Genomic DNA, 55,357 nt, shown 5'->3' on the forward strand with positions numbered 1-55,357 from the left:
TATCACCGCAGGAATTCCTGGGGCAGTGTCCGAGGCCCAACGGTCTTTTGCTGCTTCCTCAATAACCTTCCTTCCATCATAAGGCTGGAAGTGAGACAATGATCATCTCCAACAATAAATAGTCTGATCATGTACCCTTGACATTCAATGGTGTTACGTCAGTGTGTCCACAGCCACATTATCCCGAGCTCACCATTGACCAAAAACTCAGCTAGACCAGCCAATTAAATATTCTCAATACAAAGAAGGTCAGATACTGGGTACCCTGTGGTGAGTGACTCATCTCCTGACATCCCAAAGCTTCAAAGCCTTTCCTTCACCTACAAGCTACACCAAGAGCGTGACAAAGTGCTCCTCAGTTTCCTCGCTGACTGCAGTACCAACAGTTCTCAAGTGCCGTTTAGTTTAGAGATACTGCGTGGAAACAGGCCCTTTGGCCCACCGAGTCCGCACCGACCAGCGATCACCCCATACACCTGCCCTGTCCCACACTCTAGGGACAATTTACAGACGCCAATTAACCCACAAACCTGCTGTGTGTCTTTGGAATGTAGGGGTAAACTGGAGCACCCAGAGAAAACCCATGCAGTCACATGGGAGAGCGTGCAAACTCCATACAATCAGGATCAAACCCCTATCTCTGGTGCTCTAAAGCAGCAACTCTACCGCTGCACAACTGCTGCTCGAGAAGCTCAGTAGCATCTCGAACAAAGCAAACCACTCGATTGGCATCCTATTTATTGGCGGAAACATTTATTCCTTCCAATGTCAGTGCATATCATATCATATCATATCATATATATACAGCCGGAAACAGGCCTTTTCGGCCCTCCAAGTCCGTGCTGCCCAGCGATCCCCGCACATTAACACTATCCTACACCCACTAGGGACAATTTTTACATTTACCCAGCCAATCAACCTACATACCTGTACGTCTTTGGATCTAATGCATACTATCTATAAAATACACTGCAGTTACGCACCCAGGCCTCTTTGACAGCATCTCCTAAACCCGTGACTTCCACCACCAAGAAGGATATACGAGTCAAGTACATGGAAACACCAGCATCTGCAAGTTCCCTTCCAGGGGGATACAAAAGAGGCATCAAAGAAGCTTTTGGATTGGCATAAGGATATGGAGTGATATGTATATTGCTAGTCCTTCATTGTTGCTGTGACTAAATCTTATTAAAGTTAAAGAAGGTGGCTGATGCCACCTCTTGAGGGCAATTAGGAATGGGGAATAAATGCTAACCTTTTCAGTAATGCCAAGATACTGGAAGATACAGAAGTAAAAAATTAAATGTTCCCATTACACTGAAATGATCCATATTTCCTCTGAACTTGGAACCAAAGCATCAGGAATGTATTTGTTTAGGGGACAATTCCCTGATACTCTATTGACCGCGTCAGCCTTCCTTACGCAGCATGAAAGCATGAGTCGGGTGTGAGTGAGTAACTGGGCTGTAATGATTCTGGAAAATTTGACTACGTGCTCTCTCCAGCTCCAATTTCCTGGACAAACTAAGCAGCTTTTCCTCCATCCTTCTTATTTGCATACGGTTACGTAGCTAATAAGGAATCAAAAAGAAAAATCTGGATGGTTTGGTTTCAATTCCCCCATTGTTTTCTCCAGTGCCCCGAAGTCTTTTTTTTAAAGTTCTTGACGTTCTAAAGCTTTCCTGGATTAAGAACCAGAGGATGTAGGTTTAAAGATGACAGGGGAAAGATTTGATAGGAACCTGCAGGGCAACTTTATCTCTCACAGGGCGGTGGGTAAATGTAACGAGCTGCTCGAGGAGAGGGTTGAGGCAGCTACAAAAACAGCATTTAAAAGATACTTGGACAGGTACGTGGATAGGACATTTTTTAGAGAAATAATCCAAATCCCTCTCGATGGGACTAGTTTGAATGGGGGATCATGGTTGGCATGATAAATTGGGCGAAGGGCCTGTTTCCAATCCGTATGACTCTATGATCCTCCAACTCTAAGTCCTGAAACTGTTTTTGCTGTTTATATATAAACCTCACTGGAGCTTTAATAACCTGGAGTGCTATAAGAAATGGGACATCTTCTGTTCATATTTTGGGAGTTTGGGGAAAGCAACAATGACATTTTGTCTTCCTGGACAATTTATAAAGGAAGTTTTGAATCCAGAATAAGACTTACAATCTCACTCCCGTACTAAATTAAAGTCAAAATTAGAACAAAAGGGAACATTTTCTAAAGTGACTGACATTCTTTGTGGTCTGAAACATAAAAGAATTGAATCGTTTTTGTGACTGAGGAACTCAGGGTGGCACAGCTGTCGAGCTGCTGCCTCACAGAGCTAGAGATTTGGGTTCGATCCTGATCCTGTGGTGCTCTCTGTACGGAGTTTTCACGTTCTCCCTGCGACCGCGTGGATTTCCTCTGGGTTTAGTTCAGCTTAGTTTAGAGAGATAGCGCAGAAACAGGCCCTTTGGCCCACCGAGTCCACACCGACCAGCACATTCCTGCACATTAACACAAGCCTACATACACGTTGGACAATTTACACTTATACCAAGTATACAAACCCAAGCCAATTAACCTACAAACCTGTACGTCTTTGGAGTGTGGGAGGAAACCGAAGATCCCCACGCAGGTCATGGGGAGAACGTACAAACTCCATACAGCCAGCACCCGTAGTCGGGATCGAACCCGGGTCTCTGGTGCTGCAAGTGCTGTAAGGCAGCATCTCTACTGCTACCCCATTGTGCAGCCCCGGGTGCTCCGGCTTTCTCTCATATCCCAGAGGTGCGGGTTTGTAGATTAATTGGCCATTGAAAATTCCCCCGGATGTGTAGGTGCCCCAGCCTGTTTTCATGCTGCATCTCTAAACTGAACTAAACGAAACCCCTGGTTGTAAATGGAAAAAAACAAGAAAACAATTATCTGGGCCTTCAGAAATGTGGGTGAGCCTGTCAGGCATTTCTGGTAAGGCATTAACTCAGAGCGCCCAAGGTATTCTTGCACTTGTAGAACTTGCTAATGTAAGTTTCAGATGGGTTTAACCCTTCATGGTACAAACTGAGATGTCTGGTTCGCCAGGCTTCTGGGTCTATTTTCTCCTCATGATAATCTTAGGATATGGCAATCATCGAGTTACAAGATTGATTTTAACCGTTAAGGATAAGAGATGCTATTTCTTACATTTTCAAAATGATATTATGGAAGTCAATCAAAGAAGTAAATGGTTGTACCAATTTATTAGAGGGGTTTGTGGAGGCGCACTCAAATGAAGGTTTTACTGAACAAGGATGGCACAGCAATGCAGCTAGTTTCATAGTGCCCAGGGACTGGGGTTCAATCCTGATCTCTAGTGCTGTCTGTGTGGAGTTTGCACACTCTCCCTATGACCACGTTTGTTTCCTCTGCATGCATCGGATTCCTACCACATCTCAATGACTTGCCGGACAATTTGCCACTTTAAGTTGCCCCTTAGTGTGTAAGTGAGTGGTTGAAACTGATGGAAGTTGACTGTAACTTATGGGGAGAATTTAAAAAATGGAAGGTGGGGTAAGTGTACGTGGGTGGTGGATGGTTGGGACAATCAGTTGGTTTGAGGGCCTTCCATGCTGAATGTCTCCATGATGCCAGGAAGGTGAGATCTTGTTTGTGGTGCGGTGGGGAGGAATTGAGCTGGCTCCGCACTGTATCTGTACTTTGACTTGCATAGATGATTAAAGGTGGTGGAGTGGGACTAGGTACACACACTGCATGATTGTTGGTGCTGGCAGTGAAGGTCCTTGTAATCCAGAGAGTGTCTGCCAGCACTAATTACAGGATGGAATCAAACTTGACCTGAGGTAAATGGACCATCTATCCTGTGCCCCGCCCCCTCTCCATCCTTTCTCACGATCTCTGAATGAATGCCCCTCACATTCACGTTCTGTGTTCAATCTCACATCATGTGCCTGGAAATTATCTTTGCCGGTCAGGATTTATGTTAATTGCACTGGGATTGATAACCACTCTCATCCTTTAGGTTCATATCTTCCACTAGAGTTTAAGGGAAGGCAATGGGATTGATCTCTGGGGCTATTCTTTGCTTCCTGTGTGCATTAGTGATTTATTTCCTTCGCTCGGGAATTTCTACAATTTAATTAAAATCCCGCCCAATCGTACTCTACTGGTATCTCATTCTCCATATTCTTCAGAATCCAGCGCAGTCTAATCCCACTCTCCCCTTTCCTCACACCTTCTAAACATCACCCTCTCTCCCTCAGATGCTACAACCTTCTATATCCCCCCCCCCCGTATAATCTCTCATACCCAAGTGGGGCATCGGCAACAGTGGGGCCTCAGCGGCAGCGGTGAAACCTCGCGGTGGTGGCGATGCCTCGCGGGTTGACCCGCGGTTGATGGTCGATGAGAGCCTGGGGGGGCCGCCGTGGGGGGGGGGAGAACAATGAACAGTGGGGAGGGAGGGGAAACAAAGGACAATGGAGTTCCGGCGTGGGGGGGGGACCGCTGTGGGGGGGGGGGGACAAAGGGGGAGCCGGCGTACTTTGTAACTTTGTCAGCGCTGCAGGTGGCCGCTGTTTGTACACATTGGGTACGCAAGCAAAGAATTTCACTGTGCCTTGTCACGTGTGACAATAAAGTATTCCATTCCATTCCATTCCAAAGCCTGCACTCTTAATCTCCCAACCAATTCGTTTTGAGTCTCCCTCATACCCTACAATATCCCACCCAGTCTAATTCCTCTCTCCTTCCCACCCTTCTAAATCCCACCCCTCCAATCCCTGTCTCCCTTGCATTCTCCAGTATTCCACCCAGTCCATTTCACACTGTGCACCCTTCAATATCCCACCAAGGACCTCCACCGCCCTCTCAGAGAGGCATTGGTGATCTGAATTCGAATCTGCGGGGTAAACGTTCAAGGTTCGGCCGATGGCAAGAAACTTATAAATGTAATAAAACAACATGGCATCACGTTTAGGGCAGCACAGGTAGGCAGACTGGTCAAATGGGCGCATTCAAGACAAAATGATAACATTTTGGTGGGAAGAACGTAGGCAGGCAATGGAAGATAAACTGTACAATATCATACGATTGTAGGAATAATGAGAAATACTTTAAGGTGACAAATGGCGGCACAGTGGCGCAGCGGTAGAGTTGCTGCCTTACAGCGAATGCAGCGCCGGAGAGTCAGGTTCGATCCTGACTACGGGCGCCGTCTGTACGGAGTTTGTACGTTTTCCCGGTGACCTGTGTGGGTTTTCACCGAGATCTTCGGTTTCCTCCCACACTCCAAAGACGTACAGGTTTGTAGGTTAATTGACTGGGTAAATGAAAAAATTGTCCCTAGTGGGTGTAGGATAGTGTTAATGTGCGGGGATCGCTGGGCGGCGCGGACTCGGTGGGCCGAAGGGCCTGTTTCCGCGCTGTATCTCTAAAATCAAAAATCTAAAAATCTAAATCAGAAAAGCTGGTAAAATAAGCCCTGTTCTTTATGAATAGATATAGAATGTGCAAAAGCTACAACTAATGTAAAAACAATTAAGAAATTACTCAACTTCTGTTGCAGCACAGTTCATTTATTAGCTCATATAAGAAAATAACTGCAGATGTTGGTACAAATCGATTTATTCACAAAATGCTGGAGTAACTCAGCAGGTCAGGCAGCATCTCGGGAGAGAAGGAATGGGTGACGTTTCGGGTCGAGACCCTTCTTCAGACTGAAGAAGGGTCTCGACCCGAAACGTCACTCATTTATTAGCTCTACACTTTGAGAAGGTGGCGTAGCGGTTGAGTTGCTGCCTTACAGCGCTTGCGACGCCCGAGACCCGGGTTCGATCCTGACTACGGGCGCCGTCTGTACGGAGTTTGTACGTTCTCCCCATGACCACGTGGGCTTTCTCCGAGATCTTCAGTTTCCTCCCACACACCAACGACGTTCAGGTTTGTAGGTTAATTGGCTTGGTATAATTGCAAATTGTCCCCAGTGTGTGTAGGATAGTGTTGATGTGTGGGATCACTGGTAGGCTCGGACTCGGTGGGCCGAAGGGCCTGTTGCCATGCTGTGTCTCTAAACTAAACTAAACTAAACAAAACAAAACATAAGAGAAAGGACAGGGGAGATGTATTGGAATGGTGCCAGGGATGATTCACATGTGAAGAAGGTAGGGTTGTTGTTTGGGTTACAGAGGCCGAGAGATTTAGATTAAGACGCTAAATCACGTGAAAGATTTTATAAAAAATTGGCAAAGGATAAACAAAATGCAGAGGGAACGTGTGTAACGAGTTTTTATGGACGGCAGGTGCTGGTGAAGTGGTGTGCATTTCCTGGTAGGGTGGTGGCAGTATGCTCAATAGCAGCTTTCCAACAGAATTGGTCAATACCTTATGGAATAAAACAAAGCATCTGAGAAAGTGGAGGGAGGGGGGGGGGGGGGTGGAGAGGGGCAGGGGGGTGGGGGGCAGGGGTTTTTACTTGTTAATTTCGACAAAGAGCTGCCACAAGCAGAATAATGTGAATAGAGTAATTCTATTAAATAAGTTACTACAGGTGCCTATGGAGCAAGCGTGAACCCAAGGCATACCACCCTCCCTTACACGTACACTTCAAGCTGCCCCGGCAAGGCCACCAGAATAATCAAGGACCAGTCTCACCCCTTCTCAAAAAAGAACTTCTTCTTCTCCCCTCTACCATCAGGCAAGAGGTACAGAAGTGTGAAAATGCACAGCTCCAGATTCAGGGGTCGTTTCTTCCCAGCTGTTATCAGGCAACTGAAGTATCCTATCGCCAACTAGAGAGCAGTCCTGACCTACTGTCTACATCATTGGAGACCCTCCGACTATCTCTAATCGGACTTTCCTGGAATTTATTTTGCACTAAATCAAGGGATTTTATAAATACATAAGGGGGAAAAGGGTAACTCGAGAGTGGGACCCCTCCGGAATTAAAGCGGTCACCTCTGTGTGGAGCCACAGGAGATGGGCATGGTCCTCAATGAGTATTTCTCCTCTGTATTTACCGAGGAGAAAGACAGGAGAACGGAGGATCTTGGGGCAGTCAATGGAAGTGTCGAGAGAGGTCAGTGTTACGGTCGAAGAGGTGCTGAAGGTGCTATTGTGTATGAAGGTAGACAAATCTCCAGGGCTTGATCAGATATATCTGAGGACATTGTGGGAAACTAGAGAGGAAATTGCGGGAGACCTGGCTGAAATTTACGAGTTGTCTTTAAATACAGGAGAGGTGCCGGAAGACTGGAGAGTGGCAAATGTTGTGCCTCTATTCAAGTAGGGAAAATGCTGGCAACTAGAGGCCAGTGAGCTTAACATCTGTAGTTGGAAAGTTACTAAAGGATATTCTGAGGGATAGGTTATACAGGCATTTGGACGGGCAAGGGCTGATTAGGGATAGACAGCATGGTTTTGTATGTGGGCAGTCGTGTCTCACAAATCTGATTGAGTTTTTTGAAGACGTGACCAAAAAGGTCAATGAGGGCTGATCTGTAGATGTTGTGTACATGGATTTCAGTAAGGCATTCAACAAGGTTCCGCATGGTAGGCTGCTGTGGAAGGTTAGATCACATGGGATCCAAGGCGAGATAGCTGAATGGATAGAAAATTGGCTTTATGGAAGGAAGCAGAGGGTGATGGTGGAAGGTTGCCTCTCGGACTGGAGGCCTGTGACTGGTGGTGGTGCCTCGGGGTTCGGTGCTGGGCCCGTTACTGTTTGTCATCTACATTGATGATTTGGATGAGAACATACATGGCAAAAAATGGCAAGTTAGCTGATGATACATAAGTGGGTGGTTTTGCAGATAGTGAAGATAGTTGTGAAAAATTTGCATCAGGATCTTGATCGATTGGCCAGGTGGGTTGAGGAATGGTTGATGGAATTTAATACAGAGATGTGAGGTGTTGCATTTTGAGAAGTCTAACATGGGCAAGACCTACTCTGTGAATGGTTGGGCTCTGGGGAGTGTTATTGAGCTGGGGGATGTAGGTGACTTTATGGACTGTATACAATGCTTTAAAAAAATTGATATGTAGGTGAATCAACCTGGAAGAAAGCTAATTTGCTTCTTGTTTTGTGCACCAAGAAAGGGTTAATTGATAATCTTGTCATCAAGGGGCATTTAGGGAAAAGTGAAATTAAACTAAACCAATCTAAACTGAAGAAATAATGCCCTAATTAACTGGCTCCGATTTATCACTAAACCTGTAGCTTTCCATGCCTTGGCGGTTCAAGTATTCATCGAGACACGCTGCTAACTGCCATCAGCAACTCCACCTCTACCGCTCTCATGGGCAATGCATTCCAGGCAGTCACCACCTTCCAGGTAAAAAGATTCCCCCCAAAACCCCCTGATAGTCCCCATCCACCATGCCGAATTTATGCTCTCCAGTACTAATGGTAGTGACATTTTTCACCTGATGCATTCGCCACAATACTTATACTGACATGGAGTCAATATTGGAGTTATTCCTCCAGCTGTAGTTTCATATTCTGTATACATACCATGCTGCCCAAAGCTCCCTCCATTCTCGGAGACCGTTTCCATGGATGTAGTCATCTCGTACATCGATTTGAATGTTCGATTTTGCATATTTAGTAACTCGGAATAGACGTACCCATCCATTACACTAAGAACAAATATATAGCATGACAAATAATTCACAAACCCACTAAAGTTTACAAGAGGTATTTTTAAATGCTATGTGTAGGAAGGAACTGCAGATGCTGGTTGAAAGCGAAGATAGACACAAAAAGCTGGTGTAACTCAGCGGGCCAGGCAGCATCTCTGGAGAGAAGGAATGGGTGACGTTTTGAGTCGAGAGCCTTCTTCAGACATGTTCACTAATCATCTCTCCTGACTTCTAAGTGCAAACTTATAACCTTCGCGTTTTGCAGTGGCAGTAAGTTGAAATACCATTGCATTTTTCTGCTGCCTCATAAAATGAAGCATTGATGACTGTAAGTTTGATAATATTGTGTAAGTATATGGCCCAGTTTCTTCTCTGTGAATTGACTTATTCCTTGCACATTTGACCTAATTCTGAACGCTTTTGCCCTCAATCTCTGCCTTAATGATACTATTTAGCCTGGGAGACATTTCTCTCTCTTCAATGTACGAATGAATGTCTGTTGCACGTCATCATTTTTGTTCAAACCGTTTTGGGACCTGATTGACATTTTGTATTGTTCTCTGGCGCAACAACCTCCTCACTTGCCTTTTGATTTTTAGATGCTCCATTATAATATAAGTAGTCAAGTATGATCACATTGCCATTGGTCAAGTGTGTCTGCAACGTGACCAAAGCCGTAAATTAAGCATTAAGTACCACAGACAACAAAATAAAAGGTAGTGGTCTGTTAATGAGATCAGTGTTAGGCCTATCCCACTTAGGCATTTTATTAGGCGACTGCCGGCGACTGTCATAGTCGTAGCAGTTCGCCCAAAAACTGGCGACTAAACCCCCCCTACGACAATGTCGACAACAAGCTACAACAACCTACCACCTAGTTGATGTCAAGCTACAGCAAGCTACCGACAACCAGCGCTCCAATCGTCGCGACTTAGGTTGTCCACCTACGACCGCACCTACGACAACTTACAACCACAGAGGCGGCAACCTACGACAACCGAAGTCAACCTACGTCTACCCGCGACAAGCTACGACAAGCTACGACCGTGTCGGCGACAACTGAAGACAATTCACGTCATTTTGGCCTCTGGTTTTGACACCGGTAGGTAGTCGCCAATGGAATTCAACGAAGTCAGCACCGGCAACAACCTACGTCACCTAGCGACAACCTACGACAGCGGCTACGTCAGGGGATGTCAAGCTACAATCATTGGCGTTAAACCAACAGTCGGCTAATTTTTTTTAACATTTCAAAATCCAGCGGCGACCAGAAAAACGCTACGCCTCTTTGGAGACGACTCACGACCATACAGGTGATACCCCGGCGACCGTGTGGCGACAGCCTAGGCCCCTGTGGTTGCCTAAAACATCGCCTAAGTGGGACAGGGGTTTAACAGTGACAAAGAATCATGTGTGGTTTTATCATATGGCAGAATATGGGTCAAGTTAAAAAATAACAAAGTGCAGTAAACAATGGTAGACGTTATTCATGGTCCCCCAAACAATAGCTGTGGTGTTGAACGTGGCATGAATTAGGAAACTAGGTGATAAACAATTGGGTAATAATGGAAGAGTTTAACCTACGTATAGATGGATAAGTAAAATGCGTTGAAATAAGGTGAAAGATGATGTCATGGACTGTATACGTTTTTTTTCCGATTCGTATGTAGGTGAATCAACCAGGAAGAAAGTTAATTTGCTTCTTGTTTTGTGCACCATGAAAGGCTTAATTGATAATTTTGTTATCAAGGGGCATTTATGGAAAAGTGAAAATATGATAGAATTTAACAATGAGTTCTAATCTGAAAAATTATTAGATAGTATTTAGATAATCTATTTCTCTGTCCATGTAGTTAATAATGAAGTAGATTTTCAAAGTCTACAGAGAGACTTGGGCCTTTTGGAAGGGTGGGCTGAAAGATGGCAGATGGAGTTTAATGCTGATAAGTGTGAGGTGCATTTTGGTAGGACAAATCAAAATAGGACGTACAGGGTAAATGGTAGGGAATTGAGGAATGCAGTGGAACAGAGGGATCTGGGAATAACTGTGCATTGTTCCCTGAAGGTGGAATCTCATGTGGATAGGGTGGTGAAGAAGGCGTTTGGTATGCTTGCCTTTATAAATCAAAGCATCGAATATAGAAGTTGGGATGTAATGTTAAAATTGTACAAATTATAGGAAGGATGTCGACAAAATGGAGCGGGTACAGAGGAGATTTACTAGAATGTTGCCTGGCTTTCAGCACTTAAGCTACAGAGAGAGATTGAACAGGTTGGGTCTTTATTCTTTGGAGCGTAGAAGGTTGAGGGGGGACTTGATAGAGGTTTTTAAAATTTTAAGAGGGACGGACAAAGTTGACGTGGGTAAGCTTTTCCCTTTGAGAGTGGGGAAGATTCCAACAAGGGGACATAACTTCAGAATTAAGGGACAAAAGTTTAGGGGTAACATGAGGGGTAACTTCTTTACTCAGAGGGTGGTGGCTGTATGGAATGTGCTTCCGGTGGAAGTGATGGAGGCAGGCTCGATTTTATTATTTAAGAGTAAATTGGATAGGTATATGAATGGGAGGGGATTGGAGGGTTATGGTCTGAGAGCAGGTAGATGAGACTAGGTCAGAGAAAGTGGTCGGCGTGGACTGGTAGGGCCGAACGGGCCTGTTTCCGTGCTGTAATTGTTATATGGTTATATGGTTATATGGTTATATGTTCTACATGCAGGTGCATGGCTCCTTAAAGGTCGAGTCGCAGGTAGATAAAGTGGTCACAAAGGCTTTTGGTACATTGGCCTTCATCAGTCAGAGTATTGAATATAGAAGTTGGGAGGTCATGTTGCAGTTGTTTAAGATGTTGGTGAGGCCGCATTTAGAGTATTGTGTTCAGTTCTGGGCACCATGTTATATGAAAAATGTTGTCAAGTTGGAAAGGGTACAGAGAAGATTTACGAGGATGTTACCAGGATTACATGGTCTGAGATGTTGTAGGCGGGATTCTATTCCTTGGAGCACAGGAGGATGAGGGGTGGTCTTATAGAGGTGCAAAGATTCATGAGAGGAATAGATTGGGTAGATGCACATAGTGTCTTGGCCAGAATAGGTGAATCGAGGACCAGAGGCCATAGGTTTTAGGTGAAGGGGAAAAGATTTAATAAGAATCTGAGGGGTATCTTTTTCACACGAAGGGTGGTGGGTGTATGGAACAAGCAGCCAGAGGAGATGGTTGAGGCTGGGACTATCCCAACGTTTAAGAAGCAGTTAGACAGCTACATGGATAGGACAGGTTTGGAGGGATATGGACTTAACGTAGGCAGGTGGGACTAGTGTAGCTGGGACATGTTGGCCTGTTTGGGCAAGTTCAGCCGAAGGGCCTGTTTCCACACTGTATGGCTCTATGACTCTAAATGTTCATTCCCTCTATCCTGTATCTGTACACTGTGCACGGCTTGATTGTAATCATGTACAGTTTGTTTTTTTTGCTGACTGGAAAGTCATAGTCTAACAGTGTGGAAACAGGCACTTTGGCCCAACTTGCCCACACCGACCAACATGTCTCATCTACACTAGTCCCACTTGCCTGCATTTGACCCATATCCCTCTAGGGCATGCAACAAAAAAAAAACCTTTCCACTGTACACATGACAATAAACTAAACCAAACTAAACTACAAAAAGAATGCCTTATTTGTCTCTGATTTGTCACTCAGCTTGTAGCTTTCCATGCTTAGGCGGTTCAAATACTTATCCAGACACGCTGCCGACTGCCATCAGCAACTCCACCTCTCATGGGCGTTGCATTCCAGGCAGCCACCATCTTGCCATTGAGCAAAATGGCGGCGCTGCCCTAGCAGCTGCGGCTCACCTGCGGTCCATTTGTCTTTGTGTTTTTGTTGTTTTTTTTTGTCTGAATTGTAGTTGTGATGTGGTGTTTTTGTGTTTGTGTACTGTGTGTGTATGTGGGGGGGAGGGGGGGAACTGTAACATTGTAAATAGATGTAAATAGAGGTCCCTTCCGAACGGAGACCCGACCTTTGTTTTCTGGGCCGTGTCTCCGTTCCTGCTGCGGCCTACCATCGGCCCAACTCCTGGAGCTGTCGGCCTCCAGGGCTCTGGTTCGCAGAGCCCGCGGATCGGACTTACCATCACCGGAGCCGGCCGTCTTCGGAGGCTGCGGGAGCGGCTGCGGCTGCGGCTGCGACTCGCCTTAGGCTCGGGCCGCGTGGATGCCGACATCGGGAGCTCCGGCAGCGGCAGCGGGTTCGCCCACCCCGGATCGCGGGGCTTGGGGCGCGGACATTTCACCGTCCGGCGCGGCCTAAGATGGCCGCGGGATATTTCTCTGCTGGGCGGGGGCTTCAATGTCAGGAGCCACGACTGCCCCGACGTGCAACAACAGCGGCAGCAGCAGCGTGTTCGCCCGCCCCGGATCGGACTTATCATCAGCGGAGCCGGCCGTCTTCGGAGGCTGCGGGAGCGGCTGCGACGCGACGCGCCTTGGGCTTGGCCCGCTGTGGACCGTCCGGCGCGGCCTGCAACCACAACAACCTGACTGCGGGCGAGGACAGCAGGAGAAGGGAAAGACATTGTGGCCTTCCATCACAGTGAGGAGAGAGAGGACTGGAGGAGACTCACTGTGATGGATGTTTCTTTGATGGATGTTTCTTTTTTTGTGTGTTTTTGGGGTTGGGTAATTTGAATGCCTATTTAATGCTTTTATTGTTGGACTGTGTTTTTGGGGGTTTTGGGGTTGTGTAATTTGAATGCATATTTAATGCTTTTATTGTTGGGCTGTGTTTTGGGGGTTTTGGGGTTGTGTAATTTGAATGCCTATTTAATGCTTTTATTGTTGGACTGTGTTTTGGGAGTTTTTTGGGGTTGTGTAATTTTAATGCTTATTTAATGCTTTTATTGTTGGACTGTGGGTGACTGAATTTCGTCCAATATTGGATGACAAATAAAGCTATCTTGAATCTTGAATCTTGAATCTTGAATAGTCCCCATCCACCATGCCAAACTTATGCTCTCCAGTACTAATGGTAGTGGCATTTCTCACCAGGTGCATTTGCCACACTACTTATACTCACATGGAGTCAATATTAGAGTTATTCCTCCTGCTGTTGGTTCATATTCTGTATACATACCATGCTGCCCAAAACTCCCTCCATTCTCGGAGACCGTTTCCATGGATGTAGTCTTTTCGTACATCGATTTGAATGTTAGAGCTGGCATGTTTAGAAATTCAGAATAGACATACCCATCCATTACACTAATACAAATATACATCATGTCAAATCATTTACAAACCCACTAAAATTTACAAGAGATATTTTAAAATGATACTAGACCAAGTGAACCTGTTGGGGGCCCAAACCTCTCCTGCATTCGTGCAGCACCCTCTCCTCTCCCCCTCCCCTCCCCTCCCCCCCCCCCTCGCTCCCCTCCCCCTCCCCCTCCCCTCCCGTCCCTCCTCCCCCCTCCCCTCCCTTCCCCCTTCCCACTACCCCCTTCCCCCTCCCCCCACTCCACCCCCCTCAACCCCCCTTATCCTCCCTCCTGCCCATTCCCAACAACCCCCCTTATCCTCCCTCACTCCCCTCCCTCCACCCCCTCCCTCGCTCCCTAGGAGATAGATTTAATCTTTAAAATGTGAATAACTTTTAAAATATAACACAGATTTCAACGAAACATCTTCCATTAGCACCAATGGGACGACGGTGAGTGAGTTGGGCCTAAAATTGCTGAGCTATCGTGTACCGTTTTGGCTGTAGTTCAGGAACAAACAAACAAACAAACAAGAGTTTTAGTATATAGATGTGTAGGAACTGCAGATGCTGGTTTAAACCGAAGATAGACACAAAACGCTGGAGTAACTCAGCGGGACAGGCAGCATCTCTGGAGAGAAGGAATGGGTGACGTTTTGAGTTGAGACCCTTCTTCAGACATGATCACTTAATCATCTCTCCTGACTTCCAAGCGCAAACTTATAACTTTCGCGTTTTCCAGTGGCAGTAAGTTGAAATACCATTGCATTTTTCTGTTACCTCATAAAATGAAGCATTGATGATTGTAAGTTTGATAATGTTGTGTAAGTATCTGGCCCAGTTTCCTCTATGTGAATTAACTTATTCCTTGCACGTTTGACCTAATTCTGAACGTTTTTGCCCTCAATCTCTGCCTTAATGATAGTATTTAGCCTGGGAGACATTTTTCCCTCTTCAATGTACAAATGAAAGTCTGTTGCACCTCGTCATAATGACCGACATTTTTGTTCAAACCGGTTTGGGACTGGATTGACATTTTGTATTGTTCTCTGGCGCAACAACCTCCTCGCTTGCCTTTTGATTTTTAGATGCTCCATCATAATATAGGTAATCAGGTATGACCACATTGCCATTAGTCAAGTGTGGCTGCAATGTGACCAAAGCCAGGAATTGAGCATTAAGTACCACAGAAAACAAAAGAAAAGGAAGTCGTCTGTTAATGAGATCAGTGTAACATGTGTGGTTTCATCATATGGTAGAATTTGGGTCAAGTTAAAAAATAATAAAGTGCAGTAAACAATTTTAGACGTTATTCATGGTCCCTCAAACAATAACTGTGGTGTTGGACATAATTGGGAAACTAGGTAATAAATATGGGGTAATTATGGAAGAGTTTAACCTACATATAGCTGGATAAGTAAAATATGCTGAAATAAGGTGAAAGATGACTTCATGGACTGTCTACAAGGTCTTCTTCTTGATTGATATGTAGGTGAATCAACCAGGAAGAAGGCTAATTTGCTTCTTGTTTTGTGCACCAAGAAAGGGTTAATTGATAATCTTGTTATCAAGGGGCATTTATGGAAAAGTGAAAATATAACATTGAGTTTTAAAGTGTTCTAATAATCTGAAATATTTTTAGATAATATTTAAATAATCTATTTCACTGTCCATGTTCTACATCTGTAGAGGTTCAAGAGAGTATTCGTTGACATAGCGAATCTCCTCAATATTAATAAATGCTAAACCAAGCGGACCCGTTGGGCCCAAACCTCTCCTGCATTGGTGCAGCACCCTCTACTCCTCCCCTCCCCTCTCCCCCTCCCTCCTCCCCCCTTCACCCCTCCCTACCCTCCACCCCACCCCTCCCTCCCGCTAACCCCTCCCCTCCCCCCTCCCCTCCCCCTCCCTCCATCCCCCTCCCCCCTTCCCCTGACTCCATCCCCCTCAACCCCCCTTATCCTCCCCGCCTCCCTCCCTCCCCCCACCCTCCTTCCCCCCCCCCCTCCCTAGGAGATAGATTTAAACTTTAAAATGTGAATAACTTAAAAAACATAACACCGATTTCAATTAACCTTCTTCCATTAGCACCAAAGGGACGACGGTGAGTAAGGTGGGCCTAAAATTGTCGCGCTATCGTGTACCGTTTTGGCTGTAGTTCAGGAACAAACGAACAAACAAACGAGAGATTTAGTATATAGATACCGATTCTCCTCCAAGTTGATGGGCTTTCAATGTGCTAACCTAGCCAGGATTGAGAGTATGGAAGAGAATGTAAAGAGAATTCAAGGGGAACTGGACAAGCTGAGTGAATGTGTGGAAATATGGCACGTGGAATATAATGTGGAAAAATGTGAAGTTATCATTTTGGTATAGAAAGCATAGAACACAGGAACAGATCCTTCAGCCCACAATGTCTGTGCCGAACATGATGTCAAGTTAATCTCCTCTGCCTGCACGTGATCCATATCCCTCCATTCCCAGCATATCCATGTGCCCAACTTAAAACCTCTTAAATGCCACCATGGTATTTGCTTCCACAACCACACTTGGCAGAGCATTCCAGGCACCCACCATTCTCTCTGTGTAAAAATACTTACCCTAGCCATTTTCTTTAAACTTTGCCACACTGCCCTTAATGCTATGCCCTCTGGTCTTCGACAAAAGGTTCTGACTGTCTACCACATCTGCGCTTCTCATCATTTTATATACTTCAATCTTCCCTCAACTTCCAATGCTCCAGTATGTAACAAAGAAAAACAAGTATTTGTTAAACGGTGAAAGACTGGGACCTATCAGTGCAGGAACATAAATCGTCACATGCACTTGGGGCCCAAGGTATGAGTAAGGAAGTTTAGCTGGCATTATATCGAGCCTTGGTAGTACTGAACCTGGAATATTGCGTACAGCTTTGTTCTCTGAGAAAGCATGCATTTTCCATGGTGGGAATGCAGCGAAGATTCATTAGTCTGATTCTAAATTGCAGGATTTATGCCTTATGGTGAATGATTGTACTGACTCGGACTATATTCCATAGAGTTTAGAAAAATGAGGGGAGACCTGCTGCCTCAAAGTTCCAGCAATTTTGGTTCAATCCTGAACTCCAGTACGAAGGTATCACAAAAATGCTGGAATAACTCAGCGGGTCAGGCAGCATCTCTGGAGAGAAGGAATGGGTGACGTTTCGGGTCGAGACCCTTCTTCAGACTGTACCAGCATCTGCAGTTATTTTCCTACTGAACTCCAGTGCTGTCAGTGTAAAGCGTGTATGTCCTTTCTCTGTGGGACTGGGTATCCTTCAGTTTCCTCCTTCATCCCAAAAACATAAGGTCATAAGGTCATAAGTGATAGGAGTAGAATTAGGCCATTCGGCCCATCAAGTCTACTCCACCATTCAATCATGGCCGATCTATCTCTCCCTCCTTACCCCATTCTCCTGCCTTCTCCCCATAACCTCTGACACCTGTACTAATCAAGAATCTATCTCTCTTTGCCTTAAAAATTCCCACTTTGCCTCCATAGCCTTGTGTGGCAAAAAATTCTACAGATTCACTACCCTCTGACTAAAGAGATTTCTCCTCATCTCCTTCCTAAAAGAACGTCCTTTAATTCTGAGGCTATGACCTCTAGTCCGAGATTCTCCCACTAGTGGAAACATCCTCTCCACATCCACTCTATCCTATCCACATCCACTCTGTTTCAATGAGGTCCCCCCTCATTCTTCTAAACTCCAGCAGGTACAGGCCAGTGCCGACAAACACTCATCCTAGGTTAACCCACTCATTCCTGGGATCAATCTTGTAAACCTCCTCTGCACCCTCTCCAGAGCCAGCACATCCTTCCTCAGATATGGTGCCCAAAATTGCTCACAATATTCCAAATTCGGCCTTACCAGTGCCTTATAGAGCCTCAACATGACATCCCAGTTTTTTTTATACAAGACCTCTTGAAATAAGTGATTCGACTTGCAAATTAACTTTTTGGGTTGTAGGGCAAAAAGGTTATTCAGCTCCTCTGCCATTTCTTTATTCCTCATTATCACTTCTCCTGCATCATTCTCCAGCGATCCAATGCCTCTTTCTTGCTCTTTGTATGACTGAAGAAACTCTTGCTATCCTCTTTTATATTATTGGCTAGCTTACATTTCATCTTTTCTCCCCGAATTGCCTTTTTAGTTACCTTCTGTTGTTCTTTAAAAGCTTTCCAATCCTCTGGCTTTCCACTAATCTTTGCCATGTTATACGCCTTCTCTTTTAGTTTTATACTGATCTTGACTCCCCTTGTCATCCACAGTCACCTCTTTCTCCCCCGAGAATCGTTCTTCCTCTTTGGAATGAAAAGATCCTGCATCTTCCAGATTATTCCCAGAAATTCCTGCCATTGCTGTTCCACCGTCTTTCCTGCTAGGGTCCCTTTCCAGTCAACTTTGGCCACCTCATGCCTCTGTAGTCCCCTTTGCTCAGCTCCAAACCGACATCCAATTTCACCTTCTCCCTCTCAAATTGCAGAGTAATACTTATCATATTCTGGTTGCTACCTCCAAATGGTTCCTTTACCTTGAGTTCCCTTTATCAAATCCGGTTCATTACATAACACTAAATCCCAGAATTGCCTTTTCCCTGGTAGGGTCCACTGCAAGCTGCTCTAAGAATCCATCTCGGAGGCACTCTGCAAATTCCCTTTCTTGGGGTCCAGTACCAACCTGATTTTCCCAGTCTACCTGCATATTGAAATCTCCCATGACCACCGTAGCATTGCCTTTTTTATATGCCAATTTTATCTCCTGATGTAATTTGTACCCTATATCCTGGCTACTGTTTGGGGGTCTGTAAATAACTCCCGTTAGGGTTTTTCTACCCGTATAATTTCTCAGCTCTATCCACAATGACTCTACATCTTCTGATCCTATGTTACCCCTCGCTAAGGACTGAATTTCAATCCTAACCAAGAGAGCTATCCCACCCCCTCTGCCCACCTTTGTGTCATTCCGATATGACGTATAGCCCTAAATATTCAGCTCCCAGCTCTGATCCTCTTGCAGCCACGTCTCTGTAATTCCCACAACATCATACCTACCAATCTCTAACTGTGCTACAAGCTCATCCACTTTGTTTCTAATACTAAGCGCATTCAAATACTACATCTTTAATTCGGTATACACCTACCTTCACACACTGGTACCTATTTTATTCTAATACAAAGCTTGAAGACAGTGAATTGTAATGAGGGTATCATTATACTTCAAGGACATGTGAAACAAAAAAGTGCTGGAGAAACTTAATGAGTCAGGCAGCATCTGGGGAAGGAATGGACAGTCGAGGAGAGAATGGGAGAGAGGGGGGGAGGGGGAATGGGGAAGGGGAGGGGGGAGGGGGAGGGGAGAGAGGAGAGGGGGGAGGGGGAGAGGGGAGGGGGGAGGAGAGGGTGCTGCTCCAATGCAGGACAGGTTTGGGCCCAATGGGTCCACTTGGTCTAGTATCAACTAAAGGGTGCGTTTCCAAGAGGGATGTAGACAAAGAGAGATTTTGAGGAAACTGATTTATTTATTGCAATTTGCAAGGTTGAGAAAATGGTTTGAAAAAATAGGTTCAGGGGCTTTCTAGTTTTATTAATTGAGGCATGGAGTGCAAGAGTAAGGAAACCACGATGAACCAATCTAAATAATTGCTGAAGAAGGGTCTCGACCCAAAACGTCACCCATTCCTTCTCTCCCGAGATGCTGCCTGACCTGCTGAGTTACTCCAGCATTTTGTGAATAAAAACCTTCAATTTGTACCAGCATCTGCAGTTATCTTCTTATACTAAATAATTGCTAGAACTACTGGCGTATTAAGTCCAATTATGGTGCCATACTTTGAGAAAATTGCAAAGGCTTCAGAGAAGGTGATAACCACTTGTGAGGTGTTTGCGCAGTAATCAACCAGAACCAGAACCAGGTGTAATAAGGGATTTACTGAAAAGTTTCCATTGATTTTAGTTGGAGCAAAGAAGCTGGGGCTGTTTCTCCTTTGGACTAAAGGAATCGGGTGGAAGTGTTCAATATCACAACGGACAGAGGCAGAATACGTAGAGAGAAATCATTTCCATTCACCAAAGAGCAAAGAACTGGAGAAAACAGAATGAGGATGATTAGTAAAAGAACCAAAATTGCAGGGAGAAATCCTTTATTCTATAGCAACGGGCTGGGAGTGGACTCAAGGCCAGAGTCAGTGGGGAGAGAAAAAAAAATCATTTGCAGCTGGAGCTGGATAAATACTTGGCTTTTTTTTTGTTGTTGCAAGGGCAAGACTATTGAGAAAGGACAAGGATATTAGATGACAAGGAACTGCAGATGCCGGAATCTTGGATTACTTCCATTTCCCTGAGCGTGACAAGATTGGTCAAATGACATCCTTCCACGCCAGAACCACTCGGCAATGTCGTAATGCTGTGAACTATTCACGTGCATCTGCCGTCGGGTAACAGAGGACAGACACACTCAGGAATTTGGAAACAACCTGCACAGGTTCCCCAGATCCAGTCGCTGTCTGCGAGGGGGCGGGATCCACCTTGATTCATTCCCTTGCCCCTCAGGGCACTGCAATGAGCATTTATATCCTTCACATTTCCTGGAGCAGGACACTGAGAGCAACACACTCAAGCTGTCACTCGAGAAGATAACCCGCTCCCTGCAAACGCAACCAGTATGACATCCACGAGACCAGCAAAGCCCAGCGCCTGCCTTGTCCCGAGCTACTACGACGGCTTCTTAGAAAAGATGGAGAATAAAAGCCAGGTAAGTACTTTTCTTACAATTTCGCTGTCGTTGTTTTTGCAATGAATTTTTCCGTTAGATTTTATATTAAAATGCTGACAGGTGCTTTTGAAAGTCTACCTGTAACTCGGTTGCCCTCTCGTTTAGTAGTTGATAGCTTATTGATGTCAACCATCAGGCTATTTATTAAACACTGCAACCTCCAAATAGGCTCCGAACCATCTAGACTTGAGGGGACATTATTTTTGACTTTGCACTATTATTGTTTATATAAAAACACACACACACATATAACAACTTTTATCGTTTATTTATTTGTTATATGGAAAAACATTTAATGTATGGCGACTATATATATATTTATATTTATTCACAAAATGCTGGAGTAACTCAGCAGGTCAGGTATATATAGGTATAATTAACTAAAGGGTTGGATCAGCAGTGCTGTATCAATACTGAATGTGTGCCCCAGGGCTCTGTTCAGGAAAGCTCTAATGTTTATAATTTGTGTAAATGACACCGTTTCAGACATTCAATGCACAACAATTATATTTGCTAATGATGCAAATTGGAGTGGTATAAATGAATCGTTAGGAACAGTAACAATTAATTAACAAGTTCGACAAAGGAAAAAATAGGTGGGCGGAATAAGGGCAATTAATCGGAACAGGGATAAATGTATAAACACGACATTTCAGAAAGAAAATAAGGCAAACGCCCCTGGTGTTTGCCAATCCTTGTGTTTTCAGCACTAAATACTGAAATATTGCATTCGTATCTGTGCGTTACATTTTGCCTTATTTCTGATTTTTACAACACAACACGATTGTTGACAATCTCCAGTGACAGCATTCTATTTTGAATTTTATTAAAATTTGTGTATTGTGCACTTTTTAAATAAAAATGCCTGCTCTCCCATTTCGGTCGATCCCTGGTTCTCTGCCACTTCAATGTTGGTTCCATCTCCAGTTATGTTTCCCCTGCGCCTTTAGACGTTGAGATGCAGCGTGGAAACGGGTCTTTTGGCCCACCAAGTCTGCGCCGACCAGCCATCACCCTGTACACTAGCACAATCCGACACACTAAGCACAATTTACAGAAGCCAATTAACCTACAAACCTGTACTTCTTTGGAGTGGGGGGTGGGGGGAGAAACCAGAGCATCTGGAGAAAACCCATGCGGTCACGGGGAGAATGTACAAACTTCCTACCTACAGACAGTACCTGCACTCAGGATCGAACCTGGGTCTCTGGCGCTGTAAGGCAGCAACTTTGCTGCTTTTGCTGCCCTGTGAAATTATTTTCTTTGCTGGCTCAATAATCCTCCCAAAATTTAGGTTTCCTGTGCCAATGCTCCTTATTTTGGAAGAATTTCCAGTTACTTATTACATTCGTGCCATGGTCCAAACTGAACTCTCTGGTTGGTAAAGGGAAGTACATTGTGGATGATCATATTGTTATGTGTTGTATTTATGCTGGCTGGTTAGCACGCAAAAAAAGCTTTTCACTGTACCTCAGTACACGTGACAATAAACTAAACTGAACTACTGTTTCTGTCTATGATGTCCAGCTGAGGGGCAGTGCAAAGTGGCACACCCAGTAGAGCCGCAGCCTCACACCGCCACAGAACCAGGTTCAATACTTGCCTCGGGTGCTGTTTGTACGGAGTTTTCATGTTCTCCCTGTGACCGTGTAGGTTTTCTCCTGGTGCTCCAGTTTCCTCCCACACTTCAAAGACATCTGGGTTTGTAGGTTAATTGGCTTCTGCAAATTGTCTCTAGTGCGTCAGATAGAACTAGTGTACGGGTGATCGATCACTGGTCGGCACGGAGTTGGTGGGCTGAAGGGCCTGTTTTCATGCTGAAGAAACTAAACTAAGTACAATAGCAGTGTAGGAGTCTAACAGGTTACCTTCTAACATTCTGCTATATATTTATATATATATATATAGCAGAATGTTAGAAGGTATATATATATATGCTGTAACAGAGTAAGAGTTCTGCACTCCATAGTGCAAACATGGAAGTCTAGCACAGGTTGACTTGTGCACTACAGTAGCTGGTGGCTATCAGTATGATCCAGCCCATTATATTAACTGGTTACCAGGCATTTATACATACGGCAGAGGTTAACATGATTGCACAGAACAATAGTTATGATTTTCCAGATTATTGATGAGCTGGTGCAGTTTATTGATGATGTTGCTTACACACCCCATCACTCTGAGGAAGAGCAGGTCAATAACTGGCTGAGTTAAATTTATCTTCTTTATTTCTTGGATAGGCTATGACTTGAGAGGGCTTCATGTTGTTGACTGATTGCTGCACTGGGTTTGTTTGAGGGCAGTTACCTGTGATGCATAGATCACCACACAGACCATTAGCATCACTGCAGAAATTCTTTGGAAGCATCCTATGCTTAACCAGTTTGGGCAGTTTCAACAAAGGGCTTATTCTACCGTATAAAATCAGGTCTTTCCTGGTAACTCCAGTAGACAGCTTCATTTATACCTTCTCCACTGATGAGGTGGCCCTTGTCAGCATCTGGTCCCAAAAGAGGATTTGAATAATTTTCAGACCAGGGCTGACAGCTTAATGCACCTCATTATTTTTAGACATTACGATCCCTAATATGATACGGGTCTTCCCTTCCCCTTGCCTTCAAGAACCTTGCCATTACCAAACCCTCCATTCCCAATATCCTGGAGGTTACCATTGTCTGGAGGGATTGGAAGGAACCCCAGGAATTTGATCCATCGACCAAGCATTGGCAATCTCTATTCTTTTCAAAATGGTTATCTTGGATGGAAGTCACGAAGTGATGATCTCGCACGAGATGCAACACCTGTCCCTTTACCTCCCCCCTCAACACCATCCAAGGACCCAAACAGTTTTTCCAGGTGAGACAGAGGTTCACCTGCACCTCCTCCAACCTCATCTATTGCATCCGCTGCTCTAGATGTCAACTTATTTACATCGGCGAAACCAAGCGCAGGCTCGGCGATCGCTTCGCTCAACACCTGCGCGCTCGGTCCGCGTTGGCCAAACTGATCTCCCGGTGGCCAAGCACTTCAACTCCCCCTCCCATTCCCTGTCTGACCTTTCTGTCATGGGCCTCCTCCAGTGCCATAGTGAGGCCCACCGAAAATTGGAGGAACAGCACCTCATATTTTGCCTGGGCAGCTTGCAGCCCAGTGGTATGAACATCGACTTCTCCAACTTTAGATAGTTCCTCTGTCCCTCTCTTCCCCTCCTCCTTCCCAGATCTCCCTCTATCTTCCTGTCTCCACCTATATCCTTCCTTTGTCCCGCCCTCCTAACATCAGTCTGAAGAAGGGTCTCGACCCGAAACATCACCCATTCCTTCTCTCCTGAGATGCTGCCTGACCCGCTGAGTTACTCCACCATTTTGTGCCAAATGTCTCTTGATAATTATGGGGAGAAAGCAGGAGAATGGGGTTAGGAGAGATAGATCATCCATGATTGGATTGCGGAGTAGACTTGATGGGCCGAATGGCCTAATTCTACTCCTATCACTTATGATTGCTTGTGTCCAAACCATGACCATAACCAGTTCTGACCTCCTGCATTTACCTACACATGGTTGTTGGAGTGTAATTAAAATTCTGCCTCGCATGCTTTCCCAAAGTACCTAAAACCAACTTGTGGTCCAATGGCTGGTATTAATTAATTCGACAAAGGTTGCAAATTAAAGATATGATTCATCAATCTATGTCACATTAACCTAGTTTGACTGTTCATGTATTTTCAACATCTTTATTTTTAACACTCCATGTTTTTATTTCCTGTGAAGTTCGGGAATTTGACACTAAAATGTGTCACTGAATTTAAGGTGTGTAATATAAAGACGTGAGTAATATCGGGATGTAAAATTCGAAAATGCTCCAAGCACTTTCAGGTGTGTAGGGAGAGAAGTAACGTGCCAGATTAATGGCATGTCACCAGACTTGCTTCAAAGAAAGTGTTTAGTTCAAGGCTATAATTACATTGCATTATTTTACTGTAAATCCACACATGTGTCAGAAACTAAAACAAATTGATTGGGAATATTTTATTGCAAAAAAAAAAAAGATTAAGTTTTCGATTTGCCTTGGCGTACTGATTTTAGTTTTGAGTTATAAATGTTGTGGTTTTTGCAATCTGAATGCAAACCAAGAATTCGGGAGTAAAAAGCCAAAAATCCTGGGTCACGGGCTCAATTAAATTTTAATTGAGTCAGGTCTGGAATGAACTTAACCCCAGTTAATTTTTTTTCAAATTTATTTTGGTGATAGATGGCACTGGGGCAGGAGTTTTTAAACCAGGCTTGAATTCTTCCTTTGGGGTTGATAATTGCTCTTGAGGTTATATTGTTCCAGTTCTTGTTCCAGTTCTGCTAGATTTCTACTGACAGAGAAAACTTCCACAAAACACAATGTGTCTCCCCTTTTGTTGTAATTCTAACAGGATACACCCTCCTCCTCCAAAAAACCCCTCTACTTTTGTCTGTTTTTCTCTCCCATGGCAAGAGTGCACATTTAAAGCCGCACAAGAAACTTCAAGTAAAAACAGAAAATGCTGCAAGCATTCGTCAGTCAGTCAGTCAGTTTCTGTGTGAAGAGAAACTTAATATTTTGGGTTGGAGACTGCCAGAATGAGCAAAGGGAACATGCAGACTAATTCTACATTTAAAGATCAGCTTTTTTTTTAATAACCTTTCACCTGACTGAGGGATAGTCAGTGCATAACAGGAACTTGTCATTAAATGCCAGGATGATGACCTGGCTATGCTATTGAAAATGGTTTTCAATAGAAGGATATGAATCCAAAGGTCCCAAAATATTACTAAGAATAAGTATTCTTCTCACAAATCTAGATAACCTCAGTTTTCCAACATCTTGGGTGATTCTAGTTTTTTGCAGTGCTCCCTTGGCACAGCAACAGAATGTCAGTCTGAATCACCTTGACTATGACCAAAACCAATATTTTCTGACTGAGAAACAAGGTGGACAGTAGGATTTTGGACAAAGTGCACATAACTTCCTGACTATCACCCCACCCCACTTCTGCAAAGGAAGGATTACATTCTTGTTAAAAAATACCCTGGTGCCATTACTGTACAATAGTGAAGCAGTCTTGTCAAAATACTGTATCGATTTTTTTTTTTTTTTTCCTTATTGATTTTAACTTTTGAGGTCTATATGAAATTCCCCATTTCTCTTTTTTTCCAAATATTTTTAATCCCCTTCCTCGTAACCTTCAGGAATCAAAAAATCAATCTCATCTAAGGTTCCTTGTTTATCATTTTGAAGACGTGCTGTAAAAATTATCTGGATTGACGTGATTCTTGACATCACCTGGCATTTGGCCAGAAGTGAGAATATTTGCAGTATTGGAACAACTCAGTTACTGTAAGTGCACCTTGCTTCCTGATGCCAATGTGAATAATACGTTGACGCATCGCACATATACTCCCAAAACATGTCTGTCCATGTCGACATACAAAACAACAATTTGCATTTAGATGGCAGATGTTTTTTTAATCCTATTCTTTCTTTCCTCCGATCCTTTGAATGTCCCAGTATGCTAGAAACTAGCCTTTCATCACTGGAATCTGAATTCATATCAGACTGAACTGATAAGTTTAGTTTAGAGATACAGAGCGGAAGCAGGCCCTTCAGCTCACTGGGTCCCCGCACACTAGCACTATCCTGCTTTTACAATTTACAATTTTGCTGAAGCCAATTAACCTACAAAACTGTGCGTCTTTAGAGTTGGGAGGAAACAGGAGCACTTGGAGAAAACCCACGCGGTCACTGGGAGAACGTACAAACTCCGTACAGACAGCACCCATAGTCAGAATCAAACCCAGGTCCCTGCGTCTGTAAGACAGCAACTCTGTCGCTGCGCCACCATGCCATCCCATAAGTTAGTAATTATTTTGCTCTGTGCTGGACAGAAAGGTCACGCACAACTTGATTTTGAAATGGTCTCCATTAGGTTCAGAGGTGACCCGTGAATAGTATAAAGGCATCTCTTGAGCACTGTATTGACAACTGATGCAGCATTTACAACTTTATTCTGTGGAACAGGAAGGCTGGTTTGAGAGAAATGTCTCGTTGGAGCAGTTATGAGATTAGACCCGAGGCATGTTGAAGGCCAATGTACAGGGAGAGTTCCTATGCATCCAGCCTTGCTGGATTTGAACCCACCAGCACCTAATGCAGACTTAGACACTTAAACAAAAATTAATGCAAGTTTGCAGTGAACAGTTCGCCATCAGTGGTCACATGATGAAACAAAGCACAGTACTCTGATGCTGAAAATCAGGAATAAAAGAAAATTGTTGGAACACTCAGCTGGATAGGAAGTGTCTGTTGTGAAAGCAAGAACATTAACATTTCAACTCCGTTGATCAAAAAAACAGAGGAGTGTGTCTGTCTGTGTGCGTGTCTTTGCCTACAGTGAAAGATAATGCTGGGCATTTGCAACATTTTTGGTCATGGAGTTATATTAGGAAAGGTGATTTTTTTTCTTATCTCTGCATGGAATCTGCAAGTCATTGTCTGACAAGTATGCTTTGTGTGTGTGATGCTTAACTTGATAAATCTCTCTTTAATCAATGTGGTTTCATGTCAGTTGGTGCTGGTGGATGGACTGGAAAAACTACTTAAAACCCCCCCCCCCCCATTCTTTTTCTGGGTGTTGGCAGCCAGACCCACTGTTCTTCCTCGTCGCTAAATGTCCTACAGAATGCAGTGGTGTTTTGCTTTCTTGAACCACTGCAGTTCTTCTGGGGAGAGCACCTCCATAGCAAGTTGGGTTGGGTGTTCCAGTATTTACACCTGGTAGTGACAAAAGACCAGCAATATTTCCAAATGAGGAAATACTTGTGGGGGAACATGCAGATAGTTGTGTTTCCATCCACCTAGTGCCAATGTATTTCTAACTGGTGGAGGTCACAAGTTTGGGAGGTGCAGTCGGGGTAGCCAGGCTTAACAACTGCAGTGCACTTTGTAGATGTACACGTTACTGTCTTGGTATACTGGTGATGGTAAGTGGAGAGTGTTTCATCACACTCCTGACAGTAGTGTCTTGGAAAAATGCTGGTGTGGGCCTTGGGGTGTCAGTTGCCACAGGCTGCCAATTTTGTAGCCAGCACCATGTTCATTTAGTTGGTCCAGTTGAGTTTGGGGGTCAGCGGTGGCCCTCAAGATATCATTGATGGGGACTGATTGATTGTAGTGAGGTGAGGCGAGTAGTTAGATTCTCACTTGTAGGAGTTGGTTTTATCACCTGGCATTTTAGTGGTGTGGATGTAACTGGCCACTTGTTGGCCAAGCCTGAATGCCCCCTGGGTTTTGCTGCAAGTTGGGTATCAGCCTTTTAAAACCTCACACACACTGGTACAGGTCGGGGTGGTGGAGTACTAAGCTTGAAGGTTAAGAAATTTATAATAATTCTTGGCAGTGAACGTCAAGTACCAGAGGCGCATCCAATGTCTTTAACCCCTCTCTGGATTACTGGCTTTGGGAGATCATGTTGGGGTTTGAATTTGGAGGGAGTAAGCTTTATCTTTTTGGTGCAGATTTTCCCCTCTGACACCAGTTAGAAGCAGAGTGGAATATCTTATGGTAGAAGATGCATAAAACGTATAACTCCACTCCCCCTCCTGCAAGCCAAATTGAATCATTCCAGCATCCAAGTCATGCTATGGGACAAGATAATGCAGCCAATGGAATTTTCCGATACTCCTTCTTTAATCTCCATTTTATACATTCTTTAATCTCCATTTTATATATTCCTCTTTTCCAACTCCTTCTGTTGCAAATTGCCACTGCCAAGGTATCCAGGAAAAATAATCCAGCTTAATACAATTGATTTTTGCCATGCAAGAGCGAATATTATTTACTAACACAGCCATAACATTTGCATTGGGTTCAAATTACAAGCAGATTAACCTATTTCTGACCAAATGCAAATTCAGCGGTAATCAGTAACAAATTAATCCTCACGATTGGAAATGGCAATTGAAAAATAAACCTCACTGTGTTTTGATCAATCTGCCAGATTCTAGAAGAGGTTGATTTGTTGTGTTGCAAAATGTAACTGAGTAGGAATCATTAACTCAATGGCTGAAACATTATAGAGCTGGTTTATCTGCTTGGGATCATGTGTGACATTTGCATTGGCCCTAATACAGTCACTGGTGATTCATTTATAAGACTGATGATGTAATTGTACAGGAAGGAATATCTTTTTCATTTATTCACTCGTGTTTCTGGCAAGCCGACGAAACAAAGAGTTGTGCTATAACGCAGGCTTCCTTAATCCAAATCCAGTTCGGTTTAGAGATACTGCATGGAAACAGGCCCTTCGGCCCACCGAGTTCATGCAGTCCAGCGATCATCCCGTACACTAGCACTACCCTATACACTAGGAACAATTGACAATTTTTTCCTGCTAATTAACCCACAAACCTGTACATCTTTGGAGTGTGGGAGGAAACCAGAGCATCTGGGGAAAACCCATGCAGTCACAGGGAGGTTTCCTGTGTTACAGCAACGGACTCGATCAAACAGAGAATTCCATTCAGTCTCCATGGCGATGCTAGTGATCCAAACCACTTGTTTACCAGCCAGAAGGACCAAGAGTTCTGGGGAGGGTGAAATGGGGGAGGAACTGAAAGAGAGAAAATAATGTGATGATTGTATTTCCTCACTTAATGTGCAATTTCTTTTGGCAGAAATACAAGAGGTATTGGACGGTGCTCAGAGGGAACGAGTTATTCTTCCAGGTGACCAGCAGGGATCCAATGGTATGTCACTGTGTTTCTGTAAGCAAGTACCCCACGTCATCCATTTTGTAGAAGCCTCAGTAAACAACTTATTGCATGGTTTGATTTTATTTACTCTTGTGGCCAGAGTGAGGTAGGTGGGAGATAGCAGGGGGGGGGGGGAAGTAAGTAGTTTGTATGGTTTTGCCAAAATGGAGGAGTATCTTGCACTAAATGGCCCGATTCAGGAATAATTTTCTTGTATTTTTTTGCCATGCTGAAATGTATTTACATTCTTGGAACTCTGTTACCTCTTAATATTAACACTTACCGAGGCTGCCAGCTCCTTCAATTCTGGAACTTTCTATTAACCCTGAAGCAACCATCTGAAAACAATTATTAAACCAAAGCCAGGAAAGCTAAATTCTATTTCTTTCCTATTTGCTTGATATACACTTTTACTCCACTGCTGCACCACCCTGCCACCACTCTTCAGGAAGCAAGGACTTTACTTTGTGCTTTTATTCCCCGTTTATTAAAATAAAGGCAAAAGAGTTTAAACCTTCTATGCATATTCATTTATATTATGAACCTGTATTTTTCAGTATATTGAGAAAATCAATCTTGAAGACTTCATGTCTGTGGAAGATGATGAAGATGATGAAATCTATAATAATAACCTACAACACATCTTGACATTGAAGCTGAAATCTGGAGACATAAAGTTAAAGGTAACATTTTGTCCTTGTGTTGAGTTGAGATGCTTTTGGCCCTCATGGCTTACATACTAAGTGAATCTTAGTATGAATGGAATCTTTTAGAACGGAGATGAGGAAAAACTTTTAAGTCAGAGAGTTGTGAATCTGTGGAATTCTCTGCCTCAGAAGGCAGTGGAGGCCAATTCTCTGAATGCATTCAAGAGAGAGCTAGATAGAGCTCTTAAGGATAGCGGAGTCAGGGGGTATGGGGAGAAGGCAGGAACGGGGTACTGATTGTGAATGATCAGCCATGATCACATTGAATGGCGGTGTGGCTCGAAGGGCCGAATGGCCGCCTCCTGCACCTATTGTCTATTGTCTATTAAAGAGGGTGTAGGATTGAGGGAAACAAAGGTTAATTCCCAAAGTAACCATTCCCTCAACTGGTCCTTTGTTCACTATTCCATGACTACCTATTGTTCCCTCTCACGGCACTTTTGTGTGTTACTATAGGAGATGCGGCATACGCCCTCTAACTTTCCTACCTACTCCTTACTCCTGAGCTGGGAGTCATCCAGGCTCCCAAATAGTCCATCCAGGTGAAGTGCTTTAAAGTGCATGTTTTGTCACCTTTTCCAGTTCTGAAAGAGAAGAAAGGGTGGAGAATATGTTTGTCCAAGTGATACAAGCATTGATAGTGCATCTGAGGGAGGATACTGAATGCTTGGTATCACAGCTGACCTGCGTGGTGGATGTGTAAGTAGATGGATATGAATAAGGTAGACACAAAATGCTGGAGTAACTCAGCGGGTCAGGCAGCATCTCGGGAGAGAAGGAATAGGTAATGTTTCGGGTAGAGACCCTTCTTCAGACTGAATAAGAGCAGCTTAGAGAAAAATCAAATGTTAGAACCACTAAATAAATACAGAACTTGGTTGCCTGAAATATTCAACAAATCGAGCAGTTTCTGTGGAGGGAAAAACTAATGTTACTGGTGGATGATCTTTGATCAGATCTAACCAGTTCTGACACAAACAAGAAATGCTGGTTATGTGAAATTGTTGAATGTAATATTGTGTCCCGACTGTTTCAGTGGATTCAGACAGAAGTTTCCTTGAGATGATATTGGGAATAATTTAACTGTCATAAGAGCCAGGATGTTTAGATGCTAAAAATCTCTGAAATAGGCAGGCAAATCGGCATAATAAAATTACAAAAAAGGCACGATAAAGGCATTTACTGACAAAAAAAAGGCATGTATTTCCACCACCAAAATATGGTTAAAAATTATAATATAAAGGTACACTACATTAAATGATCAAATTGCCTGGTTGCACATAATTACTAGCATTTTTTTCAAATTACCTGGCTCGAAGGGCCGAATGGCCTACTCCTGCACCTATTGTCTATTGTGTTAAATGATGCCGTCTGTCAGACATAATATGCTTCAGTTGTGAAAAACCTCTTTCTACCCCAGCTGAGGTCACTGGTGCATACCGGAAACAAACTACAGCTCTATATTCATGTTGATATCTTGTGCATAACAACTACCTTTGAGAACTTTAGCTATGTTTTATATTTCTTCAAGATCTTTGTTACCTAAAATCATTCTCTCACATTTTCCTTGTATGTCTTTACCTACATCGCCAGGAACCTTATGAATATTGTCAGTTACTTTGTTGAAAACCTGCAAGTTATTCACTAATGTTTCGCCACGTTTCTCAAGGGAAGTGATAGCTTGTGGGAAGTTTGCAAAATTGGAAGCAATAAACACAAGATGACAGTGGAGGAACATTTTCTGCATGATTTCACTGATGATCCTGACTGCAGCAGATTCTTCTTCTTCAAAACAGTTGACGATTTCTTTTATCTTTTCAAAATTTGCAGCAGAGTAGAGTACTGCAGAGTGCTATATACCCCACTAAGTCAAAACGGGCTGAGGAGGTAGCGGAATCTCTGGTGCCATTTCCTTGAACAACTGCTCAGGTGCTTTGAGGAAGATTTTCTTGACATTGGAAACTGGGCAATCGACATTTGGAAACAAGCTACGAAATCCATCTCGTAATGGAGAAAACATGCAAACAGAAATGGGAGTTATTTAAGTTTGTGTTTTTTTTTCTCCACAGGCAGATAGTTTGGAGAGCCAAGAGCAATGGAAAAGCTTCATTCACACAGTTACAAAGGTAAGTCAGTTCCATTGCCACTTCACTGTTTGCTTTAGTTATCTTAGATAAATGGTGAAAAAAAACATTGCTCTATCCAATCAGGTGCACAATTTATGTTCATAAGTGATAGGAGCAGAATTAGGCCATTCGGCCCATTAATTTTACTCCATCATTCAATCATGGCTGATGTATCTCTCCCTCCTAACCCCATTCTCCTGGCTTCTCATAACCCCTGACACCCGTACTAATCAAGAATCTATCTATCTCTGCCTTAAAAATATCCATTGGCTTGGCTTCCACAGCCTTCTGCGGCAATGAATTCCTTCTGATTAAAGAAATTCCCAATGAAAATGTTGTAGGATAGATCTTCCATTCTGAAATCCCTTTTGGGTGATCCTCTCCCTGCTCCACATGAATACTTAGTTTGGCTTGATACACTGACTGAATATTACGTCAGTGGGTGGAAATGGAACAAGCAAAATGTGGTTATTTTATTCATCGGGAATCGGAAGAAACATTTTATCTTGTTTTCTTTCTTGTTTCTTCAACTGGGAATATGAATGAGATGAATGAGAAGTGTTATGGAAGAGATGCTAATAATTTTTTTTAACAAGGGATGATTTGCCAACTGAACAATTGTATGGATTTTTTAAAGTTCCAGACCATTTCTCCTCATGAGATCGGCCATTTTGAAATGAAATAATACATTCAATCAATATGTAATAAATGTCACAGGAGTAATGCAACCCCCCACCCCCACTTCGCTCTAAACTTGAATGTTTGAATTGCAGTAAGATTTCTAAATAAGGAAATACAATTCATTAAACTGTTGTGACTGAGCATGTTGTTTTGTTCTGAATATTGTGGTGTGTATTGGAGTCATACAGTATGGAAACAGGCCCCTTTTCCCAACTTGCCGTCACCGACCAACATGCCTCATCTACCTGTCCCAAGTCCTACCTGCCTGTGTTTGGCCCCTATCCCTCTCAACCTTTCCTATCCGTGTACCTTTCTAAATGTTTCTTAAACATTGCGATAGTTCCTGCCTCAACTACCCCCACCGGCAGCTCGTTCCATATACCTACCACTGTTTGTGTTTTTAAAAAAAAGTTGCCCCCAGGATCATATTAAATCTTTCCCCCCTCACCTCAAACCTTTGTCTTCTGGTTCTTGATTTCCCCTATTCTGGGTAAAGCAGTCTGTGCATATACCCTATCTATTTCTCTCATGATATTGTACACCTCCAAGGTATTTATTCACAAAATGCTGGAGTAACTCAGCAGGTCAGGCAGCATCTCGGGAGAGAAGAAATACCTTTGATTTGTACCAGCCATCTCCAGTTATTTTCTTATTGTACACCTCCAAGATCGCCTCTTATCCTCCTGCACTCCATGGACTAAAGCCCTAGCCCGTTCAACCTCTCCCTATAGCTCAGGCCCTCGAGTCCTGGCAACATCCTCGTAAATCTTATCTCCACCCTTTCCAGCTTCACATAATGACCAAAACTGAGCACATTGCTCTAAATGTGCCCTCACCAATGTCGTGTACAACAAATGTGGCCTAACCAATGTCTTGTACAATTTTCTTTATATAGCTTGAGATTCCCAACCTGATTCTCCTCCCTGGACAGATTTGGAGACTTCAGGAGGTACTTGAACAGGAGATAAAGCGACGGCGAAAGTTGACGTCCTCTCCACCACCCCTGCCACCACCACGATCAACAACTCCAGAGCGTGACCAAAACTACGATGATGTGCAAAACGACTGTCTCAGGTGCCTTTCTAGGTGTTGAGAGGAAGTGGGATTAGTTGATGTTGAGCAAGGTGAAAGGAGGGATGAATTTCTTCTGAGCCCTGGGCGGCACGGTAGCGCAGCGGTAAAGTTGCTGCTTTACAGCGAATGCAGCGCCCTGGAGACTCGGGTTCGATCCAGACTACGGGTGCTGCACTGTAAGGAGTTTGTACGTTCTCCCTGTGACCTGCGTGGGTTTTCTCCGAGATCTTCGGTTTCCTCCCACACTCCAAAGACGTACAGGTATGTAGGTTAATTGGCTGGGTAAATGTAAAAATTGTCCCTAGTGGGTGTAGGATAGTGTTAATGTACGGGGATCGCTGGGCGGCACGGACTTGGTGGGCCGAAAAGGCCTGTTTCCGGCTGTATATATATGATATGATATGATATGCATGTCCATCTCATTTTTGTTTGTTACGTCGTCTTCTGCTATGTTCACTTCTTTCTGCCCTGTGATTCCCTTCATGCTCTTTGCTCTTTGCTCAATCACTCACCTCAGCGGTTTTCAAGTATGTACCTTGTGCATGCTCTTGTAAGAAGAATATTGAATCCCAGTCCAACATTATATTCTCCTATATACGTTAAAGGAAAGCAATGTAAATCAGCAGCATTCTGTCCTTGTCAGCTCAACCATGGTGCCCCTTTAGTTTGATCTGCAAAAGCTAATAGTTGATCTTGGTGAGTTCAATGATAGTGTGACACAAAGATGAGAATGTTAGTTTAGACTAATTGGGGATTGTCATCATAATTCGATTATCTGGACTTGAAGCCCAAGATTGCATCGTGCTTCCAAAGTATTTGTACGAAAATCTTCTGGGCTTCTGTTTAATGGCAGTATTGGGCCTACTTGTTATGAAAAAGTTAACTCCTCTACATTGACTAAGGTAGTGGTTATAGAGGCATTAAATGTTAATCATCAACCTTTAGTCAAGAGAATACTTTCATGTTTAGTTGAACGCTATCCTTTTTAACTATTTTTTTTGTCTCCATTTCTTCCAGCTGTTTCTATAACGTCTCAAGGATGGAAGCTGAGTCCCTGCTGGCGAAAAACATCGAATTTGGAAATCTGTTAATGAGACCCAGCAGTGATGGCCGAGACCTATCCGTTTCAACACGACAAGCATTCAACAAGTAAGGAAGGAATTATGATCAGTGCATCAATGCATCCTCTGGCCACCCAAAGCAAATTGCAACCAGTTGTATGTTAACAACCAGTTAACACTTTCTAGGTTGTGTGGAGAAAAAGGATAACTATTTTCTGCATAATACCCCATAAGCAGCTCCAAACTACAAACCAATTAACATGTGTAACAACTAGGGTGACGCAGCCCCAGGGACCCGGGTTTGATGTTTACTACAGGTGCTGTCTATACGGAGTTTGTATGTTCTCCCTTTGGGTTTCCTCCAGATAGAAACATAGAAACATAGAAAAGAGGTGCAGGAGTAGGCCATTCGGCCCTTCGAGCCTGCACCGCCATTCAATATGATCATGGCTGATCATCCAACTCAGTATCCCATACCTGCCTTCTCTCCATACCCCCTGATCCCTTTAGCCACAAGGGCCACATCTAACTCCCTCTTAAATATAGCCAATGAACTGGCCTCAACTACCTTCTGTGGCAGAGAATTCCACAGATTCACCACTCTCTGTGTGAAAAAAACCATTCTCATCTCAGTCCTAAAAGACTTCCCCCTTATCCTTAAACTGCTCCGGTTTCCTCCCACACTTCAAGTAGTGGTGTAAGGGTGATCACTATTCGACACAGACTCAGTGGGCTGAAGAGCCTGTTTCCACATTGTATCTCTAAACTAAACCAAGGTTCTAATTTTCTTGTTCCCTTTATTTTGTTTTCTTACTGTCAAGCCAGTCCCGTGGATGATTTGTTTCCTGTTTTGATTGTGTGGGTTCTGTTGTGAATGAGGCCAATGTGAGTCCCTCGGAATTTACTGTACATGTGATAGGGGTGGGTTGGTGTGTGGTTTGTGAGACCCTGCGCTCCCACAACAGCTTCTGATGCACGAAGTTCTTAACTGATCCCAGTCTTAAATGCTATCCCTCCATAATGAACAATTGTGAACCAGGGAATAAGTGGGCATGTTGTATTTTTCAAGGGGGCTTTGGGAACATCTTTGAATCTTTTCCTCTGTCCACATGATAATATCCTCCCACGATGGAGCTTGAAATAGCTTGTCTGTTTCATGAGTCTGCTGTCAGGCAAGCAAATTATGTGGCTTACCTTTACAGAGCTCAAGAGGGCATTGGGTACTTATTCAACCCTAATGTGAACACCTGCTTCATGTACCTAAAGAATGTAACTGAACCCTTTCCAACATGAAAAGAAGGGTCTCGACCCAAACGCTACTTATTCCTTTTTACCAGAGATGCCGCCTGACTCGCTGAGTTACTCTAGCATTTCTTATCTATCTTTGGTGTAAACCAGCATCTGCTGTTCCTTCTTACACATGAAACCTGCCACAACTGCTTTTACACTGTGAAATTGGAAATGATGTTATTCACCATCTCTACTGAAGGAAACTTCAAATATTCTACATACTGGAGGCAACAATTCCATGAATATTTTAATTGTGCACTCATCAAAGGTTAAACCAAACGATTAGATAATGTCAAAGGGAAAGGAAACCTGAGGGAGTTAAGGAATTGAGTAAATATTAATTAGCATTGCAAGCGATGTAATGGGAACATTGGATAATGGTCAAAGAATGTTAGAAATACCATTTAATAAATGTGTTACATTTCAGCAGGACAATTGTAAAGCACTACCGGATACGATGTGTTGACAGTGGTTACATCATTGACATTGATGAAGGTGTAAGTAAGCTTTTAAATAATTACTATCTTCGTGCCGCCATTTTGAGTCCATATGATTCAGCTGATGATGAGACTTCCAAAATGGTTCTGAATCAAAGAGCAGAAGGATGACTGGGTTTGCAGATTGAAATGAGGGCAGCAGTAGCAATGTTACATTTGGCCTTAAAATACCAGCAATACAAAAGAACAACATGTCACCTGGCACTTTAATGCCATATTTGTCATCCAGTAAAATATGATCTGCAGGTTGGGTAAATTGGGATTTGGAGATTCTACAACACTCTTTGGCTGAGTAATCTTGCGATACGGCACATAGAATCTCTCTCTGAGAATAAGTACCGAGCTGTCAGAAAATAATAACTTGTGGAATTATGCCCAGGAAGACAGCCATCCATAGAGCAGAAACATTGGTTAAAGTAACTTTGTTTTTTGTAATTTTTGTTCAAGTTCACTATTGTATTGTTGACCAATTCTGGCCCAGTGTTGATCCTTGAATCCATCACAGTAAAGTCTGGGTGTGTGCTAGTTTTGCACAGCATTGTCTCTATGTCACTCTCAACCTTCCCAATGGCCAAATAAAAATACTTTCTTGCATCTCCACCATCCTACCCTCCATCACAGGTAATGCCTTCTGATTTCACTCCCCAGAGCTCATGTATTTTGCAATGCACACATAATATATCAGTGTAATGAAGAAATGAAGTGATTCGTCATTGTTTCATTCTAAAATTGTGAACAATATCTAATGAACATTTGTGCAATCTACTATATTGCAAACCTGCCAAGCTGCTTTAGCGGACCATTAGAAAACCTTGGTACTGAGCCACATGATAATATATTTGGGCAGATGAGCAAATTAGTTATCGGGCAGTTATTAAACACAAGAGGGAACTTGTAAGGCTCGGGAGTGAATTTTCGAGCTTATGGTCTTGTCAGCTGCAGGCAAGGGCCTCTAAGGAAACGATTAAGAAACGTTGGCATGATTTGGAGCCCAGAATTGGAATAACGCAGGCATCTTGGAAGGTTGTGGGGCTGGGTTAGATTACAGAAATATGTTGGGTTTGAAAACGTAGGTGAGACTTTTAAATTTCAGGCTTTACCTGACGAGGAGCTGTTCATGAGGGAAAAGAAAAATTATACTTGTTTTCTATGTGGGTTTGCACCCATGTCTTAAACCATATCTGCTTGTGACCTTCCTGATGCCATTTACAATGTAATGTAACTTACAATATAAATCCAACATCATAACATGCGCAACCTCTTTGTGACAATGTACTGCAAACTGCAACTGTACCAATCATGCAAATTGTGTTCTGGTATTTTCCAGGTTTTGTGCATCAGTAGACAGGAGACCGTCAACTATTTTATTCAACAAACCAATGGAGTGCTGAAGCCTTTGGAAATACCTACGGACTATGAAATCAATCTGAGTATGTTTTGGCCTTTAATTCTTAATGGATGTATTGGTTATTTTTGCAACAATTCATTTGATTGACTAGGATTCAAAATTGGCGTGCCAAAGGAGGAAAGTCTCTTTCTTTCTCCCCCCCTGTATGAACTATTCCTCCTTTAAATTCCTGACGGTGGATGCAGGGAGGAAATCTATTGGGAGAATCTAGAACTAGGGGTCACCCTTTGACATCAAGGCAGGTGCCCATTTAAGATAGAAATGACACAACTTTTTTTATTCTGGCAGAGGCCCTAATGTCTTTGAAAGTCTTTTCCTCCAAGAGTCATGGGGGCGGAGTCTTTAAATATTTTTAAGGAGGAAATAGATACATTTTTGAAGAACAAGGAGTACAAAAGAACATTGGGAATAGGTGCCGATGCGGAAATGGAGGTTGCAATCAGATCAACCACCATCTTGTGAGAAACAGGATGATTAAACCACCAGGGACAGGACTGGGAGAATTGTACAAACATCGCCCCAGTCAGAGATAAGACGGGCAACGAAAGCCGAGTCTGGAACTGCACAGGGAACAACCCATATCAGGGGTTACCAGTTTTACGGGACCTCTGGGAGAGTGACACGGTCAGTGGAACTGCTCCAGAGGGATTACTCTGGATCTGTGGACATAAGGCCTACTCAGTACTTCCAGGAAAATGGAGTGGAACGTGTTTTATTGGGTTAGTGCAGCCGGGATTCTTTTTGTTGCCAGCCGGGGGAGGACGAATGCTGGGCACTCCAGTGTTTGATGACCTACAAAGGGAAAAAAGAGAGTTGGAGATAGGAACCTGGGAGGATGATGAGTGGCCTCCGGCCCGAATCATTTCATATTATGGGCCAGCCACCTCGGCTCAGGATGGTTCCTGGGGATATCGTACCCCAGTGTACATGCTAAACCGAATAATACGCTTACAGGCTGTATTGGAGGTGATCACTAATCGGACGGCTGCCGCACTAGAGATGTTGGCAAAACAGCAAATTCAGATGAGAACAGCAATATACCAAAATCGATTGGCCCTGGTTTACCTCCTAGCCGAAGAAGGAGGGGTATGTGGGAAATTCAACCTCTCTAATTGTTGCCTGAATATTGACAATTACGGACAGGCAGTAATGGACATATAACAGTATAACAGAACTTAACGCATGTTCCGGTACAAAAGTGGAACTCAATTATGGGCATTGGATGGTGGGATTCCCTCCTGGGAGGATCATGGTGGAGAACGGTGGCACAGGTGATCTTATGTGCACTGGCTGGGCTGATCTTTATCCCCTGTTGTATACCTTGTCTTAGGGAGCTTATAACTAGGAGCATAAGTCGGATGCAGGCTGTAGCAATGCCAATGGGGACAAGAGGGGAGGTGCAGATAATCATGATCATGCGACCAGGGAAGGTTCTGGATTCCCAGAGTAGGGAAATGAGGAGAATGCTACATCAGTTGGAGACAAAGGAGTTTGAAAATGGGGTTTAATCAGGGAATGCGTAGCAAAAGAAAAAGGGTGGATTGTGAGAAACAGGATGATTAAACCACCAGGGACAGGACGATTAAACCGTCAGGGACAGGATGATTAAACTACCACCCCATCAGGGACAGGATGATTAAACTACCACCGAGTTCGTTAGGGCACTGATAATGTGGTACAGGGACAGAGACAGGCTGTACAAACAGCTGTAAATTTAAGAGAGTGTCTAAGCGGCAGGAAAGGGTTGAAATGGGTCATGAGGATAACTATGGGTCATGTGGATAACTACTGCGCTTGCTCAATGAGGTAAATGAATATCGCAAATACGCCCCTGATCGGGAAACTGCTAATTACCATGCACATGCAATGTATGATCTGGGGGGTACCCGGGGCGGTACAGAAGATTGTGCACCTCAGCGCTCTGATTGGAAGGAGCCCGAAGGGGAGGGGGATTCAGCAAAGGGGAGGGAGATTCAACGAAGTTGTATTGTATAAAGAGAAGGCACTATCTTTGTCTCGGTGTGTCTCGGTTTGGAGAGGCACCTGGCTCTGTAGACTCGTATATAAACATTTCTTGTTTCCATGACTTTGTCTCTGGCATCGTGATTGTGAGCACTCACATTTGCATCTCACAAGCTTATTAAGTGGCAGACCAGGTTTGAGGTCAGAGTCCTGCTCCTCCTTTGTATTTATAGACAATAGACAATAGGTGCAGGAGTAGGCCATTTGGCCCTTCGAGCCAGCACCACCATTCAATGTGATCATGGCTGATCATTCTCAATCAGTACCCCGTTCCTGCCTTCTCCCCATACCCCCTAACTCCGCTATTCTTAAGAGCTCTATCTAACTCTCTCAATTCTCTTCAGAGAATTGGCCTCCACTGCCTTCTGAGGCAGAGAATTCCACAGATTTACAACTCTCTGAGTGCAAAAGTTTTTCCTCATCTCCGTTCTAAATGGCCTACCCCTTATTCTTAAACTGTGGCCCCTGGTTCTGGACTCCCCCAACATTGGGAACATGTTTCCTGCCTCTAACGTGTCCAACCCCTCAATAATCTTATATGTTTCGATAAGGTTAATTGGCTGGGTAAATGTAAAAATTGTCCCTAGTGGGTGTAGGATAGTGTTAATGTACGGGGATCACTGGGCGGCACGGACTTGGAGGGCCGAAAAGGCCTGTTTCCGGCTGTATATATATGATATGATATGATATGAAGATCCCCTCTCAATATTTCTAGAAAATATTGCTGCAAATACTGGGTTTTGGGTCATCTGACTTCTCGATGTTTGTTTTTGAGTAGTATGAACAAGTTATAATTAAGGGCATGCCTGTATTGACTAGTATTTAACTAAGTGATAGTGGCACCTTGGGGTGTTAACGCTCAAAATTACTGTACCCATATAAACATTTGGTGAAATGTATCTGCTTTCTTTCACAACCCTGTAAATGCACACAATAATGAGTTGAGTTATTTAGCTCGCAGCACAGTAGTACAAAACAACTTGCGATCCCACTGCAGTTGACTTGGACTGACTATACAACGTAGGACAGAGGGAATGCGGGCGTGCAACATTTTGGAGTGTTCAGGTTGCTGCTTTTGGTAACCATGGAGTTTAGAATATTCGTCTGATAATCCAAGGCAGACACTTTAGGTGGATCTTTTTGAAGAGAAAGGAGTGTTCCTGGTTTGCTGTTAACTCCCCTCCCTCAACTAATACCGGCAAAGGATATATTCATTGTCAAGAGTGTTTTATTGTCATGTGTCCCGAAACGGAACAATGGAACTTTTACTTGCAGCAGCACAAGAGATATGTAAATATAATACTCTGTAAACACGATAAAAACAAAGTTCAGTATATAACAAGCAATAATAGCGCAAAGACAAAATGGTTCCCCCATGTCTATGTAGTTCAGAGCTGAGTTGGAGGTTGTCATGTTTAACAGCCTGATGGTTGTTTGGGAAGAAGCTGCAACAAAACACAGGCATTCGTTTTCGGGCTCCTGTACCTTCTTCCCCATGGTAAGAGTAAAGTGAAAGCGTGGCCAACATGACGTGGGTCCTAATGATGCTGGCTGCCTTTTTGAGGCAGTGGTTCCTGCAGATTTCTTTGATGTCGGGAGGTCAGTACCCCTGATAGACTGGACGGTATTCGCTACTTTTTGCAATCTTCTTTGTGCCTGAGCATTCGAGTTGCTGAACCAGGCTGTGATGCAAGCAGTTAATATGTTCTCCCCTATCCACCTTTAGAAGTTCTAGAGTGTATTTGTCGACGTGCCAAATCTCCTCAATCTTCTAAGGAAGTGGAGCTGTTGATGGACTTCCTTTAGGAAGGCATCAATGTACTAGGTCCAGGACAGATCTTCAGAGATATGCACGCCCAGGAATATGAGGTTTCGGAGTTGAGCACCTTTATGATGGAGTGTGTGCATTTCTTTTAATCTTTATCTATATTTTATTCCCTTTAGCTTTTTTCTTTGTGAGAAGGGAGGTGACTTTAATCTTGACTGACAAAATACTGATCAAATCGGCCATTAGCTTTACAAACAGTGTGATTTTACTTTCAATTGACTGCATGTAAACTGGCAGCTGATCTAATTGTATTTGTTTAGATTACAATTGCTTGCTTCCCTATCTTTTCCAAACTTCCTACTGTCGAAAAGGGGCATTCAAGTTGGGGACCAGCTTGGTAACACTGAGATGCTTCATGTGCTCACTGTGCATAAAACAACACTTAAAAGCTGCTTTTTGGTGTTCATTTCCATTACTCTTACCTTTTAGGTATTGTGGAGGAAGATGCTGAAAGTGGAGAACTGATTCATCGGAAGCTGGACACACTCACACGATCAGCAACTAAGACATTGCTTAAGCCAGGTGAGCATAATAGTTGTACTAGTTTATTTTGATAATGGGTCAGTGTTGCCTCTGAGAAGACAAAGGTTTGATGGCATTGGGCCTGCACTCGCTGGAGTTTAAAAAGATGAGAGGGGACTTCCTTGAAACTTACAGAATAGAGAAAGGCTTGGATAGAGTGGATGTGGAGAGGATGTTTCCACCAGTGGGAGTCTAGGACTAAAGCTCATAGCCTCAGAATTAAAGGATATTCCTTTAGGAAGATGAGGAGGAATTTCTTTAGTCAGAGGGTGGTGAATCTGTGGAATTCTTTGCCACAGAAGGCTGTGGAGGCCATGTCAATGGATATTTTTGAGGCAGAGATAGACGGATTCTTGATTAGTATCAGGGGTTATGGGGAGAAGGCAGGAGAATGGGGTTAGGAGGGAGAGATAGATTAGCCGTGATTGAATGGCAGAGTAGACTTGATGGGCCGAAAGACCTAATTCTGTTCCTATCACTTATGACCTTAAAAGTAATTCTGATCATAGAGAAACTAAGATAATGGACAAAGACTTTTAAACTTGAGTTGTTCCAGATTAGAGAAGATACCTCTGAGGAACAAATGTGTGCAAAGGAAATCTGCCATTTGGGGGGGGGGTGCAGAACCTGGGGCCACAGCCCAAGAATAAAGGGGAGGCCATTTAAAACTGAGATGAGAAAAAACTTTTTCACCCAGAGAGTTATGAATTTGTGGAATTCTCTGCCACAGAAGGCAGTAGAGGCCAAGATATTGTGTTTAAATATCTAGTTTAATACAAAGCCAGTGCCCTTTAATTTCCCAAAATTGACCCAAATGTGCTTAATAGCAGTGCTTCATATCTTGCATCAGAATAGATTTCTATTCATCAGGAAATGCCTGTTTTTCTAAGCTTTTCCTTTGGAACAAGAAGAGTTTGGAGCCCCATCTCGTGGACACATCATTCTTCTCTTTGGCGAAAGCAGGTGATAGGGGGAGAGACTGAAGGAACATTCTTAAGTGCTGGAAATCTGTGGTTTAACCCCCCCCCCCCCGGAAACATGTTGGAAACACACACTGGGTCATGCAGCATCTTTGGAACGAGAAACAGTGAACATTTCCGGTCTGGGACAGGCCAGCCTAAAATAGCAAACCCACCTCCTGTCAGTGCAGAAATCTGATAATTATTCCTTCTTTCCAATTGTATTCTACTGGTGATTGGTGACAAGAATATTTGTGTGATTAGAGCAAAGTCCGACAATTAATTATACAGATACTGTGTTGATTTATACAATTAACCTTTGGTCCTTGGACCTTGTATGGTGCTGTGTCTTCTTGATCGAATGGATATGAACGTCAGCAATCTCAGCTATGTCTACTAAGAATTAGATTTTAGGGGGCACAGGATGACTCATCAACTTATTCTCTATCAAGAGGGCGTGCAGCGTAGGTTTACTAGGTTAATTCCCGGAATGGCGGGACTGTCATATGTTGAAAGACTGGAATGGCTAGGCGTGTATACACTTGAATTTAGAAGGATGAGAGGGGATCTTATCGAAACATATAAGATTATTAAGGGGTTGGACACGTTAGAGGCAGGAAACATGTTCCCAATGTTGGGGGAGTCCAGAACCAGGGGCCACAGTTTAAGAATAAGGGGTAGGCCATTTAGAACTGAGATGAGGAAAAACTTTTTCAGTCAGAGAGTTGTGAATCTGTGGAAGGCAGTGGAGGCCAATTCTCTGAATGCATTCAAGAGAGAGCTGGATAGAGCTCTTAAGGATAGCGGAGTCAGGGGGTATGGGGAGAAGGCAGGAACGGGGTACTGATTGAGAATGATCAGCCATGATCACATTGAATGGCGGTGCTGGCTCAAAGGGCCGAATGGCATCCTCCTGCACCTATTGTCTATTGTCTATATGAAGGTTTTGCATATAACAAATCTTTGAATGTGGCATGGCAGGTTTGGTAAGGTGCACAGCGTTTGCTTTTCTTTAAAAGCAGAGATAAGATGCATAACTTTGTACAGTAAAAAGGGTTGGTCATCAAATGACAAAGATTTAAGATAACTTTGCGTTTATGAAAAATGCAATTGTACCACATTTTCTTCATTGTTAAGAACTAGACTAGAGGGTGGAGGAAGCAGATTGGTTGATTACTATAAGAAGTGACATGACATACCTGAAAAGGAGTAACTGGCAGGACCATGAGAGGAGGAAATTGGGATTAATTATAAAGCTCCTTCAAAGAGCTCTCCCAGACACCAGGGAAGGAATGGTCTATTATATTACCATGTGGTTTTCTAAAGGCTTGTGTTGTTTATCACCCTGCATATTAAAATATACATATTTTAATTTTAAAATAAAAATAAAAACAGCAAGTGGGATAAGTATAGATAGGCATGATGGTTGCCATAGACACGGTGGGCTGAGAAGGCTGTTACTATATTGTATAACACGATGACTTTAACACTGCACATCGTGTATGTGTATGTGACAAATAAATTCGACTTGACTTGACTTTTGCTGTTCTTCCCTTTAGAAATTAAGAAGCTAAATCAAGCCAACATGCAAAGTAAGTTGAAAATAAGGATAAGCAAAGTCAATAAAATGATCTAACTCTAATGTGGGGTAATGTCGAGCTCCTTCTTCGATAGTTATGTGATTTGAATTCCAGAAGTTCGCAAAGTGGGGATAGCTGATGTAAACCTTTCGTATTTCCGCCAACAGTTGTTAACCCAGTAACTTTGACCACACCCTTGAGCATAATATCTTCAAAATGAGCTTAAACCTTTATTAAATAGCCCCACCCTGTTTTTCCATTCTATGTACACCAAGTAGAAATTGTTTTACAATTGCATCCAAATTAATTTTACCATTCCCACCCTCTTAAATACAGAAAATCTAGGAACCTAGAAGTTGTAGATTGGGAAATAAACAAAACCATAGTCGCTGCTAAACTGGATGATCTATTGTTTTTTAAAAAAAGGAATTCTGCCCTATCCCATAGGATTATGGGGTCATGCAGATGAAAATGCAGAAACGGGCACTTTAACTCACTAAGTCCATGCCAACTATCAACCATCTATTTCCACTCATTCTAATCACTGCAAAGCAGAGAGAGAAGAATTTTGGGGGCGGCCCAGTGGAAGAGTTGCTGCCTTTCAGCGCCAGAGTCCCGGGTTCAATCCTGACTCTGGGTGCTATCTACACGGTGTTTGTACGTTCCTCCTGTGACCGCATGGGTTTTCTCCGGGTGCCCTGGTTTCTTCCCACATTCCAAACATGCAAGCTTTGCAGCTTAATTGGCTTCTCCACATTTCCCCTAGTGTGTCGGATAGTGCTAAACTGCAGCGTGATCACTGGTTGGCATTGGACTCAGTGGGCCGAAGGGCCTGTTCCACACTGTATCTCTGATGTCTTTTTAAAAAAAGCAAAAAAAAAAGCACATGGTCACAGGGCAAAAATGCAAATTCCACACAGCACCCTTGTCATGATTGAACCTGGCTCTCTGACGCGGTGAGGCAGTGGTTCAACAAACTGCCTCACTATGCTGCATTAATATGGTGATGAGCTGGGATTTATCTGACGTTCTTCCTGCTAGTAGCTCGGACGGGAAATGTAGTAAAACACTGACAATCTGGCACACAGGATTTTGGCAGTGCCAGATGGGCAGATGCCCCAAACTATTTGATTTCACTCCGATTCATACAAACAAATTTTAGAATGCTATGGAGAAAGCTAAGGTTATTTTTCAGTGAACCAGACGAGTTTAAGGGAAGAATGTAGTAACAAGGAACTGCAGATGCTGGTTTACAAAAAAAGAGACAAAGTGCAGGACAGGCAGCATTCCTGATGATGGGTGACGTTTCGGGTTGGGACACTTCTTCAGACTGAAGGGAACCAGGGCCCTAGTGAGTTGAAGGACAGCAGGGGTCAGGATTGGACAGCTGTTTCTCTGTTTATCACTGTATTCTTGGGGAACATGTAAATGAACTGAACTTTTCATCCCGTACAAAATTGGATTTGTCATGATCTCAGACCATTGAAGTATCTGGAATTGTAGATGCTCTGCAAGTAATTATGTTGCCCTTTAACAATTAATAAATATAAATAATGTGCAGTGTCACTCGAAAAGACACTGCTTCAAACAAAAGGAGACATTGACTAAGAACACCATGGATGGGCAGTTTTCATGAACACCTGGTTTTTGTTTCTTTTGCAGGAATCGTTAAGGTAGAACTACGAGCACATCTAAAAATTGATCCACCAGCAATGTCTCGTCAGCCCATCAATCTTCCTGGATTAACTTACGGTAAGTGGAAAGGACGGGCAATGTGGGCATTGGGATATCCTTCTTTGTGACATCCTACCAAGATCTTATTGTGGCAAGTGTGCAGAGCTTCACCTGCCAGGGATACGTGCTGGAGAATTTGAGGATGGTTAATGAATTCCACAGGATTTCCTGTCAGTGAAATTAGTCGATGGAACCTCCTGAAAGCCCTTAACCTCCCCTCTCAAATTTCAGCTGCTTAAGATTCATGAACCACAATGTGGCCAATAACACTGAAAATCCCAACCTAACTTAAGGGGTGGCACAATGGTACAGCTGGTGAAGCCCGAGTTTGAGTGCTGCCTGCGAGGAGTCTGCACGTTCTTTGTGTCCGTATGGGGTTCCAGGAGCTCCCATTTCCTCCCGTACCCCAAGATGCCTGGTTTGGTAGGTTAACTGACCACTGAGTTCTTTACTCGTGTGTAATAGAAGAATTTGTGAACACTTAGTGGGAAGGCAAGATGACTAAAATGGGACTGGCACAGAATTAGTGCAAATGGGCGCTTAATGGTTGTCTGGGACTCGGTGGGCTGAAGGACCTGTTAACGTGAGGCGTGACTGATGCCAGTGAGTTAGCTGATATTACAGTGCACATTTCAACATCCTTGTACAATAATTACACGCTCGTCACCATTATTACCACTCTTGATGTCCTATCATTAAATAGTTTGTGCCTCTTACGATTTTGAGCATAAAACATTTAAATATCGTTATATATACTTTTCTCTTAAAAAAACAACAGGTTTTAGTAGAGATCTGGGCTTCTCTGAACTGTTTGTTGTAGTGTGCATGCCATTAAAGCAAAGGGAAAACCCCTCAAAGGCTGGAGTTGTACTGGATCGCTGTTTTTTCTAAACAAAGGTGGTTGTTTAGAGATACAGCAATCGCCCCGTTCGCTAACACTATCCTACACACTGGGGACAATTTGCAATTATTACCGAAGTCAATTAGCCTACCAAACCATAGGTCTTTGGAGTGTGGGAGGAAACCAAAGCACCCGGAGAAAACCCACAAACTCCTGCAATGTCATCTTATTCAAAGACTTTACTCAAAGTAGATTTGGGCATATTTGTCCATTTCTTAATACCACATTTGTCTCTGCATTCGTCAAAAAATTTAAAAAAAGAGGGGAAATCACAATTTTTTTTTTAACCATTTCTCCACCAGATGTCAACAAAAAGTTGCAGCAGAGAAGGCCAGCGATGAGTGAATGAGTGACTTCCTGAAGGTCCATTTTCTTTTGTGAATCAGAGGAGCACCGGGTGAAGAATTTGAATAAGGGCATTATAGGTGACATGCCTGAGCATGTGGTGTTTCAATTTGAAAAACTGACTCTCGTTCAATGATAAAACCTCTTTGTAAAAGCTGTACATTTAATCTTGATTCTGATTGATGCACGGTTTGATCATTTGTATTCGTGGTACTTCTCGTTTAATGATTGTTGTATCAATACTGATTTAACTGAGAAGTATGCTATATTGCAGTATATTTCCTAAAGTGCCAGGCATGAATGAGATGAGATGCCCAACCTGGACTGTAAACAGAGAGAGAAAAATGTTGAGGTTAACAAATCAAGTTTCCCTGCTCCACAAACACCTACTGCACACGACCAGATTCCCACATTAAACTTTTCATTGATGCCTGTTAACATAGAGAAGATCTATTCTTTTTCAGGGATTAAATGCTATCAAATCAACAGAATTTGAAACGAGGGAATCAGTCTTGACGTGTATATAATGTAGGATGTAAAGGGAGGATTGGTATTGAGGGGGGAGGGGGTAGAGAAGGAGTGAGAGGGATCTGGAGGGGCATTGATGCTCCAAGGGAAATTTGCAAAAACTGTGCGAAGGGAGATGGAAAAAATTAAGAATCCATGACAAGTGTGAAACAAACTCATTCTTTCTAAGCTGTGTTTAATACTCTTAACCGATCAATAGTTTTCTAGTCCTCTTCCATAGTGCCAACAACTCAACATATATATCTAAAGTATATTCCAGAGAGAAACAAAGAGGCTTAAAAGATTGAGCTTCACCACTGGAGTGCAGCTTTCTTCTTCTATTTTGCCTGAATCATAATTGTCTGGAGATGGTTAGTTAACACTCCATATTTACAATAACGTGTGCTTTTTCAGAAAGCTGAGTAACAGCAGTGCTGTGCATTTTATCCCAAGAGATTTATGTAATATATATGCTCTTGAAGTAACTGATATTTAGGAACTTAATTTCTTATAATACACTTTAAAATATTTATCTTGCTTTTGTTTTCTATACAAGCAAATATGCTACTCTTTGGCAGTGTGAATCAAAGGGATGAAACCTCCCTAATTTTCCTGCCATTTACATGGGAATTGACCCAGAGTTAAATTAACACTGGGCAAAAGTTAGAACTTCACATGTCCTTTCAATAATGAGGCACAAAGAGTAAGATTGTAAAACTATAAAGCAAATTATTTTGTATGTAATTATTGGTTATCAATGAATGGATTTATATCTAATTGTAACTTATTATTTATTTTGTAATAAAGTCTTCCAAGACATTTTATGGAGTTAAATGATTTTTTAAAGAAATGTATTGTGTGTGAATGATCTTTATCAGCTCACCATAAGTACGTTCATGGTCACATCGCTTGTTAGAAATCCACTCAACTTATAATGTCTTCCCAGTGATACTGAACCTCAAGAAAGAGCATGATTATTGGAAGGGTGCATGTCTGAGGAAGAACAACATTTTGAAAGGCATAGATCCGGATAGCGATGCGTCTAATTTGCAACACTCCAGCCATTAAAATCATTGACACTGATCGCTGCCTGACCAGTTCTCACAATTCACTGGCATGACTTCCAACTAGTAATACCCTCAATAGGAATGTTTCCTGCAAAGGGTCAAAGCAAGGCAACAATAAATTGTAATTAAATGTTCAGTACTTTTCTTTTGATTTTGACTAGTAAAAAGTGGAGTGCCAATTCATTGGATGTTTTCAAACTCGAGAGAGTTAGATTTAGCTCAAGGAATCAAGGGATATGGGGAAAAAAGCAGGAACGGGGTACTGATTTTAGATGATCAGCCACGATCATATTGAATAGTGGTCCTGGCTTGAAGGGCCGAATGACCTACTCCTGCACCTATTTTTCTATGTTTCTAAAACTCTCCCAAAAGCTTTCCTGCATTTGTTTTTCCACTCAGAACTTCAAGTCTGCTTTTAATGCAAATAATGAAGGTGGTCATGTCTAGTTCATTTCATCTTAGTCTAGATACAGCATGAAAGCAGGCCCATCGACCCACCAAGTCCACGCCGACCAGTGATCCCTGAACACTAGGGACATTTCACAATTTTTACCAAAGCCAATTGACCTGTGCATCTTTGGAGTGTGGGAGGAAGCTGGAGCACCCGGTGGAAACCCATGCAGTCACAGGGAGAATGGACAAACTCCACATAGACAGCAACCATAGTCGGGATCAAACCCGGGTCTCTGGTGATGCGCCAACTTAAACTTAAGTTGATTTCAAATGCTCATGTTCAAATTCACTAACATTAGGTGTAAAGTTCAGCTAATTTAATATATTTGGAATGGGAGGGACCATAAAACGACTATCAGCACTGGGTCCAGTTCCTTTGATGGGAGAACTGAACCTGGCCAAAGCTTTCGACTAATTTGTGGAAAACTCACAGATTAGGCATATTTCTCCCTGGAAGTATCTCTTTTTGACCTGCTGGGCCTATCACAAAGGCATCAGTTATACATAGTAAGCTGGAGGGACTGCAAGAATTCCCACTTCAAAGTGACAGATTTATTGTCTTGTTTCAATTCCTCAGTCAGCAAGGCTTAGTATTAGATTTCCAAGTTTTCTTTAGAAGAATGTTTTTTGACGCCAAAGAAACTCAAAGCTTCATTAAAGCCAATCACTAGCAGAATGTAAAAACATTGCATCATGGAATCATGTCTTATCTAATCGATTGGTTGGCAGATCATCTGAATGAACAGTCAGAGCCACTTGCTCCATGGATACCAATATTAAATACTGAACCTTGGATAAATCATGTCCATTTGCACGCTGATCTCAGATACAAGAATTAGAACAAAGAGGGCATAGGGGCACCAACAACATAGAGGGACCATTGGGGACTGTAATGAATACTTTGTAACTTTGCTGGCACCCTATAGGTGGCAACTCTTTACCTTGTCTATAGTATGCAAAACAAAGAGTTTCACTGATGTGTCAAAACTAAATTGCAAAGCTTCAAGAATACAGCAAGGGATAGGTAGAGTGCCTAAACATGCTTATAACACTCATGCAATGACACTTACTGCAGTCTACTTTAGTCAGATTCTGTTCTCTGTTGTAAAAGGATAAATGACATCGTAAAACAATAAAATAAGGTCGAAAGGGTAACAGGACATTTACTTACCTGTAATGGGGTGGAATTGGGCTGTGTTGCCTCTTTCAGAGGTGCATGATTCATAATTGTTGTAAGGCTATTCAGAAGAAGGAAAAATGCTTAAGTGCCTGCTACAATAAACAACACAAAGTAAAATTCCATATAGATATTCTTGTTATTGAGGGCGTGCAGTGTAGGTTTACTAGGTTAATTCCTGGAATGGCGGGACTGTCATATGTTGAAAGACTGGAGCGACTAGGCTTGTATACACTGGAATTTAGAAGGATGAATGGAGATCTTATCGAAACGTATAAGATTATTAAGGGGTTGGACACGTTAGAGGCAGGAAACATATTCCCAATGTTGGGGGAGTCCAGAACAAAGGACCACAGTTTAAGAATAAGGGGTAAACCATTTAGAACTGAGATGAGGAAAAACTTTTTCAGTCAAAGAGTTGTGAATCTGTGGAATTCTCTGCCTCAGAAGGCAGTGGAGGCCAATTCTCTGAATGCATTCAAGAGAGAGCTAGATAGAGCTCTTAAGGATAGCGGAGTCAGGGGGTATGGGGAGAAGGCAGGAACGGGGTACTGATTGAGAATGATCAGCCATGATCACATTGAATGGCGGTGCTGGCTCGAAGGGCCGAATGGCCTCCTCCTGCACCTATTGTCTATTGTCTATAAGTAGATGAATCATTGTTTGTTGAGCAATCTCCTAGATTGCTCTCAGTGATCACTGTATTTGATGCTCTGAAATAAAGTTTTGATTGTCTTGCCCGATCGTATTTTTTAGGTTTTCTTCAACACATGTTACATGGGATAATAAAATATCTATCCATTTTGACATCAATTGCATGAGGTATGTCTTAGTTTGCAGAAATATGGAAAAGTGACATGCTCGCCAAGTTGAGACACAGTCTGTTCTTGTTGATAATAATAATAATAATATATTTATTTTATATAGCGCCTTAACACATGCACAAAGCGCTTTACAAATACAATTAACATAGAAACAAACAGACAAACAGACAAACTATCCTGACGGAAAAGCGGCGAATAATCAACGCCAGCGTCCTCTCACGTCAGGGTCCAGCAGTAGACATTAAAGAACACAAGACACACAGATACAATTTTTTACACAAAACAGCCATCACAGTGATTGCTCTAGGCATACCCTCACTGTGATGGAAGGCAAAGTCTTATCTCCTCCTCATTCTTCTCCCATGGCGCCACGAGGCGATCGAGGCTCCCAACCCCTTGAAGCCCCCACCGGGCGATGGAAAGTCCCAGGGTCGAGCCGAGCAGGCCGATGAAAGTCCTGAGCCCCCACCGGGTGATGGAAAATGCCGCGGCCGAGCCACGCAGGGCGATGAGAGTCCTGAGCCCCCACCGGGCGATGTGAAGTGCTGCGGCCGGGCCACGCAGGGTGATGAAGGGCCTGCGGGCGGGTTGATCGTGCCTCGTGCTTCGGGGCGGTCGAAGCTGCTACGGCTGGAGCTCCCAAAAGCCGGTCGCCAGCCAGGGACCTGCGAACTCCCGATGTTGCGGTCTGCAGGGCCCACGGCCGAAGCCTCCGAGATGGTAAGTCCAGGCCCTGCGACCGGAGTCTTCGAGGTCGATCCCAGCTGGAGGCCGCCGACTCCACGTTGTTAGGCCGTTGCGCGAACGGAGATACGACACGGTAAAAGTCGCATCTCCGTTGAGGAGGAGATTTAAAAAAAGGTTTCCCCCAACCCCCCCACCACCCCCCTACATACACAGAATTAAAAATAAAACAAAACGTACATTTAACATCAACAATGACAAAAAACACCAAAAAAAACGGAGAGACTGCCGGTGAGCCGCAGCTGCAGAACACAGCCACGCCCAAACATATGATGCAGAATCCCTTACATTACAAACAATTGGGATGGATATTTATTTCCTTTTGAACAAAAATCTTCAAGATCTCCCACGAAAAAGAAAGGACACTATCCAAAATAGGAAGAAAATTCTAAATTTCAAGATGGCTAAACTAGGGGGGGAAATAACCTTATAGAAACTGTGGATGATGGAACCTGAAACAAACAGAAATGCTGGAACAACATAGTCAGACAGCATCTGTGGAAAGAGAACCCAGTCAACCTTTTGGGTTAGTGACTGGAAACCTTAACTAGTTTCACTTACCATTTAGGCTGCTTGACGGGATGAGTTCTTCTAGCATTTCCATTTTTGTTTTGGATTCCGACATCTAAACTTTAATTATCCAAAACAATAGTTTGCATTTTCCAAGTAATAAATTGTCAACTCGACTACCGCCATATAATAGAATGCAAATTTAATGTAAATTTGTGATTTTACTGCTTTATAAACAGAACTTCCCATCAATGATAACTTGGTTCTTTTGAGGAATAGAGGATCCAGTAAAATTTAATTCTCTAACACCGTACCTTGTTAATTCCACAGATCAAAGCCTCTGATATACCTTTGTTTTTGCTAGAAAGATAGACTACTTTAGCTCCCCAACCCATTACCTTCTTCCCAACCTGAAAGCTTTTTTAATCATCAATAACAGATGAACTAATTCTCGTTTGAATACTGATCAATTTTCTTTCCTCTTTTTAATCAATGATTCGGGAGCGCTGATTCAACAGATCCCAGATGGTAAATCTAACCCACATGGGTCTCCTTCACCAGGCTTGTCACTGAGTGATGGCAACTTATTCAATTAGTGTCATGGCTCTCAAGCTCCACCTTTCACTCATTATATTATGTCCTCAAAATTCCATTCCTGCGCACAATAGATTGGGGTTTTTTCCACCAGACTATTTAGTTAAATATCACTGGAACAGTAGTAGGTCAGACTATCACTCAAACACGATTCGCAATCTAAATAGAATTTTACTTCCCTGACAATTGCTTTGCATCGTTCCTCCTCAACTCTTGTGTGACTCGCATTTTCAGGTCAGACCCATTTTACGAGAGGTAGACTTTCTGAACACAATGCTTTGTTTTAGTTGGAGCTGGAGTCCGCACAGATTGATACGTTGGCTTCATGGGCACTAATGGTTTTAGAAGACAACTAGACCCGTTGGGCCCAAACGTCTCCTGCATTGGTGCAGCACCCTCTCCTCCTCCCTCCCTCCTCCTCCCCTCTCCCCTCTCTCCAACCCCCTCAATCCCCCTTATCCCCTGTCCTCCCCCTCCACCCCCCTCCCACCCCCTCCACCCCCCCTCCCTCCCACCCCTCATCCTCCGTCCTCCCCCCTCTCACTCCAACCCCCTCAATCCTGCTCATCCTCTGTCCTCCCCCTCCACCCCTCCCTCCCCCCTCCCTCCCCCCTCATCCTCCGTCCTCCCCCCCCTCCCTCCACCCCCTTCCCTCCCTAGGGGATTGATTTAAACTTTAAAATGTGAATAACTTAAAAAATATAACACCGATTTCAATGAAACTTCTTCCATTAGCACCAGTCAGTGAGTAAGGTGGGCCTAAAATTGTCATGCTATCGTGTACCGTTTTGGCTGTAGTTCAGGAACAAACAAACAAACGAGCGGCACGGTGGCGCAACGGTAGAGTTGCTGCTTTACAGCGAATGCAGCGCCGGAGACTCAGGTTCGATCCTGACTACGGGTGCTGCACTGTAAGGAGTTTGTACGTTCTCCCCGTGACCTGCGTGGGTTTTCTCCGAGATCTTCGGTTTCCTCCCACACTCCAAAGACGTACAGGTATGTAGGTTAATTGACTGGGTAAATGTAAAAATTGTCCCTAGTGTGTGTAGGATAGTGTTAATGTGCGGGGATCGCTGGGCGGCGCGGACTTGGTGGGCCGAAAAGGCCTGTTTCCGCGCTGTATCTAAAATATGAAAAAATAAAAAATAAATATGAAATGAGAGTTTTAGTATATAGATTATGCAGTTTATTGTATATTCCAGTTTGAGGGATGTCTCCAGCAGTACATTTCTCCCTGTAACCAAATGTCTAAAAGGACAGACTGCAACCATGGGATTCTAGATTTGACATG

The 55,357-nt window shown here is 43.3% G+C and overlaps 1 protein-coding gene across 1 annotated transcript; it reads left to right on the plus strand.

Moving 5' to 3' along the window:
- Positions 1–20,515: 20,515 nt before the first annotated feature.
- LOC144607190 (signal-transducing adaptor protein 1-like) lies at positions 20,516–48,614 on the plus strand. Its single transcript, XM_078423867.1, has 12 exons — positions 20,516–20,654; positions 29,378–29,449; positions 30,013–30,138; positions 32,232–32,288; positions 33,865–34,043; positions 35,061–35,192; positions 36,822–36,891; positions 38,219–38,321; positions 42,579–42,671; positions 45,190–45,222; positions 46,873–46,962; positions 48,148–48,614. Exons 1-12 carry the CDS (start codon positions 20,565–20,567, stop codon positions 48,192–48,194), a joined length of 1,092 nt encoding a protein of 363 aa, XP_078279993.1. The 5' UTR covers positions 20,516–20,564; the 3' UTR covers positions 48,195–48,614.
- Positions 48,615–55,357: the final 6,743 nt, after the last annotated feature.

The sequence above is a fragment of the Rhinoraja longicauda genome, chromosome 28 (assembly GCF_053455715.1).
Source record: "Rhinoraja longicauda isolate Sanriku21f chromosome 28, sRhiLon1.1, whole genome shotgun sequence".
NCBI lineage: Eukaryota > Metazoa > Chordata > Chondrichthyes > Rajiformes > Arhynchobatidae > Rhinoraja > Rhinoraja longicauda.

Bases quoted from the DNA above. Each gene is read 5' to 3' on its own strand.
- LOC144607190 (XM_078423867.1), top strand. From the start codon at position 20,565: ATGACATCCACGAGACCAGCAAAGCCCAGCGCCTGCCTTGTCCCGAGC. The intron at 35,193-36,821 runs GTAAGGAAGGAA...GTTACATTTCAG, and splicing joins ACACGACAAGCATTCAACAA to CAGGACAATTGTAAAGCACT. The intron at 45,223-46,872 runs GTAAGTTGAAAA...TTTCTTTTGCAG, and splicing joins AAATCAAGCCAACATGCAAA to GAATCGTTAAGGTAGAACTA.